Consider the following 72089-nt stretch of genomic DNA (forward strand, 5'->3'; position numbering starts at 1 on the left):
TTAAAAAAATACAGCAGTAATTTTTCAAAGATCATTTTTCAAGTTAATGTAGCAAATCCTCAAAGGAGAGAAGCCGCAAGCAGCAAACATGGCTGTATTTATTTATTTATTCATTTATTATATATTTTTATTTTATATTATTTTATTTTTACAGGGGCAGTGCACATTAATAAACATTGCTGTGAATGTGCCAGTGTTAGCCTAAGGCTAATTTTGTAATGCGATGATGACTGACTGAATATCAGTAAGGAACAACCAGTTTATTCCTAATTATTTTTCCACTGATTGCTATTTATTTTTCATCATTTTTTATTGATTGATAAAACTTATTTTAGACTAATCAGTGCAAATATTCGTAAAACACATTTACAAAGCCTATTTGGTGAAACAATACAAATATGCTTTTGCCATTTATTTTATTGATGACTCGATACAGTTGAATCAGAATGAATTATTGAATAATAATAATAGTATTAACAATAACAGTAATAATAACACTTTGTACGAACTTGCTTTACATAGAAAACATATCAGCATTCACATTACCAGACTGCAGCACTATGCCAATTAAAAGAAATAAAATTTAAAAAAGACTTGTTTAAATAAAATATCATCACACACACGCGCCCAGTCATTCAGTCACTCAGGATCACTCATTAAGTTTCACATTCATACAGTTTCTTTGTCTCTCATTTGATGCCAGTCCTTGTTCGACAGTGAAATAGCGATTTGACTGCAGCAGAGTGCAATAGACGCACAGAAGGGAGCGATGAACACATTCACAGCACACAAAAACAAGGACCGCAGGCATGGGAGGAAGGTGTTGCTCAGCTGTATGCAAGGCCACAAAAACCTGGAGGGAGAGAGGGAGAGAATAATTCAAGCAATTGTATCTACAAACTCCCCCTCTGTCAGGAAGAGACAGGCGAGAATGTAGAAAGATTTATTATTCGAGTATATAGAGAGATTTATTATGTGGGTAGAGGGGTGTCATTTTGGAAATGTTTAGGAGTGTAAATCATAAAGAAGCGCTTGTCACCTAAGGTCAGGTAGAGCAGAAGTTGTGTGTCATGTTGATTTTAATTTTGAATTGAGCATGTGTGTGTGTGTGTGTGTGTGTGTGTGTGTGTGTGTGTGTGTGTGAAAAGAGAGAGAGAGAGAGCACTGTTATAGTGGCTTCATTCTTTGTCTTTAACTCTTACTCTTAAGTTTTTGTGCTAAGCTAAGCTAAACACCTGTTGGCTGTAGCTTTGTTATTATTATAAATTTATGGTGTGGTATGGCTCTAGCCATCTAATTTTTGGGAATAAGTCACTTTCAAGTCAATGTATTTACCCCCAAAATAGTTTTACAGGCAGGCACATTCAATACACTTTAATGATCAACACAGTTTTGAAAGAATGTGCTGCATAGTTTTGTGTAGATCAAACTGCCATTATTATTGCCTATATTATACATACATAATGAAATTCTAGCTGTGAGTTAACCAACCAGTTAAATGTTACCTTGCATTTGAGTTAAAATGATTCAGCATATGTAGAAGATACCAAAAAGTTGCTATGCTGTATGCTAAATGCTACGGAAGCCCTAATCGGCCATACATTCATACTTTTTTTTCTCTCTATTTTCCCATGATAATGTGATGATTGTCTCGAGATCTCGGGATAACTAAACTGTGTTTTCCAAAGATAATGACATAACTAATCTGAGAGCTTGAGATAACATATCAAATATGAAATGCCTGAAATCTGCGTCACACATGACATGTCATGTTGACTGATGGTGGTCGACACTGTCTTGCACCTCTGACACTGCTGACAAGAATAGGAGATATTTAATGGATACCGATGCTTCAAGAACTCTCAGTAGTTACATAAGAACAGGTGTTTCAGTCACATGACATCGCTGAACAGGATTTGGCCAGTTTGCAACTTGCTTTAAAAGTTTGTACCTGAAGAGAGCAAAGTCTGAGCCATGAGTCTGAGAACAAGAAGCTGTGTGAAAAGGAAATCTCATTTTGAGTCATTGGCAGTATAAAATCTTTATATTGAAAAAAAATGTGTTGAAAAAATATGTGAAAAGATTTCCTGACTCTTTTTCTTATATAATTGTAAACTGAATAGCTTTGGGATCAGAACTGCTGTTCAAACAAAAATATCATAAACATGTCACGTGGGAGGCTGGGTTTTTCTCCATTATCTGATATTTTATGGTCGTACTGGGCATACTGATTTATCATGGACATAATCAGTGATTGCAGCCCTACACATAACATATATATATGTCACTGAAGTAGGTATTGTTTACCATCAGGGGTCACAAGTCAAAAACATTGAGAATAACTAGAGCAACTGTGCTATTGTAAGGAATGATCTGCTGAATTTCATGATTGCATGACTTTGTCACAAATGGCGCATAACTGCATGAGGGAGAGTTTTTATCGCACCAGCATACCAGACGTGTAGACAGGCAAGAATGGCCAGGAAAATACCCAAAAGAAGAGCAAAGGGCACAGCAAACAGCAAGGAGAGGCAGCGGTACGTCCAGATATGAGCCTTCTCGAAGCCAGTGACACTGTAAAGCCACACTTGGTCTATGCTATGGGGTGTGGCCGGCTCCGCCAGTACGTCACTGACCTCTACCTACACACAAGGGGCGAGAGAATGGTGGTACAGGTCAAGGAGGTTAATTTATGGAGCAAATGATAAAGAAAGTATTGACTGAAGTTCTTTATAGCTTCAGATGAGGCAGAGAATACTGACTCCCAAACACAAAAGATGTGAGATGAAAACACAATGGCATTTTAGAAATTGTCAAAAATTAGAGCAGAATAAAAAAAAAAAATTGTCTATTATGTGCAGACAGAGGCCCCAAAATAGCTTACATCACTCAGGGACTCTTGATAAGTACCTCTCTCTCTTAAAAAAAAACCATCTTTAACCCTTTGACACCTCAGTTGTTCAGTTTGCTTGTGCTGCATTCAGACGCCTTTAACAAGCTATTTTACCATTTGAACCCTGAGTAAATTAGTTTGATATCTATAAAAAACAAGGGGGAAAAAAACAATGACCATGTCCCATAGTTCGCAAGAAAAAAAAAACAAGAAAATTAACCTTTTTCTAAAAAAAGAGGGGCGTATTATTCAACAATTATCCCAAAAGTATGGGAAATGTGCAAACTACATTTATAATTATGCTATTTTCATAATTTAAATTGTTACAGGAAATACATATATTTTAGTTTTCAGCACTTTTTGGGTCATTTCTTTTTTTTTTTAATTTTTTAAATTTTCTTTTAAACTGCGAATTTTTGGGGGTAATTGTCATGTAACTTTTTTTGTTCACTATTTTTTTGCCAAATTTTGGGCCATGTCTCATTAAGTTGCTCATTGCCTTCTCCCTGTGTTTCTGAAAATATCAAACCAGTTTGCTGAGGTTTTAAAGGATTAAGATAACTTAAAAGTGAGTGAAGATCATGCATTTTGTTCAGTTTTGCCTGTCAGGAATGTAGAAAAGATAAGGGATGTTTTATTTTCTAAAAAGTGACTGCAATGGAAGCATATAAAATTAAATTAAATAGGGCCTAATATGGAACCTTGTGGTACACCACGTGGGATAGCCACAGAAGAGGACAACATGTATCTCAAATCAACTGCAAACATTCTGCAAACAACTGCAAATTCATAGAAATGGGACAAGCAAACCTTTAGGTGCTGGTTGATGCCATAAGGGTCCCTGTTGACAGGATGGGTGGGTGTTGGCGTAGCAGAGGCTGTGGAAGGGGTCGGAGGTTTGGATATTGGAGTTGAAGCTTTGGATATGGAGTTGGAGGGTCGGGTGCTGGAGTCGAAGCTTTGGATGCAAATTCTGGAGGAGGAGGAGGCATGTTTATCCGCTCTTCTCCTCCATCGTCCTCATCACTGTCATCATCAATTTTACACTCCACCAGACAGTCATCGCTCACCATCATCATCCTCACTGGAGAAAGAGAAACGCTTGTTATTACATACATGAAAATAGATGGCCACACAAACAATTCAACATATGAGACAGTCACCCTCTTTTGATCTTGTCTGACATTACTAGACACACATTTATGCTGTAAACCAATGCACACATGCATGCGCGCATGCGCACGCACACGCACACGCACACACACGTGCACACATTCACATACACACACACACACACACACACACACACACACACACACACACACACACACACACACTCTGCAGTACATCACAGGCATGTAGTGTGTAATAGGGAGCTGAGCCTCCTCGGCCCTACCACCTGTTCTTTAGCCCCCAAAAAAGAAGCCGTACCAAAATCTGTAAATAGCAGCTGGTAATTTTAAAATGACATTTTTAGAATGAAACACATACAGTAAAAGCATATTTGAGTATTTTTTTTTATCTTCAAGTATTATTAAAAGACTTAAAAAAACCTCTAATCAGCTGATTAAAAGACTTTCGATCAAATTGCAAGTATCAAATATGAAATTCAATATATACATGAAAAATAAGCACTGCAAGACTAAAAACTACAGTTATATCTCATATCCTTGTTGAGAAATCATTGCAGCAGATCCTCAAAAGGGGCAGCAACAGTAAAAAGGATGAATCATGTCTGACTTACCTTACTTAAAGTGCTATCTTAATCCTTTATCAGTGACAGAGACCCTTGCAGACAGACAAGGCAGGGGAGCCCTGCAGAGAGTGCTAATCTAAAATGTCAATGAGATCAGATCAACCGCTTAATCACAATGTCCCTCAGAGCTGAGCTGGCTTATGAGAACTCATACAGAGATACACACACACACAACTGCAAAGACACCTACAGTCTTTGACTTAGTGCAGCAGACGTACTAATGTGGTACAGTGCCTCTATTCTGCGTATGTGTGTGTTTGGATGGCTATGGGAAAGGGTTATTTTAGGAGGAGGAGCGGATGGGTCTTAAAGATCGCGTTACAGCACTTGGGTGTCATTGTGACACAGAATTTGAAACAATTACACACACACACCAACAATACAGCAAACAAGTGTAAATTCAGACTTTGAATGCATACTTACATTTTACAGAGCGATGAGTCCAAATATGCAGAAGTGACAGATCTAGAGATGTGTATGAGGGGGGCAGGACGCTTTGGCAGACTGGAATGGAAGGGTAGCAGATGGGGATTCCCCATTAAAATATATGCAAGTAAATTATAACAGGAGGGAAACTTGCTCTGCCCATGGTCAGCATTTGAAGCTTGACATAACTACATTTTTTCTCTTCATTTTCATTTTTTTTAGGTCAGTCCAGCTTTTTGTGTGTGTGCCAATACTGCATGCTGCTTTGCAGACTTACTGCATAACAGTCAAGATGTGGAATAAGCTACTGGTTAAAAGCTGTATTTCCTATTATTGGACCACACTGTTGATGAGTTACAGTCACAAAAAATAAACAGTACTTGACATTTCGATAATGGCAAAAGCATTACCAATCTGGTTATGACAACTGTTTGTGTTTGGATGTTAGCAGGAGGCCAGTTTTAAGTATATATATTTCCTGATATTTTCTTTCTCTTAAAATAATCAGTCCTCTGGCCCTAGCACAGTTTTAAAGCTGTAGTTGCCACAACCAAAACCTATTCCCTAAGAATAAACCGTCAAGCTTAACATTCCCCTAAAGGGTCCTGACCTTTTTGGTTTATGACAATTTAAAACAAAGCTATGTCTTACTTGTAACAACACCTTGGCTTTAGGTTACATTGCATGTCTCTGAGTTGCCAGTAGATCAGCTAAAGAGTGATGTTCCCTTATTTGTTTAATTTGATGAGTTTTTAGGAAAATGAAGAGTCTTTATATCTTACATTTAAAGTCAATCACATTAAGCCCGGACTCACAAGTTAGGAATCACTGTCTTAGATTTCACCAATTCAAACATGGTATTGCAACAACTATTGTTTAACACTGCGACCACTGCTCATCTGCAGCCTGTTGGTGTTAACTGTAATCAGGACTCAGTAATTGCCACAGGTTGTTCCAAATCAAGTCTAATAATGAAATGAAGCAAAATAATAATAAATCCACGGTTAGTACAGTGGCAGCCTCGTCCTGTCTTCTCAGCTGCATTTCATTGGTCGTATACTCTGACTCGAACACACAGGCTATGGCGGAATATCAGAGTCAGCCAAAATACTGTAAAATGTTTCCTTGTTTATAATAGCACTTATATTTTGGGGAGAGTGTCCTCCTCCAAAATATGACTACATATGTTGTTGTACAAGCAGCAAAATCTATATTTATAATTATATTGTTAGCTGGCGACCTTTAGTGGCTGTAACAATTATGACAGGAGCAAAAGTGGAAATTAGGTGATGTAATATAAAGAGCGACAAAGTCTGCAAACAAACACAGGACTTTCACCCAGGAGACCAGTGTTTGTCCCCCGTGTGCAATCAAAAGTCAGTGTTGGTTTGTTTTGCGATGTATTGCAGTGTGACATAGTGTGTAACATATGTAGCATAACATAGGATGTGATGGATATGTTGTGTTATGTTAAATTTCTGACAAAGTAATTAAAAGCTTAACCATAATCTTTTTTTTTTTTACAAATGCCTAAATCTAACCACTTAGTTTTGGAGCAACTGTGACCATTTCACATTAATCACATGTTTAAAAATGCAACCTTTATGCTCTGGTGGGTCTTATTACAGGGGAGGATCATACAGCCAATGTGGTATGGGTTGGGATTTGCAACCGTAAAAGCAGAGTTTGCAATAAAAGAAAAGAGTACAGGGAAGTTTTGTTTTTGATCAGCATCTAGAGCATGATTCCTGATTGCCCTAGGTTGTAGACTAAAAATCCAGGCTAAAATTATCTGCAGTTCTTCCTTGTCTCTAACTAAGTCACTGCCACATCAAATGACAGCACTGGAGGCAGGACAAACAACAGATTTTGCAGCTGAAAACTCAGCTGTCTCTGTCAATATCTGACAAATTTATTGCTTCAATCAACCACATTTACCATCAATACTGATTCTGCATCCACACACAGACAGTGCCAACTTTTCCCTTCAAGAATTATGCTGGATCTGTTTTTGCAGGCAATTGAACTCAAAGTCTGATTATGAGACTGAACATGCTCTGATTATTTAATCCAGTTTAGTTTATCACATTCTGATTTGGTTTAAGTTTACACAGAGAAGCTCTGACTCACCCCAAATCCAGCAGCTCTTTGCGCTTGACTCACTAAGTGTATTTGACCATGCAGGTCTGGGAAAGGGCTGTGCGTACTATTTAATGTCTATTCTGGTGCTCTGGACAGCTTAGGGACACAGTGATGATGACTGAATATTGCATTATGTTACCATTAAACTTTTAGGAGCTAAAAAGCTTTAGGGGCGAGCCCCCACATGCCCCGCTTAGATTTACCCCTGGAGTACAGTCATTTATGCAGTTTAAATACACTGAAAAACCCTTCATCATTCATCACTTTATCATCTTTATTGAATTCTTCTTCTGTTTTGTTTCTTTTTACCACATATACAATTGGACACAGTAAATTTTGTGACATTATCAAACAGTGATCCAGAATAACAGGGTGTTTTAATCATAGAAGGCGGAATCTATTTTAAAAAAGGATTCTACTTCTATGTTTCCGATACTGAAACACAACAGAGGGGAGATGCCATATGTAATAACATTTCAAATGCTTTTGGGTTCAAAATAATTGTACACCTCATCGCAAAAAATCCTAAAACAATGGGACCTGTGGATGGTGCTAGATATAGTCAGAGGGGGGCCACAATGTGTGGATGAATGAGACAAGAGTTTCGATCGTGGCTCCAAAATGTCGCCGTTGCATTCACAGTTTAAACCAGAGGGAAGTCACTGAATCCGCTCTGATGTGGGGGACATTTTGGCTCTTGAGGCTAGGGCACAGTTTACAGTTGAATAGTAAGTCAACCAATGCCCTGAGTGAGAAACTCTTACTTATTCCTTTGAAGCCAAACCTGAGTAAGCCCGGCTCTAACTCTGCAAAAGCCCTGAGTTTTGGCCTGCGTATCAGGCCATGTGTCACATATGTAGGGGAAAGTGTTACCGTCTTTGTGTATGTGTGTGTTTGTGTGCTAATGCTGCATGCTGATATAAAGTATTGACCCCACTGCTTACAATCTTCTCAGCTAGCGTCTACGGGGCCCCAAAATGTTCAATATTGAATAAATAAATAATTATTAAATAAATATATGAATGTGAATTAATTGTGTAACACATAAAAATAAAACAATGATTTGTGAAATAATGATCAGTCAATTATTAACATGCAATTCATTATTATGAAATGTTATTTCATCGTAAGACATGGTACAGAGTGCTGCATGAATTAAATTTAACACTTGGAAATGAGTCAGCATTTTAGTACTCTTGGTTCCCTTGTCTCAAAATCAAAGATTTATTTTTTTATATGATGCTTGAAATAAGGTCTATGTTTAACACAAGCTTAAGAGATCTTCACATTTTGTTCTACAACATTAAATATGTCAGTAAATACCCCAGTGATAAATTTGGAAACTTTTACATGCCTTAAAAAGGTGATTGCTAACAAATGGTTAAATGAGACTACAGAAGGTCGTAACGCTGAAACACACAGAACACAGCTTTACGGCCTCATTGTGGTGGCAACGTTGAAGTCATGCAACAGTGATGTAGTTTGTTCATATCCTAACGTTAGCTTTTCACTTCTGGGGATTGCACTTTGGCCACAAAAATCCTTAAAGTGCTGTCCATTTGTGAAGATCATCTTGCCAAACAAAACATGTAGGTGCCATAAAAATGTGTTTGCCACCAAGCTAATTTCCCGCAGTGTTTCAATATCCTATGGAAAAATCCTGTTAGCTTTTTGTAGTGGGACCAAAGAACTGGCCTACAAAAATATTTCATTTTTAATTTGAAAGGGCATTTTGACATGAGTAATAATAATGAATAATATTCAGTTAAATTATGTTATTAGAAAATTAATAATGAAAGTACATTTCAAAATAATGAGTTGAGTTAAAAAATGTTCTCCGTTATTTCACAAATTTTTGGTTCATTTACAGATTTTTATTTGTATTCTCCTTTATTTCATAATGTCTTATTTAATATTGAACACCTTAGGGTTCCATAAAGTCCTTCCTAGATTACATAACTTTTATTAAATATAAGAAGCAGAGTTGAAAACTGTCAGATGTTTTCAGGTGAAATAAATGTGACAAATAAAAAAAATGTGAAGGCACTCAGGCCCTGGATCAGTTTTCTCTTTTAAAATGAAGAAGGAGGGTGGGCTGGTCTCAGACCTGCCACTAGGGGGCAGCTTAAGTATTTTGTTGTTGTAAGTATCATGGCAACCACTTTAAAAAGTCAGTCTGGTGATGTCACATCCCTGATTCTCCCAAAAAATTACAAAAGCCCAGAGAACAAAAATAAACCAGAACATAAAAAGACCAAAACCAGCTGGAAAACAGACACACTGGACGTACAGTAACACGGCACCGAGACTAGTGGCACTATGAGATGGCAGAGACGCAAATATTATACATGTGTCGAAAAAATAAGATCTCCACCAAATGCATCAGCATAATCATCAAACAATAAATCAATAATTCCACTCATCCTCTCCTCTCTCTCAGTCCACTGGTCTGAAAAGGGCCCTTCCTCTGATGCCGAATCCTACTTTTTTGGCAGCAGGGGCAGCTTGAGGAAGAGAAGAGGCAGAGGAGGAGGAGGAGGGAGCAGGGGCAGCGAGGGTGGATGGCGGCACAGCAGGCTGCGAGACAGAAGCTCCTTGAACACCGAGTTCATCTGACGGCTGATCATATCCTACCGGAGCAAGAGGAGGAGAAGAATACAGTAAAGGAGACAGACACGGAGGACAATGGAAATGCAGTAATAACACCTTCCACTAAACAAATCAATCACAGACAAAAAGAAACATGCAGAACAAGAAGTCTGATCAGACAGATTCCCCTTTAAACCTTTTTAAACTGGAATCGAAATAATTTTTCAATATTTTGAAAACATGGTCAAAGAGCAGTGAGCAATGTGGCAAGACTTTTCCTGCAAATTCCAAGAAATTAGTACAAGGCGAAATGAAAAATTACCTAAAAAAAAGAGAAAGAAAGGGGGAGAAAATTCTTGGAGAAAAACAAAACAAAAAAAAACTGGGAAAAAAGGTAGTGAACTACATATATATTTATTATAAATATATAAAAAAATTAAAAATTATGTTACAGAATACATTTATATATATATTTTAAACTTTTCTTTGCCTATTGTTTTGGAATTTTTCTCGTAACTTTAACTAATTTCTGACTCATTTTTTTGGGGTCATGAAATCAGGCCAATTTGTTTTCAAAGGGTTAAAGCAGGGTTATTGTATCATAAGTGACTTATCTTTAACCAAACACTGCAGGATGTAGCTTTAGAGTCTAGGTGTGTTACTAGAATCCTCTGGCATCAAAAATATTGAATAATTTGATTTGAGACTACTGAATTTCAAGTAAGACAGCCAACAGAATGTTTGGTCTCTTAAGAGCCGAGGGCCTGACAGGTGTGACTCTATCAGCCTGAGCCCAGTACAAACTACCAACCTTGTCGACTACTTGTCTGTCCGCCTGACCAAATGGAGGTCTGTCTGTGGGTCTGAAGCCGCCTTGTCTCACAGTGTCCAGAGTGTGTCTTCGCTCCTGAGACCTAAAAAACAAAACAAGTCGAAACATAAAAACTACTAAAAACTGAAAGATATACTGTAGATATAACAGATCTAAACCTTGTTTCATGGTTTAGATTACAGATTAGGTCAGATTACAAAGACTGAAAGTATGGTCATGGTTCTGTTGTGTTGTGTGTTGCGTCTTTGTCATTTCCCTTTATGCTGGGTGTTTCTACATAAATAATGTGTATTCTATTATCTCTATATATGATATATATCCTATATACTCTCTATATATATATATATATATATATATATATATATATATATATATATGTGTATATATATATATATATATATATATATATATATATATATATATATATATATATATATATATATATATAATATATATATATATATATATATATATATATATTTTTATGTTTCTGAGTGAAGCACAGAGTATTTTCATGTCTAAGGTGTGTATAGGTCTTACACTGGCAGGTGTCGTGTGGCTGGAGAGGTTGGCGGCTTTCGATTGGGGCTCCCCTCACTTCCTCTCTGTCTCCCCGGCAACGAAGCACTGTCGCTGTTCACCCGCATCCTGTCACCACAAACACAGAAACTTTGTAACTTTGTGTAATGTGCATATATGTGTGAGCGTGTGTTCATGTGTAGAACTGTGTGAAATAATGTGAAAAGGGTAAGGAAAAGAGTATTTCTGTCTGTGTGTGTAAATTGCTGTCTACATCCATTGTGCTTGTTGGTGTGAATGCACTAATATATTGCAGTGTGCAGTCAAGTTCGTGTATGTGCATGTCTTTGTGTGTTTGTGTGTGTGTGTGTGTGTGTTTTTGTACCGAGTTGTGTTCTCCGTCTGTGGATCTTCTACTGTCAGGTTTCCAGTGCTGCCTCCTCCTCCTCCTCCTCCTCCTCCTCCATCCTCTCTTTTCCCTCGCTCTGACCTGAAGGAGGAGATAAAGAGAAGGAGATATATTAAGAATATATTTCACGACAGAAAGTACAACCAGTACGAGTTTAAATATGGGAAAGGTTGAACGATAAAATAACTGTAGGAGGGAGCAGAAGTGATATTAAATGTGACCAAATGTTTTTAAACTGAAAAATTTGAAGATGAGGCAGAAATCTATAATAGGTCGACAAAATAAAAAAAATCTTTACAATAACACAATGAGCCCGTATTGATGTTTATTTTAATTTATGGCAATTTATGAGGCCATGGCATTAAGCAGTGTTATATTGTAAGATGTAAGGTGTAACCTGCACTTTGTCTGCACAACTACTGCACTGTACTATAGCAAGAGTTAAAGAGACACTTCAACTCAAATTCAAAAACACATATTTTTCCTCTTACCTGAAGTACTTATTATACATCTAAATTGTTTTGGTGTGAGCTGCAGCATGTTGGAGATTTCCGCCGTAGAGATGTTGACCTTCTCTCCAGCATAATGGAACTAGATGGCACTCGGCATGTGGTCAAAAAAATACATTTAAAAAACTCAACAGCAATGTCTCTCTTGAGAAATCATGACCCGTTTTAGTCAACATAATCCACAGACCCCGCTGTAAGCAGTTTCATGTCAGAACTATTTTCTTTCCCTCTGAACTACACCCTCCAATCATATCACTGTGCAGAAAAAAAAGCATGCATCTGATTTCTGGAAAGAGACATTGCTGTTATTTTTTTGTCATTTTGAGTACCATCTAGTTTTATTATATTGGACAGAAAGCAGACATTTCTACAGCTGATATCACTCACACAACAACTCACCAAAACAATCAAAATCGATATATAGCACTACTACAGGTAAGAGGAAAAATATGTATTTTTCATTTTGAGGTGAACTGTGGAATGATTTAAGTTTACATAAATTAGATATGCAGTTTAAACGCCCACACGCACAAGTACAGAATATAAAACTGATGCTGAAGTACTTTTCTGTGAGTGTCTAATCCAGTGGTTCCAAAACCTTTTTAAACTGGCTCGTGTTCAACGTGATTTTTCTTTTAACATTGTTGGCACCTGGCCAGCACAGACACACACGAACACACACACTTTTTTGGGGGCTGGCTCTGGGCCCGTCTCAGAGTGTGCTGAGGGCCGAGTGTCGAACCATTCATTTAATGTAGCAGTGTTACAGAGCCTCAATAAATTAAATACATAGATAAATCTACTCTTGTCTAAGAGGCAAATACAGAAAATTACTGGAGCCAAGACTTAAATGAAATGTACCATTTCAATCTATGATATATGCATCCAAGATCCATTTCAACAGCCACTTCTGTCATAAAGGACGATTATCTTGGCAACGGTTCTGGATATGACTGCAGTTTTTGCCTAATTGGTTATGAAGTAGAAATGTCTCTCACCCATCCAGCACGCTGATGTACTTGTGAGGGATGAGACCTTTAACCCCTCCTACTTCCCCTCTCCACAATCACAGGAGGCCTTGCTGTGAAGGATGAGAAGCTCTCCCTGTTTGAAGGACAGCTCTGCTGGAGATCTCGCCGTGTAGTCAAACATAGCCACTGCCTCCCACTCTGTACACACATGCACAGATACAGTCAACTCGTGCACATTTAGTCGTCATGTGTGCACATGAATCATAATCTAAAATCTTTATTCAAAATGTAAATGTGGTTTGTGGAACATTCATGTGAGTGATGCATTGGCTGTCTCTAATGGAAGCTGGCCTCTGCTCTGTGTGTGTGTGTGTGTGTGTGTGTGTGTGTATGTGTGTGTGAGAGTGTGTGCTCGTGTGCTCGTATGCTTGTACTATATGTACTCACCATCCTCACTGGGCAGATGCTCAGTCTCTCCGTCTCCCTCCTCTGTGATTGGTTCACTGCGGACAAACAGAAAAATGAAAGTCGATGGTCATGCACACAGACCAACTGTTATACCACAGACTGTCTTTATTCCTCACTTACTTGCGCAAATTCACATAATACTTCATGCAGCTTTGAGATTTCTCAAATGACCCCAAAACCTCAGAAAACCTCAGAAAACAAGAGAGAGAATCACAGCTGATGCTCTGTCAAATGTCAAAGAATATTATATAAATGCTCGTGAAGAAAACACAGTTTGAGTAAATTACCCAAGAGCTGATTTCGGGGTGTTAGAGGTTTCCATGGACACTGTCGATAGGCTCGAGGCTTGTGTTCAATTTTAGTGAGCAATCAGCTTAATAGCATTAAGCAGTTTTCACACAAAGAAGTGCAAGCTGCACAGAAATGCCTCTGGCATGGCATGAAATTCTGTTTCAAGGATGAGCCATGAAAAAGAGGCTGAGGGGGGAAGCAGCTCGCCGTACTTGGAACCAGACTCAGACTGAGTCTTAAACTCTAACATGACCAACAAATCTCAATGCTACCCCGTCATTCAATTACTACATGAGGACAAAAATAGACAAGATGATATTTTGTTTTAAATATGAATAATGTTAGCCAGTTTATTCACATATTCAAGCTCAATTAATTCAACCATTCAGCCACATTTGACCAAATGCATCAAAATCATTGTCATGCTAATAATAATAATAATAATAATTTAATGATATATTCATTTATTTATTGCATATTTAATAAAATCAGAACATTTAATTAATAATAATTTATTTCATTTATTTTATCTATTTTAATAGTTTTATCTATTTATATTTTTATGTGTCCATTTATTAGTAGTGAAAAAGAAAAAAAACGAAAATGTTTTATTTAGCTTCCATTTTAATGATGAATTTACCACATTCTTTTTTTTCTTCAGTTTTGGGGCTCTGTATTTTCAGAATAATATTTGTAATAGGGCTAAGTGATACGGACAAACCACATCTCATTTTTTTTTTATCAACTACCTCAATATCGATATTGTGACAATTTTGAAGGGTTGACTTCACTGACTCATGAGTGATGAAGATAAATGAATATGTGTAGTAAAAAATAGAATGGCAAAACAGTCTAGTAAGTTCAGCAAATTACATCGCTTTACTATTATGCAGCCTTTAAAACCAGGAAAAGACAACACTTATATTATGATATTCAGAATCTCACATATTTACCCTCATATCACCATATTGATACAACAGAAATATTGTCCAGCCTAAATGTGTAACAATTACATATTCAAGCTAACAGCATATAATCTCAGATAATATCACAAATAATATGAATGATTCTTCATCTCTCACCAGTACTCCTGCTCCAGAGTCATATGCTTCTCGTAGACGGGGCCCGGCAGTTCTGATTGGCTGGGGTAGATGATGTCATGTTGGAGGATCATGGTTTTGACAAGATCATTGACTTGCGGCTGCCGAGCAACAGCGTCATCAGAATCCAACCCCCTCAGCAGGCTTGGACCGAAGCACACGGCCAGGTTGTAGGGCTGCATCATGTTCTCATCACTGTATTGAGACACACTGGGAGCATGCACACAATGAAGTGTTATTTTTGGCACAGGGGTTCTATAAATTATTAAGTTTTAAGACTGTAGCAGATATGACAAAAGATATCCAACACTGTGTTAGGTGTATCTTACTGATTGAGGAAAGCGAAAAGGTAGCGCAACACGATGAGGAGAGGCCGTGGGAAGGTGGAGACGATCGCTTTAATCTGGGCGGCTTTCTCTGTCACCGCCTCGATTTCTGGTCATGACAGAAAGGAGTAAGATGAGATTAGAATACATTTTATTTTTTGCAGTTACAGTTTATCCATGCCTGCAGCAGCAGTTAGAAACTATATCAGATGCATGAATCACTCAAAATTCTGACTTAAATGTTGTGACAAACAGTTTAACTACAGAGATGCTGTGGCTAGGCTGATTTATTATGCTGCTGATGGGAAATCCAAGTATTTATGGGGAATAAACAACCTGCAGGCAGGTTCACAACCTTGATTAGCTGTGCAAATTGTAACTCACAGTTTCAGTTTTGGAAAAACAGAATTGGCCCTAGAGGAATAACAAGTAGACTGTGGGAGAGATAACAACAGAGAGCAAACAAGACAGTGAGATACACCAGCAGAGAGTGGAAGTTGCACTACCTTGCATCAACAGCATGTGTATTTGTGGGGGGAGAAACAAGTTACTCTGTGTGCGGAGCATCAGTGGAGTCATAACCACCATGTAAGGCAACTACTGAATGTTTATTCATGTGCAGTTTACCCTCCCTCTGCTGCACATGAGGGGGTGAAAGGGCAAAATTGAGGCAGAATAGGCACCATATGATACCTAAATAAGTGAATAACCAAGAACAAACATGAAAACCTGCACGACCTGAAAACAGAAACACACACAGACATATAGAGGGTATATACAAGGGACTTACGGACACACTCCAGCAGCTGAGAGTAGTTGTCATAAGGGAAGAGAGGAGGCTCAAGGTCCCTGAAGTAAAGCTTCAACACACCGGCCACAGAGTCCAGGTCACACTCACTGTCCGACAGAGGATCCTCTCCTACAGGGAGAGATAAGAAAACAGGTGTGATCACTGTAACACTGTAACAATGTAGCAACAAAAAAATAGATTAATGCAGTGTAAAAATCTGAAAGACGTGAATTGTGTTCCTCAAAAAGTCTTATTATTGTGAGTGACATATAAGTTGAATAAGGCTATTGTAATTAGCCATAGACACTATTGCCGTTATCATCCACTTTGGAAAAAAGTCTATGAAGTCTATAAGTCTTAAATCTATAAAATATTCCTTACCTTCCTTTAAAGCGGCTATAATCAATATTTTCATTTTATAAATTGATTAAATGACACTTTAATTTCTATTATGACCATTTTCCTAATCTCAGCAGAGCTTTTTAGCATCTTTCAGCTCAGTATTTGAGTTCCCTATCACTGATCTCCAAAAAACTGTTTTTTTGCTGGCAATTGTTGTTTGTTAAAAAGCTCTTAAAACTCACTGTATACTACTTGTCCAGCACCAAGAGGCAGATAGACAAAGTTAGCAACTTGCTATCAAAGCACTCAGCTGTTCAAGAGCCATATATTTCCATCAGGAGTCAAGAGAGCAGAGTCAAGAGTGACTATGGGATGAGCATGACTTCAAATGAATGCTAACATAGCTCTGTATCTGCCGAATGTGAAGGGCAACTGTTTACTGACTCGCTGCCATTATAAACTTTATGAGACGATTTCATGTAAGTGTTGTGTTTACAGATTTAAATGGTCAAAACTCTGTTGATATGGTTTTAAAGTTAAGAATAAAAAGTAATTATTTACACTGTTTACTTACTGACTAGATCTACATGGTCAACATGGAGGTGGCTGAGCCGGCAGCTGGCGGCTAACTGTGCTAACTCCATGAACAGCGCTAAACAACAACAAGTATGTTGACAGAACTAACGGTGTTGACAAGGGGGGAACGGAAAGGTCGATGTTACAATTGATGCACAATGACGCCGTCCTGATATCAGCAACCATAGTATGAGCTCAGTGCAAAGCTGTGGCATTAGTGTTGCATGAATGAGTCCTGAAATGCATAAATAAGTTAGTATTTTAGCACTTCTTATTCCTTTGTCTTGTAGTCAAAAGTTAGATTTTTGGTTAGATGCCTCAAATTAGATAACTGAAGCTTAAGAGACTTTCATGTTTTTTTCTACGACACAAAATACGTCAGTGAGTTTTTAAAAAGGTGGTTGCTAAAAAGTGGCTAAAACAACGTTGGCTTTTTTTCATTTGTAAAGATTATCTTGCTGAACAAAACCTTAAGGTATTGTAAACGTTTGTTTACCACAGAGCTCTTTTTCTGCAGTAAACCAAAATCCAATGGAAAAATCCCATTGGCTTTCCGATGAGGAAAACAGGGCCATGCTAACTTCCACACTGGAATACAAAACACCCATCATCCCTGCAGCTCTTTATTAGCTACCCAGCTGGATAAATACATGCACAAACATGCACATGTGACCGGACCAGTTTACTACAACAAATCACTGAGAAACTTTATATTACACATAGAGCGAGCAGGACTTCGTGCTCTGCTCAGGACGCCATTACTCCACTGAATCTTTACATAACAAATAGTGGTTTGCTGCTATATTTATGCTCGATTGCCACATACCGAACTTTAAACATGATAAAAATAGTAATCCAAAAAATATTTTACCCTAATCAGAGATATAAGTGAAGCAATTTTATAAGTTTATTTACCTCTCTCAAATGCATCTCTGATTTGGTTAACCTCCCGCTGTGACCCAGGAACTCTCTGAATATTCCTTCATGGTGGAGTCCTAAGACACACACACACACACACACACACACACACACACACACACACACACACACACATACACAAAATCACATATTATATGTTCATACATCGAACATTTTTCATACTGGAACATTCAGGATTGGAGGACACAATGAAGGACACAAAGGACACACACAATACTCTCACCCTCTTATTCTCAGTGATCAAAGCTCTCTCAGCATGGCTCATTGCTATACCATAAAACCAGACTCACCGTGAAGGTTTATGAAACGGATGCAGCTTTCAACCACCACAGGAATCTGCTGCCCAGAGCTCTGGAAAAAAAAAAAAAAAAAGATGAGAGGATCATGTTAGAGACAGAAGGAGGATACAGATAAAGGTGCAAAGGAAAAGGACACGTTCAACATGAAAAATCAGTTCTGTTCAGTTTAAATCGCTGGATTTGTCCAATTTGCAGAAGAATGTAGAGTAGGTAACACAATATTGGGGAATATGTATGTAAAAAAGCAAAAAAAAAAAAAAAAAGAAAAAAAAAAAGCTGCACACAATAAGCAAAAATATGCTGTATAAATAATAATTAAGTTATGAGATTTATGATGAAATAGCAGCCATAAAAGAAGGAAAGGGATATGCAGGGGAGACAGTGATTAAACAGAGGAAAAGGTTACAGCAGCTAATGAATAAGTGATTTCGCTTAATATAAAAATTAAGATTTATTTTTTTTAAAATACTGAGGTCATGAGTCAAAGACGCCAAAATAAAAATTTCAAAAACGCTTTGATTATTTGAGATTTTGATATTTTATTCATCGAGCTGCATGCTCAGTTCTATGTGTTGCACGTTTTCATGTATGAATAAAATACATATTCTATAATTTCATACCTGAGTAGTAGGGTCAATTCATGATCAGTTTTGTTTCTTCCAAGTTCCGCAATTCCCTCAATCAGTTGAATGATTGACCAGGATTGACTGGTGTTTTCGCCTGTCCCCTTTTAATTTTTTTTTTGGGTCAGTTCAAGTCTCCTGCTTCCTTTGAACTGGCGAGCACACTATTCATTGTGAAACTTTGTGTGGGGAAAATCAAAACACAGGCTCTTCCAGTCTGCACATTGTTTAGTTGGATTTTGCAGGGAACTCTGACACAGCAACTGATGTCAGTCCATGTGTTCAAAGGGTTAATCCATACAATACTGGAAAATAAAATATACTATATATAAATAATGTCAGTCATTTTCTGTAACCGCTTTTCCTAAATAAAATTAATTATTATTTTTTTTTTTTTTACCTCTTGACAGTGCCAGGCTAGCTGTTTCCTGCCTTCGAGCCTTTGTGCGAAGCTCAGCTAATTGGCTTATTTATTTTACAGATATGAGAGTGGTATCAATTGTCTTATCTAACTCACTGCAAAAAAGCAAATACGCGTATTTCCCAAAATGGAAAACAATTTGTAGAACTCTTTAATTGGCAAATGTAACTCCCCTCTACCCTCCACAACCTTGTGCCAAGACCTCAGTGTCTTCAATAATATCTACGGCCCTGGTCACTGCATAAAAAAGCCCGCTGGCTTGCAATGCAGCATAGAAGCAGTCACAGACGGGGTTTGATACCTGTGTCCGAGACATTCTCCTTCTTCTTCTGCACCAAGCCAAGCACAGCGGAGAGGAGACAGAGAAAGAGCACAGATTAGAAGAGGCAGAGTGAGAAGTAAGGGGAATAAAGATTTAGCAGCAGTGGGAAGAGGCGCACATAAGCACACACACACTCCCAAAAGAGGAGCCGAGAGAGGAGGCAACACAAAGAGGCCAGTGCATTTTAATCCCTTTCACAAGAGAAGAAGAGATAAAAAGGGGGAATGGATTGAAAGGAGAGAAAGCCAGCAATAAACTATAAGCATCACCATACACACGAAGGCAGCAGTGAGTACACTGGGGAGGGGGGGGGGGGTGGACTGTCTGTGTGTGCATGTGCATGTACAAGAAGCCCCCACCAATTCTTCTGCTTCAGTGTGACAGGATTTTCTAAATCATTCCCTTTGGAGGGTTGAATAGCAGTGCAGCGCAGTGCAGCGAGCAAATAAAAGGAGGTAAAAACAAGTTTGTCTTTCAAAGGAATGTTTTTTTTTCTCATTTGCATGTTTGTGTGTTATTGTGTGCGTGTGTGTGTATGTGTGTGTGTGTGTGTGTGTGTGTGTGTGTGTGTGTGTTTGTGTTACCTGTATGTAGGTGAGTATGTCTGTGGTGAAGAGTGTGTGGCAGAACTGGGAAACAGGTCTGGACTTCCGAACACGCACTGACCGAGCACATTGCATTCTGGGAAATATAATGATAAAATGCATAATGCCATTTTACAAGTGGTTATTAATACTCAGGATCTAAAGATATTTGTTAATTGCAATTATCAGTTACGCTACACTTCCCCCCTCCTCCCCCTCAAAAAAATTAGCTTTTTACATACATAATATTAACTTTGTAGAAAATTTTGGTTGAATTTTGGTTCATCTTTTCCCTCTTCTCCTCATCCTCTCTGCTCTCTCCGTGTCTCTATGCGTCTCTCAATCATACTCTCTTTACTCTTAGCTGTGTAAATACACTGTTTACCTGGAAGGGTCACTGTCCACAGCTCAGCTGGAAGAAAGAGACAGAAAACAAGCAATAGAGTAAGTGAGGTTTGGTTTGGGGTCCTGGTACAAATAATGTGCAGGATTATTAAATAGCACCGAACTTCACCTACTTTAAACATCAAAGTCTGTTTACAGGTGTTGGGGAGTACTACTGTATATATGAAAAAAAAGTGGTATAACATGGTTTGTAGCTCCACAGGGAGCTGTGCAAAGTCTGATAAATTTGCCTCAAGTGATGTCACTTAAATCAGCGCCGGAGAGTTCTGAAGCATGTATAAAGGCTCTTCGCATTGAACCACGAGAATCCTTTCATAATACAACTTAGGGTCTGTGTCAGCCCCCAGCAGTAAACGGGGAATCTTGGAGATGAGCTTACCATCCTCCTTCTGCAAACATTGGGTCTAACTTAATCTAAGAAGACGCTGCTGGGTCCAGAGCGAATGTCTGTAACTTCACCGCAGCACAGCGACTGCAGTTGGCTTGACTGCGGTGTTTTGGAACATGAGACTGAAACATGCGCAGTCTCGTACATAAAATCTGCGCAGTCACAGAAATTGGATTGCATACATACGTCTCCTTTGGGGTCATGTGGGGTTTATGTCACATAGACCAAAGTGCACCTGTGCATTCAAGTAGATGCAAAAACTTTGAACTGGCCTTTAAGGGAACTGCATACATCTTTGAAGGTGGTGCCCCAGTCACTCCTATGAAAGTTGGTCAGTGGCGCATGAAGCCCAAAAATTTCTCGGGAATAAAATAATACGGATCTTTTTTGTAGGGCCTATAGAGCAAGTGCACAAAAGACTTTTGCCAGCCAAGCGGCTAACTTTCGATTTAGCACTCAGCTAACTCAGCTAACTAAATTAGTGGAGTGCTCTGTCATCATTTGTAAAAACTGATCCTTCACTGATTAAAACGGCAGCACCATTTGAGCAAATTGCACAACGCATCATTTAACATCTCAGAGTACCTTTCTGTATGGCATCATGTAGAAGGTCATGTTTGGCTTGAAGTTTGAAGGTCAGACAACTGCTGATGAGGAACTCCTTAACTTTCTAAAACAAAAAAACAAACAAACAAACAAATAGGAAAAATTGATTCTGTGTTGCAGTTTTTCCTCAACTGCTTAATCACAGTTTTTGATAGTCTGCTGGAATTCTCAAAAATTTTTTGTCCTTCAAAAGACCATTACTTTCTTACATTACTAAGACCATGAGTACATACAATCATTCAACAGTAACATCAAATGTCCTTTAGAGCCAACTGAAAAAGTTTAACTAAAACTGAATGGAGTCACAGATGTCATACTTGTTTTTGGGGGGGGGGGGGTCCTCTAGTTTTAGTAAGCTGTCTCATTTACCTCTCAGTATCAGTAAAGCAAAAATGTCAAAAAAAGAGAAATATTTAAGCTTTTATGAAAAAAAAAAAGTGAAAATCAATTTTTGTCACCAAGTTACACTCACAGCATTGCGTGATGAACACAAAATAAATGTGCAAAAGCATTTCAATTTTGTTTGGGTCTAATAAGAAATGCATAAACGAACTATGTATTTTTTTTAAATTTCATACAGTGGTTTGAGAATTATGATTGTTGTGCCAAAGCGACTGAGAAACTGCAAGAAATAAATCCTTGTCAGGGTGTAATCCTACTGAAATGTTATTTACACTACAAAGGATGACCCAAAGCCAATACAATAATAATAAGATGCTAATAGCACGACTAAAGTTGCTGAGGGATCAGTTATGATGAATTAAAGGATATGTAGTTTTAAAAACTAAATTATGTCAGTAGACAGAGTGATTGGCCGACACTAAGTTGTGAATGAATATAATTATCGGCTTTGTATGTTTCTTATGAAGATATTCTAACTGTAAAATGTCTCCATGTTAAGCCAACTGCAATAACTCACTGTAAAATAGTAGGTCTCTGTCTCCTGCTGATTGGCTCGACGCTTGGCAAGGGTAAGTTTTTGGGCGGTGTTTCCTCCAGGGGGCTCGTGTGATAGGCTGCTGGGCACGTCAGGGGAGGGGTTACAGTCGCTTTCACACATGTTGTCCAGTAGGGCTGCGAGTGTGGCTTTAAGCGTTTTAGTGACCTGAGGAAGAAAAAGAAATGTTAGGTGTTTCTCTTTTGGCCATTGCTCTTTTTAAAGTAACAGGCACCTACTTTTCTGTAAGCACTGTAGCATGACAGCATGATGTAAATAGCAATTTATCTAGCTAACTCGCTAGTAGCAAAATCAGCCAAATTTAGCATAATATTTCATCACTTGTCACAGCATAAGCAAATTGTTATAATCAGAAGAGTGACAACTTTGTTTGGCTCATCTTCTGTAACATTAGCATTCAAACATGTTGGCGTTAACAAGCTAGTTAGCTAACTAGCCAGTCGCGGTCGAAATGGCAGTATTGGACAGAGAAAAGAGAGTATTGCTTCATCAACTTGTTTGAGGAATAACCATGTCTGTATGATACAAAAGCCTTAAGATTTATAAAATCATGTTACTGAATATTACGTGTTACAATGTCGGGATAGGTGCGACCACCTTCATAGAGAGAAAGTGGAAATAAGATGTCTGAACGAGCGTTGCCACAGTAGCAACAACCCATAACTCAGGCTGTTCTCATGCACCGTTTGTATGTTTTCCAACAAAATGTAATGCACAAACATTTGCACGTATCCCATGAAATGATAAGCAAGTTCATGCTTAACCCTTGTATTTTAGAAGACTTTGATTGCATGATCAATGTGCTGACAGTTTTTGGAGGAAGCAGTGGGTGACTGAGGCCACTTCCTGTTTCAAATTAAAAGCCCTCTAGTGTTTTATACACAGTCTAGCCATATTGTTGGTTTTGACCTAGTCTTCTTTCGTTTAACAGTTGGATTTTAAAGTCGCACTAGTCATTCCCTCACTCATTCACTTGCCTATTGATTGAATGAGTAAGTAAGTGAGTGACGGACAGATGGGGACAGACAGATCATTACAGAAACAGGCATCAAGAATAATTAGCTGACCTCCTCTGTTTCCAAGGTAACGGCAGCGAGTCGAGACTGAAGTTGCTGGAACCTGGTCTCCAGCTCGTACCTCACCTGGCTCTCCGCACTCACCTCGCACACCTGAAATACATAAACAAAATATAACACAGCACTATGAGACGTCATCAAGTGTAACCCACTAAGACACTGTTTGGAAAGAAGCGCATTTGCTTTCTTGCAGGGGTAGAGGGTGAGATTTGTCCAAAATCTGCCGTTAGTGAAGGGATTTTTTCTTTATTTTTCATTTCAGGGAGCAATTTGTGAGCGTTACAAAAATCAATGTAAAATAAAGCAATAGGGTGTTACAGGATTGTTACGGGAGCTGATTGTTGCATAATGATACTTTGGTACAGAAAACAGAGGTACTTTTATTCCAATGTTTTCCCACTGATGCTAAGTAATGCCTTAGTCTGTGATTGCTTCACAGGTATTCTTATTCTTCACCTGGTCTCCCTCGTGTGGATGGTAGCTGAATCTGAATGGAAGGCAGAAGGCCATGTCGTGCTGCTGTAGCAGCGCATCTCTGTCTCCCCCCTGGTCCAGGGACGTCACGGCCGCCTCCAACTGCTTGAGACCCGTCTCCTCTGTCTTTTGGATGCGCCACCTGCTGGCCAGGTAGCACTTCATCACCCTCTCCATGGACAGATGGAAACCCAGGTCACAACACTGCCAAGAGGGAGGTGGAGAAAAGATACATGGAAGGCAGCAGTGAGGGAGGAAAAACGAGGATGGCGGGGAGGACAGAGAAAAAGACAAAACATGATGAGATGGTACGGCAAGGAAAAAAAGGGGAAGTAAAGGGGAGAAAGAATAAAAAATGTTGTGATTGTGGTGTGGGAGAAAGGAGACTTTTTATTTTTTGACAAGGAGTTCTTTAGAAATCAAAACTATTCTTTCTCCCCATGATATTCCAGCTTTTCTTAAGATAATAACAGTAAACGGTGGCACAAAAAGGTAACTCCAAACCACCGAACGCTCTCAGCGTTAGAAGCACACACAGACAATCACACGACACATTTCTCGTGTTTCTTACGTCGATGAGAGTGCTGATATCCTGCAGGTAGTACTTGTTCATGGCTGCATTGGCTGCTGCTAGATTCAGCAGGTAGTCATTACGAGCTTTGGTACACTTCAGCTGGGTCTCCTGCACTCTGCCATGCCTCTGTGTGAGTGCATACACAAATCACATAAGAAAGGATAAGAACAAAAATGCGTGAATTGATAAAAAACACTGTATGCACAATTTTTTTTTTACACGTAGACAAAACAACAGGAACAGGAAGTGGTTTGTTCTGTGGAAAACCCATTTTCAAGACATCCTGTGTCTCACACAAACACACCGCTGATACACATTCACCTTTTCCATTAATCTCTCCATCTTCTTCACGGAGCTCCGCCTCTGCCCTCCTGATTGGCCGGGCCCGAGCTCAGCTGATTTGCCGGTGTGTCTCTCCTCCAAACGCTCGGCTTCCTTCAGCTTCCCCTCAGCTATCAGACAGTCTGTGTGGTACTGGTTATATGTCTTCAGAGCCTTCATCAGCACACATGTTACATAATTACTACACATTATTACATCAGTTTGTATTATTACATGCAAAGACAACAATATGAAATGCTCACCGTCTGCAGTTCAGTGGTGACCTTTAGCAACTCATCCTGCATCTGGATGCCAACTTCTTTGCTCTGCAATTTGCAAAAGTAGATTGTTTGCCAAAAATATTTGACACCTGCCAAACTCCTAGATAAGAATTAACTTTGAAGCAACATCTTAACATTTTAATGCGGAAAGTTAGAAAATTTATAACACTTTTTTGTTTGTACACTTGCTGCATGTGATTAGCTTAGCTTAGCAAGGAAATGGAAATGGGGGAAAACAGCTAGCCTAGCTCTGTCCAAAGTTAAAAAATACACCAACAGCACCTTAAGCATCCACTTATTAAATTTATATTGTTTAATCCATATAAAAACTTTAATGTGAAATAAAAAGTTTGATGGGGAGTACCTGCTTGTTCCTGACTAGAGGACGGCCAGAATGATTCCATCCATCAAATAAGGTTGTGTCTAGAAGTGGAAATTTTCTAAAAACTTGAGTTGTGATGTTTGCTTACTTTTCAGAAAAGGCTTATGCCATGAATTACATATATATATATTTACATATATATATATATATATATATATATATATATATATATATATATATATATATAAATTGTGGCACTTACATGGACTGTTCAGCAAGATAGACTTTACTTATGAATGGCACTTTTATGATTTTTGAAGCCTAAATGAAGTCACCAGAATTTAAATGTAAGACTATAAACAAACTGCATGACTTCACATTGTCACCACAATAACAACAAGCCTTGTTCGTCGTGGCTCAATGCTATGATGTTCTGTACTGTCATTTAGCCACTTGTTGGTCATCACCCTTTTTAAAGACACATCAAAGATCACAAAAGTTGACATATTTTATGTTGTAGAACAAAATGTTAATGTCTCATAAGCTTGTGTTAGTCACAGACCATATATTAGGCATCTCACCAAAAAACCCATTAAAAAAACCCACTGACTTCTAGACAAGGGAACCGGAAGAACAAACCAGGTATACCTATTAAATAGAAAAGTTTAGTGGTGCTGGTAGGTATATTTTGTGTACCTTTTGGGCACAGCCAGGCTAGCTATTTGACATTGTCTCTAGTCTTTTTTTTTTTTTGGTAAAATAAACTAAGCTAAGCTGATTGCCTGCTGGCTCTACCTTCAAATCTAGTGTGTTATCCATTCTCTCATCTTACTCTTCACAAGAAAGTGTTCCTTAAACTACATATTTATGAACTGAACAAAAAAATTATAAATACATAAATTATACTACATCATGTAGTGTCATACCACTTGGATAAGCAACAATTATGCACATTTCTGTAATTGAGTTACTGTCACATGTGTTGTTACTTTGTGCAGCTACTATGATGGTAGCAATAATAGAGCCAATAGTGTTGACAGTGATTTTAGAAAAGTTAAAAGGGTCTTGCTGTGCTTGGCGTCAGGCCTGACAGCACCTCTTAGCTGCTCTGAAATGACTGTAGTGGCTTAATTAAAATTCTGCTCACTTTTCAACTATGAGAAGGTAAGGAAAGCGTGTCTGACAACTAGTAATTTGAGCAAGATGAGTCTGTGTGCTTTACAAAATGAATGAGACTGCAGACGCCACTGCGGCATCAGCACAGATAACAGGAAAATACATGAGGGGGGATAAAGAAGAAGACTTTCACTGTGTTAAGTTTGTGTCAACTTCTTACAAAGTATATATTACAAAACCAATAATGTGGCAGCATAGAAAAGGAAATCCATCTTTATGAATTTACGCATTGAATTTTGAACTTATTTTTCTCACAAGAGAGACTGATAGAGGTGAGTCATTTCGGTTGCTCATGATGGGAAATTAGTGAAGTGACCTGCTTATTTTGCTCTGCTCCATCTGGTCTACAGAAAATTTCTGAAATTAACTGAAATCATTTCCACTTCATTTAATCACACAAGACTTTATTTTAAAGGTTTTATACGCAACATCCAGAGCATTTATACAACAGCAAACAACTTTTTGCTATGTAAGGACATAGATTTAGTGGCTTAATAGCATTCTGAGCAGAAAACGAAGTTACGCTTCCTCTGTGTTTGTTGTAATTTTAGCTTCTCTGTTCTTTGTCCTGGTAGATGTGTCAGCCGCGTATGCTTGTTAGTGCATGACGTGAGTGCCTGTGTATCCCAAAGCTAATCGCGGTTGCTCTGCACTACGTGCTCATACAACGATTAAAGGTAATACTGGAATGGTTGCGATGCAAAAGCAATGTTAATAGGTAAAAGCAGCCACACTGCTGGTATGAACAAGGCTGCTCAGATGCAGCTGGTGCTCAGATGCGGAACATCTAGAGATTCAAATTTTCTGAAAAAATACTGTGAAAATGAATGTCTGATGGTCATACTGATTCTATTCCACCTTTAGTTACAGTTTCAATGTCTATTATGGACATATAGTAGTACAGCAGCCAGCAGCTCTGCAGCAGTACCGCAGCAACAACACTGGCAGTGTGAACACCGCAAGTATGCGAGCCGCAGCAGTTCAGTGAAGTAGCTGTCATGTGCTGCTCACACATGCAGTGTTGCCGGGGCATTAGCTCCGTCAGCACTGTTGCTGTTATTGATACTGTTTGTGCTGTTAGCACTGTTAACTGCTCACCACCGACTCACCACCACATCCATGCTGAGAGCTGTGTGCCGGCAACCTCTGAATCATATATTGGGAATATTGTTTAGAGCTCCTTTCAGTTTTTGCTGAGAAATCTTGAACAACATTGTTTTAGACACAGGTTTAAAACTATGCATAGCAACACATATACAGAAGGTCAAAGTTTAACATTAAGGCTCTCCACTTCATACACATTCAATTTCAATCTCAGAGTCAGAGAGTGCGCTGCTTAAAACTGCATCCAGACACGTTACTACATCACTACACTGAATATCATCGGTAAGTTGTTAAATTACTACAAAAACTAAAAGAAATATTAGGAGGATGACCTCCAAGTATAGGTACAGGTATTTCATGCTTAGTGCAGCTGTTTCTGTGTACATGTGACCTAACATTAGTGATCCACTCACCCTTTTGTGCAGACGGTGTGTATCCTCCGTACTGTGCACCAACCGCTGTGTGAGTGTGTTACAGCAGGTGTCACCCAGTGCTGCATGTTCCCGGCTCTCCAGACGAGTCTGAGTCAGCAAAACAGACCAGACCTGACACACAGACTGACCCCACTGCTCCTTCCTGGAGAAAAAACAGACATCCGCTTTGAATTACAACCTAATGAAACACTGAAGAGACATATGTTCACTCACATACTGTATACACACTTACTTCTTAGTCTTGTGGGTGAAACGCTCAGTGAGTTTGTCGAGGGCACGCGCATATTCAGCCTCAATGTCGCCTCTGCGCCGGAGAAACTCAGAGAGGTCTGAGAGCTGCTGCTGTTTCACCTCCACCTGAGAGTCTAAAATCTTTATCTGGTCTGTCAGCTGGGGCCGCAGGTCTGACACACACACACACACACACACACACACAGACAGACATGGAGCGACACAGAGAGAGACAGACAGAGATAGAGAAAAGACAGTTATTTAAGTAAATACGTTTAGACCCCTGGACATATACTGACATGATGCAAACACAGAGTGTGACATGAGAACACACATGCATATAAATGGATGAACAAGAGGTGCAAGAGGTGAACTCTATTCATTACAAAAAGCTGTAATTTGATCAGATTTTTCTTTTTTTCATCTATCAACAATTAAAGTGCATGTGGTGTCTCACAGCAGACAGACTCACCTACTGATCCCAAACATGAAAAAGCTTTCAATACTTCAAATAACCAGAGCAGAGAATAGAGAAAACAAACTGTCTTTAGTAGAAAGTTGGGGGGCAGATTTTTAGGTAATTTTATTGTATTTTTTACAGATTTCTTGCTAGGTCCATTTCTTCCGTAGCTGATGACCTTCTTCCCATGTTTTTGAATAACATAAAGCCAACTTCCCCAAAAGGTTAAATAAATAATTTGATTGTATTTCCATCTTTGCAGAGCAAGTTTTGTGTGAAAGGGTTTAAATGTCCATCCCATATACTGTAGATGCCAGTTCCAAATATAAGCCTGTTGAGTTAAGCAATTTAAGCAAATAATAGCCTAGTCTCTTAAATGAAGTTTTATGGTACGTATATGTTAACCCCTGGGAGGGATTACGTCTAACTTTACTTTGTGCATTTCATGTTTTTATATCTCTTCTAGCTTGTTAATTATTATGAAAAAAGAAACGATACATGTACATCACACCTGCTTCTGCTCGTAGATGCATGCATGCACACACAGGCATAAAATGCACAGGAAAGAGACATATAGTGTCTGTATAAAGCATACAGATGAAATTAGTACATGCACACACGATCAGCTGCACTTTTACACCTGTGGTAAACGAGTATCTGGGGACACCCATGGCTCCATGAGGAATAATTCATTCACATAAAAATGTAATAAACAAGATATTGTTTTGTGGGAAATTAGATAATATGCAACAATGTCTTTTCTTATCCCACATATTTTCCAGGGAGGGAGACTTAATAAAGGGCTGTCCATGCTGTCAGTTAGAGCTGAGATTTCTATTGACTTACTGAGTAATTTGACAGCAATATGTTGATTATGTTACACAGCTCACTTGTAATAACCCAAGTTTACATGAATACAAGCTTGTGTATATAAGTTTATTATAAACACAAGCTTGTATGCAAACACAATAAAGCCAATAGCAATGTGGCCCGGCGCTGCACTTTGCTGTGAAAAGGCTAATACAAACATCATTCTCTCAAATAACCCCGCCTTCGCTTTGCTCTGCCACCTCTCTCTCTCCTTTCTCTTTCCCTTACCTGTTCTTAGCTCTCTGTTTCTTTTCTGCCTCACTCAGACCGCCCTCCCCACCCACCGCTCTATCTGCTCCTTCTTTCCCCTCTTTCCTCTTTTTCTCCGTCTCTGTGAGAGTACACAGCCTGGGGCTGACTGGATGTGAGGAGACAGCATCACTAATACTGGCTATAAATACACCCTTGTAGTACAGTACAGAGAGCCACCCAGCCACGGCATGCACCCTCCAAAACACAGCGCATGACACACACACAAACACACACTGCTGTTGTCATGTGAAAATCTTGTAAAGCCTACCTTGGTCATGCTCTTTTTTTTTTTACTTTAATTAAGGCATTCTGTGCTCTTCTATTGGCTCTAAGAAACTCTGCATGGACTGTCATAAAGCTCCAAACAAGGGTGGATTTCATCAACATCAGAAGTGTTTTTGAGAACATAAGTCAAGTCAATTCAAGTCAATTTTTTTGTAAAGCCCATTTACAGCATATGACATCCCTCTGCCTTTAGACCCTCAATGTAAACATATGCAGAAATGCATTCAGTGAGAGTCTATGGCTGGATGACTGTGCAGAGCAGCTGCACACATTCATGCATGAGTGCACTTGTGCTATCTTACAGGCATTCATGCATGCAGGTAAGTGCATAACAGAGGTGCAATAAAGGGCACAGACAAACACACATGGACACACAGACACACACACACACACACACACGCATGCACGCACGCACGCACAGACACACAGACACACAGACTCACACATACACACACACACACACACACGCACTTGAAGATTCTAGAGCGACTTACCTTTCATCTGGGATTCATATTCGGCCAGACTCCCCTTCTCCCTCCTCAGCTTTCCATGTGATGTCATCATCTTTGACCTCTTGAATCCCGTCCGTCACTGAGACCTTCCTTTCCGAACCCTGATTCTTCTCTTAGCCTCTCAGTCTCGCCTCCTGGAACCTCTCGACCTCAGTTCCTGCTCTGGCTCTGTAGTCTGTGACCTTCCACCCCTGACCCCTTGGCCTTGCTGCTCTACAGCTGCATGCAGCGCATCGGCATCAGTGTCGATTGGCTGGGCTCTGTGGGGATGTCACTCGGTCGATGTGGTCATGGAATCCCTTCAGTTTCCGATATGAATGCTGATCCATAGGGGAACTGGCCTGAGCAGCAGACAGAGAGAAAAGGAAGAGAGGATAGCGGTTAGAAAGAAGTGGATATGGATGACAAGACAGCTGAAAAGGGAGATTAACTGAGACCAGAATAAGAAAATGAGAGAGCCAGAGGACAAATGAGGCCAGGGCGACAAGACAGAAAGGGACAGTGACACTAGAGAAGGGAGATTTAATAGGAGGGACAGCGAGGGGGGGGGGGGGGGGGGGGGGGGGCAGAGCGCAGAATGGACAGTAAGAGGGCAAAGTGATGAGGATGTAAGGGCGGAAGGATGGAGGATGGGGGATGGGAGGATGAGAGGTGATGAGTAACAGCAGTAATGAAGGATGTTCAAGGCCTTGAGGTCCGGGTTTGGCAACATCCATAAAGGCAATGGTCAAACACACTAGATAATGTCAAAAGTTATTCGTTTTTCTACACATACTTTACCAAGTTTAACGAGATTCTAAAAGTTAAAGGGTCAAAGGTAAAAATCGAGAGTCAGGGTATGTAAACACTCTTTGGAGACCCTGTGATCTACTTTGGGTCTTGATTCACTGTTAATTTTATTAACAATTTCTCACATTTGCTTTGCGTGTTGCTATTGTTGTTTACACATATTAAAAGAAAAAGTCCACCAATTTCAAACAACACAGTCAGTTTACTTTTGACTTTTTATCCAAAAAGGTTGTACAATGTCTTTGCAGCTCTGGAAAAGTTTTGACAGCAGGGAGACAAAGTGGTATAAAATAATTTGCACTATGAGATACACGACAGTACTGATTACAGTACACAAATGCAGTGTTTGTGGTTACCTTGGTGTTTCCAGCTGTTGCTAGACAGCATACTTTTAAAAAATTCTCCTTGTAATACTCGTTGAGTTTCTGCATATTCACAGAATATTGTCTTTGATATGGCTCCTTGTGTTTTGGGGCATATTGCAACCCACACCCACAAACCCAATCACCCTGGGAGTTGTAGTTTTAATTTACATTTCTATACAGCCTGTATCTTCAACTTTTTTCAGGCCCAAAATAGCACCTCCCGCTTCTCAACACTGTTAGGCTTTAAATGCAAAACATGAGTAATTCATTTTGAGAGTCAGTTTAAAAGACATGGCTGTTTACCAAGCAGGGAAGATTTCATGAAAGGTGCACTGTGATGCATTGTGGGAAGTATAAGATCAAGCACTTGTGAAACAAAACTAGTGGCTAAAAATGCAATATCTCAGCCTGTGCTGTGTAGATTTTGACAATTTCTGTTTTTTTTCTTTTCAGCCTCACGCAAGTCTTCTAACTTAACGGATGTGTAATACAAAGTTACTAGAGTAGCCGTTTAAAGGCAGATTTTGGCTAGTTTTAAATAAGTCTAAAATTGATAGATGCTGTTGTATAAGAAACTTTAGAAGACAATGGAAATCTACTTCTGAACTGTGAGTTTCATAGACATTAAAATCAAAGCTTGTTTATACGTAAGAACTTAACTGAATTAGTCCTACATGACTTTATGCTTACACTGCATTAGACACAGGCATTTCCACTGATGTTTATTAGTCAGCATAAACTGTACTGAGAAGATGAGTTCACAATCATTGTCACTCATTGCACACACACACGCACACACACACAGAGGCAACTTCACTTCCCACATCCTGTGTCAGTTTCTCAACAGGTTTCAGCACTCAGCTATAAGTGCCAACGTGTACTGCTTTCACTGGAAACATTGTTCCTCAATCCGCCCCAAACAATAACTTGAGTTTTGGTTAAAACCCAAAACTAAAGCCAAATGTAAATAGAGAAACACACTCACTCTAACAATAACCAAATGGTCAGAGTATATTAGGCTAGTGTCATCTAATATTGACCTGGTTTCATGTGGTTATCTGTAAGCCACAACACTAAGTAAGTCATGTAGCACCTTTTACAACATGCTGTTTCTAAGCATTTCACAAACATATGTACACACAGTTAAAATAAATGAGCGAAACAATTAATTAATCAAGATTAAATAAATTACAATATGGAACACTGTCCATTAAGAGACATACAAGACTAAAACAGACAAATAAAAACATAACACGAGGAGCTGCTCTATTGGAAGGCATGCCTTTAAAAGTGGGTTTTTCGTAGCCCCCTAAAACAGCCGAAGGACTCAGCAAATCTGATGGACTGAGGAAGATTGTTCCAGAGTGACTACGATAACAGGCCAAGATATGAGGATCAGAGTGGTCGAGAAGTAGAATAAAGAACAAGGAGACCTGCAGTTTGAAGCAGTTGTAAATGATATAGAGCAGCTTACTGAGGCAAGTGTAAAGGGAATTACAATATTCCAAAAGAAGGAAAATGAAAGTGTGTATTACTAACTCAAGTTGCTTGGGAGACAACCAACATTTTATTTTTGCAATATTTCTTAACTGAAGGAAACAGGACTGCACAAGCTCAGTGACATGATGGTCAAAAGACATGTGCATGTTAAAGGTGATAACGACAGGTTTGATGTTAGAGTGCAGTGAACCAATACACTCAGTGCAGATGTAAAGCTATCAGAACCAATTACAAGAATTTTGTTTCTCTGGATTTAACCCTTGGACACCTGAGCAAATTGTCCTCATCCTCAAGAACAATATAAGAAAGAGATGTGTAACTTAAAAAGAAATTACCCAACCCCCCCACCCCCACCCCCCAAAAAAGAAAAGCAAAAATTAAAAAACAAAGATAAGAATGACTTAGAAAAAAATAGAAAAATATATATTTTTTACACAACATATCTTAAATAAATAATAACAACAGTTATAAATACAATTTTCCTATTTTCTTTTGTTAACGGTTTAATATAGGCATATATGTTTTCTCTCTCTGTTTTTTCTTTTTCGTCTCATTTTTTGTCACCTTTAATGTCTTGCAATTTGTGAGACATTTCTTGCCAAGTTGCTCATTGCCTTTTTTTCCCCATATTTTCAAACTAAATCAAGCCAATGTGTCAAAGATTTGAATGCTTGTGAAAGGTGTCTGAACACAACACAAGAGAACTGAGGTCGATCTAGGTTTCAAAGGGTTAAGTGGAGAAATTTAAGAGACATCCAGTGTTTTGTGGTAGCTAGGTGATCATACAGGGAGGACAGTTAATTTGGGTTATTGGGCTCAGTGGAGAAACAGATCTAGAGTATCATCAGATCTAGAGTATCATCTACATTTGTGGGAAAACTTCATGTTATTCTTGATTGTTCAAAAATGTTGCATTTATCTGTGTCAAAATAACTAAAGCCTATTACTCATAACCAAAAAAAGACTGCTGTCATTCTCATTTCCTCTTCCAAAACTGTTAGTGGATGTGAAGCAGACACACTCTTCAGTGACGGTTTCTGAAAGAAATGGAGACTAAATGGAGAAGTGCAGCAGAGAGATTTTTTTACGAAAATGAGACTGTGAGGGCCCCGAGACCTCAGAGGCTCCGGAGGCCTTCATCAGCGTGCGACCTTAATCTGCTCAGAACAAAGCGAATGTAAATGATCTGGGAAAGAGAAGAGGGGGTTGTGAGAGATCCAGCAGAGGACCAGGGAGAGAACGCCACTGACTGAGGGGGGAGAAGCAAAAAGGGCAGTGGGGGCAGAGAGATGGAGGTTGTCTTGGAACAGTGTTTCATACTTAAAGTCAAGGTCATTGTAAGAAGGAGGTCATGTGGTGCACACAGTGAATATAAAGTAGACTGAAGACAAGAGAGGTGGACATGTGGTACAGTATGATAGATCCTTATTACTACTAAGCAGATTTTTTTCTAATTTCTTCTGAAGAAAAAAAAATGAAGGACTAAGCAGAAGTAATACAAGCGGGATATTGTGTCTGATGTTTTGACTGATACAGCACGGGGATTTCCTGACAACACTAAGAGCCAACCGCACTGTGCTACATTGACCCCGTTTACTGTACAGAACATCATCTCCTGTTGTATCCAATGTATCCAAAATTCTTACAGCTGCGTTGCCTCTCAGCAGCTGTAGAAAATGGTCCCAGTTCACCGCAAAAGTGGGACGAGGCCAAACCATTGCTAATGCAGAGTAAAATGTCAAAAACAACACACATGGGCGTCAACGGGACACTCAGCCAAATGATCTCACTTCCTGAAAAGTTGATCTTTTGGGAAATATGAGGTTGCAGCTGAACTGTAACAGCATGCACAGAGGTGTTAAAAATCATTCATATCAGCGCAGTATGAACACAGATAAGCACTAAATGTTAAAAGGGTGCACAAAGTGGGTCAAACAGGATCTTATGCTAATGTGTGCTACAGCTGTATGTTCACCGCTTTGAACACAAGTCAGGTGGAGTCAGGTGTGACACTCGTCTGTCTGACGGACTGATTGGAGAGGCTCTTACAGACACAAACATGATTAGGAGAAGACACGTGTTGCAATTTATGATGCATAAGGAAGCTGGGGGGATAAACAGTGGGAAGAGTATAATGTAATACAATAGACTAGATACACAAAATTGCTTTAAACCATAATCAGACATACTACAAAATAAAAGCATTAAAGAATGATGTATGTGCACTGTGTTATCTTTCTGAGCAGGGTCTACTGTAGGTGTAGCACCGACATGAAGCGTAATGGAATTAGCTCCAATAATCAGCAGCAGACAGGAGCTGCGCTGTCACAGCTTACAGCAGCTTTTGTTGTACAGACCTTTTCATGACCTGAAGTTGTTTCAGCAGGAGACGAAAGCATGATTCAGTTTGCAAAAGAGCTTCAGCATTTGTCGATAGTTTCCCTTTTTTAAATTATGTAACTTAGATGGATGTTAAGTGTCAAATGAAGGGAGAACTCCAAAGTGTACAAGAATAACCTCAATGTTTAGCAGAAAGGGACTAATGAGAAATGCTATAGAGTTGCATCATTTGTAATCCAGTGTTCTTTGAGTCCGACAGATACTAGCGATTCAAAATCAGGATATCTTGGCGTGTGCTGCATTAATGTTGACATTTCTTTTTAAAATCTGTCTAATGTCAGAACCCCAACTTTATGAAAGAGCAAAACTAAATCGCTGCAGTCGCCCTTTAAAGCAAGCCTACGTAACTTTAACTGAACAGCAGCCACTGTAGTCACTGTAATAATGCTATGTGCTATAGGCCTAACTCAGTGTAACAGTAGGACAAGTTGAGACGAGTCACATACTGAGTAAACTGACTACTTACAAAGCAATGTTTATGTCAAGTTTGCTATCATTAGCCATCGTAACCTATTAGTCATTCCAGACCAAGTAAGACTGCATCCATAAATGTACAAAGAGATGTGGATACAGCATTTGAGTCAAGACCCATTCATTCTTTTGAAAGTTAGCCCATAGAGCAAGCGTAGCATGGTATAAATACTGAGAAATAAAATATTTTACTTTATCACTTTAAGATAAAACATACACAACCAATGAGATTCTAAGCGCACTCTTTCCCACATTCATGCTGCTGCAAAACAAGATGAACCCCTGGAAGCTAAACTGACATGTCAGCTCATTCATTGGCTGCTAGATTGCAAAGCGAATCTAAAAGCAGCACATACAGCCAACCTGCCTGCACTACAACAGGTAGAGCACCCTCACACTGGCTCTGGCCCCAGGTTTCATTTAGAACGTGTCATGAGATTTAGGCCGATGCAAGATTAGCTATGCAAAGTAACGAAAATCCAAATTCATCATATGTCTGACAAAGTTTGATTCTTGCCAGAGTCCCTCTTGCACTCTTCTATATCTCCTCCCGACTGCTGCTGCTTGTGCAGCTGCTGCCATAGCAAACAGGAAACCATATCATAGTACGCTGCCACAGGTTTTTACTCTCGCACCATCTGTAGAGAATTACTATGTACCTGCAAATCTCACAGAAAGTTTTCAGCATCAGCTTAATCCCGGCTCTCATCGCTGCCAAAACACACAGCGCAGGGACGGTTAGTTTCAAGGTGGCAGTTGAGAACTGCACATAATGCATGACAGAGAAGAAAGTGCAGCCAATGACCAATGACTTATGACATTTACAATAAAAGGGTGGAAATTAATAGTCTTTGGCAATGCAGCTTGGTGAGGATATTTTACACACAGTGTAAGGTGCCTTTCAGATTTTGGCAGGGTACCTAATTGCAAAAGCACTGAGGGCAGTTTTGTATCAGACCGGGTTGCAAAATTAAAGCCAAAGGGTTTCCACTGCAGCTACAGTATATTTCTAAAGTCATGCCATGGTCTGGTTTTATGTAGAAGATCTTTTACAGGTAATGTTTGTGGAATGCATACCTGTGCATCCTGGCAGAGAGCATGAATTAAAAAGTGCACTGAAAAACTGTTTCATACAGTCGGGCACTGTGAGCGCCACGAAGCAGTCAGGTTGGCCACATCCGCTCCTCAGGCCCTTCTGAAACCTAAACTTCTTCAGTAGAAACTTTCACTGGAACTCTGGATGACAGTGCTCTTTAGAGGTCAGTTTAGATTTGGTTAGACTGCCAATTTTAATCAGAGTTTTTTTTCTGTACTGCAGGTTGTATAAGTGAACTGATACATGAGCTCAAAAAACTGTTCTGATGTACAATTTTGAGGTACTTATACTCAGCAGTGTAACAGAGTGCCCCAGTAATGAGTCCTAACCGGAAATGAGTTAGCACTAAAGCACTCCTAAATCTCTCGTTTTAAAGTCATTGGGTTTTTTGAAAAGGCTTTTGGTTAAATGCCTGAAATAATGTCTGGGGGGGGCTTGTCTTGCTGAACAAAACGTGTAAGTATCGTAAAAGTTTGTTTGCAACAGAGCTTATTTTTTTCAATGATCCAAAATGCAATGGCAAAATGCCATTGCATTTTTCTGACTAGATTCTGACTAGATCAGAATCAGCATTACTTTCTGCACCTTATGCATGAGCACCGAAAATGCACATGAAACACATCATTTGTCACTTATCCCTCACTGGTACAAAGAGCATTCTGCATGCTTTGTTTTGCATTTAACTTAAGATATGCATAAAACAACTGGTTTCTAAGGTGTTTTGATATTCACTCAAGGCAAGGTGATCAACCATTATGCTGTTCGAGGTCAGAGATTTACATCTTCCTTTTCTGGGGACAATTTTTTAAACACTATATCAGCCTATAAGCATGCATGTCTCTGATCAAAATCAGAATCTTTGCACACCCATACTGTATGTTTAAGAAAAATGCACCTAAAGCTGAAACTGAACAATGTTAGTCAAACTTCAACTCACCAAATTAAAACCCTACAAGAGGTTTTAATGCCACAATTTCCCAGGCAAAGCTGCTCTGCCACATTACCAACACAATCTTTGCTGTTGCACTGTAAACCAACAGCACAAAGGAACTGCCACTTTGTAGATGCATCTGAGAGGGCTCTTTGAGCCATTTGCTTTTCTTCATTATATAATAACAGAACGTGAATTAGCTGTCAGTGGTGTAGGTGATAAGCTGAGCTGGGGGGAATTAAGGTCCCCCCAGCTCTGATGGCACAGGGGTGTTGAGTTATATTTACAATGGCCGTAAATCACCCCATATGGTCAAGGCACTGTAGCAGTGCTCCACACAATGGCCACATAAACACCTCAGCATAATTACACACGCGCATGTAAACACACACACACACACACACAGAGCATCAACACTGCAAATGGTGCACACATATTACATAATTGATACCCCCCAACAGCCAGTAGCCTACATCCATTTGTCCACTTAGGAACCCCCAAGTGAATACATTGTGCCTTTAAAACACTAAACTATATATAAACACACAGACATATTCACTTTAGTCACGCATGAACACAAGCATGCATGCACTTTTACACACACACACACACACACACACACACACACACACACACACACACAGAGAGTGTATAGTATATATAAACACACAGGTTGCTATTGGTTTCATGGGCAGTATGACAGCCGTACATACCTCACTTTGTGGTCCTCTGCTGTCTCTTTCTATCTGTTCCTCAGCTCTCCTCCTCTCTTCTCATCCCTCGCTCTCTCTATCACACACAAACACAGAGCAGTGTGTTTGAATCTGACAGATTTCTCTCAGCTCAGTACCCTCCTCCCTCTCTCTCTTTCTCTCTCTCTCTCTCATTTCTCAGGCACACACACTCTCAAAAGCAGCCCTCCCTCCTTTCTTTCTTCCCTCTCCTGCCAAATATGCCAAATAGCCTCTCCCCCCTCCCTCGCGCCAGAGCCTCTTCTCTCCTCCCATTCCCTCCCTCTCTCCCTCTCTTGCCTTGTGAAGCAGTGCGAAAGCCACAACCCAAGCCACGCCCCACGCTCGCTCCTCTCCTCTGGGCGGCTATAAATACCGCTGCTGCTATGAATATACTGCCTTTCTCCCTCAGCATCCCTCGCTCACGCTCTCTCACTCTCCCCCCCTCCATCCATCTATCCATCCATCCCTCTCCTGCACTGCCCTCCCTCTCCCGCTCTCCATCCCTTCCTCTCTCTCTCTCGAATTGTTTTTCTGATGACCTTGTATTATTCGCCCTCACCACGCCATCACATGACAGCATCCTTTCCGTTAAGCTCGTGCAGGATTTCCACACACACGCATGCATGCGTCAAGAAAGCATGTCCTCAAGCAGCTGCATTCACACACACAAAAGGAGCCACAGACTTGCATAAACGTGGCCGTAGACGACAAGGTTTCACACTACCCCTGTCGCCTGTGCTTCCTGTCTGTTACGCCGGATGCGGTGGATTTTTTTCTCCCCTCTTGACTGCTGAGGAAAAACACACTGCGATTGAGAGATCGCATTGTACTTCATTTACTCCTCCTCTGCAAATAATCCAACTTGCATCACTAATTCTATCTGAGCAACAATGAGTCACTCTGTACATAGTTAGTATTAATGGATGTCCTCGCAAAATGCAACGACTCTACAATCAATCTATTGTATAAAAAGCTGAATAAAAGATGAGTGAATGAGTGTGTTCCTCTCAGCATCCTTCATCCCATCCCTCCATCGTTTGGGTGCATTCTTTGTCTGATCGCTCAAACATTGTGACATAAACTCATTGTTTTGTTTCTCTCAGCATGTTTTTCGGTACTATATTTACATTCAACATGTCAGATTGATTCACCTGCAGAGAAAAGCTCTGTATAGATTGTACACTTACAGTTGGTATCATGAACATTAGGCAGCATCATGTCTCTGCTCTTGCTCACCGCCAGCAATATTGTCTGGGAATGAGGTTACTAACATCTGGTGCAGGCACGTTACGCGCACCGAGGGTGCACTTAAACGGAATCAAATCTTCGCCCGTAGGCTATATAGTATGTCACGGACGTAATTAATCCTTGGATTGCACCAGCGCCGCCGCAATAACTTCATAAAATGAAACCGCCAAAAAGTGTGAGCAGCACAAAGACAGACAAAGAATTGTACCTGATAGAAAAGAAGGTTGTTTTTTTCCACTGCCCTCTGATCTTGGTTGATATAGACAACCGCAGGGTGCCTACGCATTGCCATATAAGGTGGCACAGCCATTTGTAAAGTCTTTGATTCTTTTCTGGTTACTTTTTGTGGTCATGTGTTGCCTTTTTTTTTGTCTGTTATTTTGCACTAGCTTGCAAGATTTCGATGCATCTGAACTCCTTATGGAATCATTAAAATGCGATCTTTATCATAACATTAACATACCTAAAGTGTTTGAGTTGATCGCCATGGCAATTGCTTTCACATCATGTGATTATTTTTCAACATCTTCTCTTTAAGTTCAGTGACAGGAGCAAAATGACAGAAAATGTCGGAATATTGTGGACGGTTAAATGATTTTATTTGCATTAATGGTAGAGCAGTTGACAATGTTTTCTGCAAACTGTTTGATGCATGAGGCAATTATGAGTCACCAGCTCAGAATCAGTATCAAACTGTGTGTGTGTGTGTGTGTGTGTGTGTGTGTGTAGGATTAAGTGTGTGTTTGTGTGTGTGTGTGTGTGTGTGTGTGTGTGTGTGTCGAACATTGCTGATGGCCAAACTGCATGTGCGTGCCAGAGAGGATGTGCTGAAGCACCTGCATGTGAGTTTCAAAACTGTTTCCTCTTCGCCTCTAGTCGCGCAAGGGCTTCTTGCAGGTCCTCTGCATTGCGTGTGTGTGTCTTCAGTGACTGCCTGAGGGCTTTGTGCAATTCCTCAGGGGCTAATAGGTTGAAGTGCAGCAGAGAGTTGACCAGCTGGAAGCGAGCATTGCCGATAAATGCGTGCGACAGGAAAGGCGCGAGGCCACCCCCGGCTTTCATGGTGTAGAGAGGGACTCTGACCATTCCAAGAACCTGAGAGAGACACGAAGAGAGAACAGGTGATGAGGAACAGAGCATGAGATTGGCTAAATGGCTGCAATCAGTCATTCTAGATGGAAAAGGACACACACACACACACACACACACACACACACACACACACACACACACACACACAAACACACACACGTGTTACCTCCTGTCCGTGATCTACTGCAGTGCATACACATGCTCTCTCCACCTCCTTAATCTGCTCCTCCTCAATCTTCTTCACGTAGAAGTGAGTGATAAGATGGGAGGACGAGGAGGAGGGAGAGGAACCAGGAGCATAGCAGGAGTCCACATGATCTTCAACCAATATTGGCACATCCATGCCCACCTCCTCCAACAATTCCCTGCTAAGCCCCGCCTCCAGGGTCTCCTTGGTTGGGTTAACGAGCCTGTAGCGTGGGGTCAGAGGTCAGCGTCAGATGTGGAGGTTGATAAACAATGTTTGCTGCACTGCTCTCCCGAGACTCCTCAGCGCAGAGGTGAATAAATCAAGCTGATTGAAAAGCTGATTCAATTTAAAACTCCGAAACTAGTTTGCAGAGCGGCTCCTGCCTCAAGTCCATTAAACTGTATAAAAGAAGCGGACATTTTGGCTGACGCCATTGTGTTTTTTTTGGAACCAGAAGTGACCATATTTGGATGAGAGTGTGGTGCTGTGGAGGAGAGAGGGATGGGTCCAAACCCCAAGGAAGTGTGCCAGGCTCTGATGCAAATTTCACATAGTGGCCAAAAGTGGAATTACACCATCTGGGTCTACATTCTACAATTCTACAATTTCATTTAGCAGACGCTTTTATCCAAAGCGACGTACAACACAAGCAAGAATTTAGACTTAAGGAAAAAACCCTTAGTAAGTGCAAAAAGTGCTTCAGGTGTGATTGGTCACAGGTATTGCTGTCTAGTGGCAGAAGAAGTGCCGCACAGCCCCCCCCCCCCCCCCCCTTTTTTTTTTTTTTTTTTTTTGGAAACCAAAGTAATAACCAGTAGCGATCTCAGCATCTGAGATTCAACAATCTCAGTATCACTACTTTTGATGACAGTCAACATACAACATCACACAACTTTGTCAGTGCTAGATAATCATTAGGTGCTGGGTTTTGGACCATCTGACTTAATCTAGCCCAAAGGGCAAAGCGGAGAAGAGTCAGGTTAAGTGCCTAGGTGTTCTCGGAACAAATGAGTTTTCAATTGTCTCTTAAAAGTAGAAAGGGACTCAGCAGAACGCACAGAGTTTGGAAGTTTGTTCCACCATTTGGGAACAACAGAGGAGAAGAGTCTGGCTAGAGATTTAGAGCCGTGCTGGGCTGGAAGCACCAGGCGTCTTTCGCATGCAGAGCGTAGTGGGCAAGAAGGAGAGTAGACCTGGATCAGGGATTCCAGGTAGGCCGGAGCAGTTCTTGTGATTGTTTTGTAAGCCAAGAGAAGTGCTTTGAATTTGATTCTGGCTGCCACTGGAAGCCAGTGAAGAGAAATTAGCAGCGGGGTGACATGTGCTCTTTTGGGGGCTGGTTGAAGACCAGACGTGCTGCTGCATTCTGGATCATCTGAAGAGGTTTGAATGAGCATGCAGGGAGGCCTGCCAGAAGAGAGTTGCAGTAGTCAATGCGTGAGATCACAAGAGCCTGAACCAGAAGCTGTGTGGCCTGTTGGGTCAGGAAGGGTCTGATCTTCCTGATGTTGTAGAGGGCATAACGACAAGACCGAGAAACTGAGGCCACATGAACCTTAAAGGTCAGCTGGTCATCAATCATGACACCCAGGTTCCTGGTCTGTCACATGATAGCCCACGGGCCCAAAAAAACATTTCCCAATTGACTTACATTGGGAGAGAGACTTCACTATCTACATTTAAGCAATCCAGTTCGTTAACATTTGGAAAGTCTAAAAGAGCGGCAAGATTACATTTTTAGACCACCATTCAAGCTAGCAAAGCGCTACACTGGAAGTCAGTCGCTCCGCCAGTGGAGGTTACCCGCTCGGACACACTCGGCCTTGGCCAACCAAGTCTCTAGTGCCTCATGGACCCGTAGATTCTGGTACTTTATACCCAAAAAGAGTGCTTTTTTTTTTTTTTTGCTTCTTGTACCACTGAGCAGCTCTCATTGGATAACAAGTCCCTGACCTCATGGCGGTATCAAGACTTGACTGAGAACCAGAGGACAGTACTGTGGTTGGCACTTGTTAATCACAAGGTAGCCACGCCCTAAAGCATACTAGGGCTGCACCCTTAAAGACAAAAATTTAAATTATCAAGCAAAGACACCTCAGTGGACTGAGGTTTTTCAAGTCGAGCAATCGCTAATTTCTTGTTTTTTATTTATTTATTTTTTTTTGTAAGTCAGTTAGCGTGCTTCTGGGAATGTCTTGGACCCCAGAAGAACATACCGCAGAAACTTTATAACTCTACATAGAAAAATACTAACAAATAGTCCAATATTCTGCCTACAGCCTAATCCGATTCAGCTGACATAACTGTGAGCCAGGCACAAAGCACACCCTGCTTTATCTTCTATTTTTCTGTAAAATGGGACCATGATTTACAAAATGAACATCATGCTGGATTGAAGACTTTAATCTAGCCATCAAGACCATAAACTCACTAATAAACCGAGAGAAGTAAGGTCATTTTCCCATAAACCTCTATACAGTCAGATTTCATTTTGAAGTTGCCCCCTGCTGGCACTTAAAAAAAAAATGCAGGTTCACTTAAAATATAAGCAAAGAGTCTACAGCCACGGCCATCAAGTAACGTGACGTGACTTAAAGCCAGTCTGTGCATACACCCAGCCGACCAATCATGAGCAGCCCTATTCATCATGAGCACATCCATTGGCTAACAGAGCTGTCAATCATAGTGTCTTAATACATTAAATAACGAGTAAAAACCAAACTAATCAGAAGAACAAACACTTGGACAAACACCAGGGGGGTAAGAAATACATAAAATGACAGAAATTATGTTTGGGAAAAATGTATTTGGCGTGTACTTTGACTTTTCAGTTTAGCCCATGTGCTTGCTGTCATGATTACTGTGTTCAACATCTTGATTTAGCATCTAAGCATGCTAATATTTGCATTAATTAGTGTTAAAGACAAAGTACAGCTGAGGTGGATGATAATGTCATTAGTTTGCAGGTCATAAACAAGAGTAATTGATGAAAAGTTGGGACATTTTATTAAAGGGGCTTCATGAATGTCTGAACCACATTTCTTAATAATTGTTCTTAATAACACATCCAACAGTTTGTGATATTTTACTCAAAATCACAAAAAGTTCTATCACTCCGTTGAGAAGATGGGAAGATTTATCACTAGATAAAAAGTACTTTGACCTGCTGTTTAGTAGTTGTTTTTTTTTGTAGTTTAACAGTTTTCATTTTTTTTTATTAGTTATCATGATTTTCAGACTTTTTCATTGCCTCATTATATAATGATACTGAGTTGGCGAAAGATAACCCAGAAATTCTGGCAGTGACTCCTGTTAATCACAGACATAAAAGGCACAAGTGATTCATGCTAAGTTGAATACTTAATAAGTGCTATGTGTCTGGCAGTTATATATATATATTTTTTTTTGCGGTAAGCTAAAGTATCTTACAGAAGAATCTATCATGTCATGTTTCACTGTTTATCCTTGTAGTTTGAGTATTCCAGTGAAAATGTGAATGTTTGTTCTGTACCTGTGCAGCTTTATTTATATCTTTTGACATAAGAGACATACGAACCTCAACTAAACATACCTGTGTGCACATAAAAGGAATAAACAACAGCAGCACCAGGAAAGACTCACCCGCCAGGGAAACCCAGCAGACCGTCAAAGCGCATCTGCATCTGTGGGAAGTGAGAGAGGCTGTTATACACACATACACACACACACACAACCACACAGAGAGGCAGAGATGCTTACACACAAACAGGAGTGTGTTTTCAAGCAAACAGGCAGAGAAACACTGAAAGCAGAGGTGTGCATCACTTTTGTAGGCAGGGACTCAGTCATCTCCATCCAGACACACACACACACACAAAACAAAACACATGCTGCACACACACACACACACACGCGCACACACACACACACACACACACACACACACACACACACACACACACACACACACACACTCAGTGCTCTCCCTCACCAGTATGATATGTTTGATGGGAAACTTCCCAAACAGCTTAGATTTCGTGTCACAGTAGAGCATCACGTGGCACGCATGCTTGCAGCCTGAGCACGCTAACGCCTCCGCCCTCGACAGCTGTCCACTCGCCATCTACAAGTATACACACAAACACAGTGCAAAATCACACAGTCACAGTTCAGTGCTTACTGATCACTCTGCATGGCTGCCCCCCTGTCATGTGCTGCCAATGTGACATCATCCACATACACTTGATGTCTTTGTTTATTTCTGTCCCCCCCCTCCTCACATGGATGAGGTAACAGACCTGAATGAAACCTTCTGATTAGCTTGAAAGCCTTTGGGCTTGTATGCAGAAAAGCTTATCACATGTTATGCAGAACCAGGAAGCTCTACAAGATCTCCGTGACTTGTATTAAAGAAAGCTCTAGCTCCCTCTACTGATGTGGAGTGGGGCTGGCAACTGGGGAAATCCCGAACCTGGACTGACTTTGAATTTATGTAACCTACTGCATACATCTTTTACAATATTTCACATATTTTATGCTTCATTTATTTAACAAGTTATTCAGGATCTTGGGGGGGTTTATAGTTTCCTGTCACCACAAAAGACTCTGCTATTATGGTAATGAATAACATTCTTAAGGGTAATTTATGAGTTGTTATTTATGAGAGGGGAGGGGCATACAACTTTAAATGGCAGTATTTTGGATTATTTGCTGCCCATTTTTCAAAGAAAACATGCCCTCCAAACCAGCTACAGGTTTGAAAGGCATGTTTTCTTTTTTTTTTTAAAAAAAAATGCCAAAATTAGACCATTTATCCAAGCCAGAATCTGTAAAACCAGAAACTCTTCTGTTAGAAAAAGAAAAAAATCTTTGGGTGGCCTTAGGCTCAAAATCACTTTATTCTATATTTCAAATGTTTGCACAAAATAGGCTGTTTGCGCTATCTCGTCAGCATTCAGAACAAGAGTGAAAAACTTACTTAAAAATTACTTTCAAACATCAAATGGCCAGTTTAAAAAAATATAATATCTGATTAATGGAGGAGGCGGGGTCATGCATTTCCCCCAAGTCACATAGGGATGACATCACATGTCCAGTGGGGAAAAAAAAAAGTTTAGACCTTTTCCTCAAAATGTTTGATTAGAAACCAACCTGTAAATATGAGTCAGAAACCGCTCCTGTTTCCGTGGATTTGATGGACTTGTTTGATGGAGCTCTTTTTTAGGCCTATAATTCAATAGTTTTAGTAGATAGACAACAGACATTTTTGCCAGCCGTATTCGTAGGAGAATTACTTTACATGTTATTTTTTGTTGTTGTTGTCATTTTTCCTTGCCTGCAGTTCAGTCAAAACCAATGTCTTACTTCAAAACACACTGACAAACGCCTCTCTCCAGGTAAAATGAAGTGCTGTCTCATTCTTCAGTCAGCATTTTGAGCAGAGCACGATCATGTTCTGTCAGCAGCTTCAATCTTTTTGATGACGTTTTGAACACTGATTGGCTGAACGAAGCATGTGGCTCTATCCAGCCAATAGCATCACTCCCCACCGACCAATGAGCGGTGGGGAGTGTAAAAGGGAGTTCGGCAGCTCCGGAGCTGACTCTCGTGTACTGCAGTAACCTGTGACCATATGCCAGTAATATCTTATCTGTTACATATGATATAACACCTTAGCAATTAATATTATCCGGTCAATACAGACCTGTGCTCGCAGGACACAAAACACCGACTGGAAAAAACCTGCTAACCTGAAGGTAAATAGCTAACTTGTGATTACCACAGTGTTCAACATATGTAACGTTAGCTTCCTGGTTAATAATCAGGTAAGCAGTTAATATACACGTGTTGTAAAGCAGGTATACACAGGTCTAAGTATTATATATAAGAAGCAACTGTATGTACTGTTTTGTGTTATTTTACTAACGCTCTGATGTTTTCATATGTGTTTAATCCTGTCGAATCATTTATTTAATCAATTTTTATTGTATGCATACATGTTGCAGCTTTTTCTGTCTTTGTGTAAAGCATTTTGGTAAACTGACTGCTATACAGTAACAACACAAATATATTAGTTATTATCGTTGTTGTTAGTATTATTTTAGTAGAAGTAGTCGTAGTGGAAGTAGTAGCATTTACCTGGTTGTTGTAATGTCCTTGTAGTTTTCAACAGGTATGTTTATAACTAAATGGCGTGATAGATTATGGAATTTAAATCAGAAAAGTAGCCTCACAAGCAAAATTCAAAACACAGAAATGGAACTAACTGTGGTTCCCTACTTGACTTTAAAGTGAAAAAACTGATAACTAAGCAACACTTGAGGTTAAGTTCCTCAAATGTTCTGTGATGTCATATAATGGTTTTTTTTTCTTCAGAAGTGAAACATAAATTTTAAGGAATACTTCACCCACAAAATGACTATTTGTAAATCAATTAATGTTCAAAACCTTTTTCTTTTATTTTTCGTATGCCCTCACGGAAAAACATTGATTTGTTGATTGTTTTGCGACGAGTTTTACAACTGTAAAACCCTATCAAAACATCTGTTTACAAACTCTCACACATCTCCAGCAGTATTATCCAAGTCTAATTTATCTAGTCATATGTGTGGCACTTCCCAAACACATGCTTTTTTATTAACAAACCTTGGTGTTGGAGTCTGGCTTTAAAGAGAGCACAGAAAAGTTTAATTTTCATTTCCACTTTAAGTTCACTGCAAGAGTTGTTAGAGTTTTTTTCACTGTTAGAGTTTTCTAACAGATGTTTTGGTATAGTTTGCTGCTCTTAATAACGAACTTTTCTTTGTGAATTCAAGGTAAAATGGCATGACTAACTAATGGTCACGTTCATGGTCAATTTGACTGTTTTTAACATTACAGGTAAGTCAGAATGGCCCAGGCTATACCAGACAAGATAATGAAGAATACCACGCTGATAAAAGACTTGGCAGAGGTGGCAAAAGATGTGGCACTTCTGCAGGGTGTCCTGATGAGGATCCAAGAGACCCCCAACTCATCAGAGGTAGGAAGTGAAAACAGAGACACTTTTATCTGCAGAATTCATACACCTTACAGCAGCTGTTTTTTGTGATGAAACCTGAAACAAACAAACAAACAAAACCTGTTTGGATGTCACCTGATAAAAAGAAGTGTTTTTGGAAGGTCAAAACTGCTGCACTTCCATCACAGCTGTGACAGATCGTAAAGAGAAGATGCATCTTGTTTACTTTGTTAATTACTTATGTTGGTTTTGAGCATGTTTTAGGGTGCATTTTCAAATACTTTTTTTGTAGTATGAATATCAATAAGAAACTTGGTGAGGCATGCATACTTATGCATGCCTTTTGATTGATTTCCCCTTATCTTAGACAGAATAATTAACCTTTAAACCCCAGTGGAAGATTATTCATTCAGTATAGTCAAGCAAATAAAAAGAAACCTGAAGAAAGAAGACAAACAGCCGAACTGTGAAAGCATTAGAAAATCATTAACAATCAACTTAGATATCATTTGTTAACATTTAACCCCATTTGACAATAGACAGCTGTGAACGAGTAAAATTCCTTCAGACCTGAATTTCTTAACCTTGTCACTGTTACTTTGTTAACTGGTGGAAATAATCACAAAATATCTCTTAAATCCTGCTATTTCTTTGTCATATTAGCTGTCAGCTTAAGGCTGCAGGATTACAAGTTTAAATGCACAGAGAGGTAAAGAATGTGCATCTCGTTGCACTTGTACATCCCTATATGCCTGTATGTGTATACATGTCATATATGTCTGACTTTGTGAGGCACTTTGGAGCAAAGCCTGTTTGCTTTTTTTAAAAAAACAAGTATATTTAAATAAAAAATAAATGTAAATGAATGAAACTTGTTGCACTTTAGGAGCACTGTAATAAAGTCATCACCGAAGAAGCATCTCTTATGCACAAAGCGAAGAAAGGCAATTTAACAAACTAACAAACACAGTAAAAATGTGCCAATGTGTAGCCATTCAAGCAATCCTGATATCACATCATTTGATTCAAAATGTCTTGTTTTTTTAGTGCGAGAGGGAAATAAACTTGTACAACCACAATAATTATCAGTCCAGCTCTCCCTCTCTATATTTTTCATTCATACGAGCTGTATGTATGAATAAATCCAGCCCAGTGCTTTACGTTTATTATACAGTTAGTTGATAATGTGACAAATGATTTATTGCACTCTGTATACACAACTGGCAGCTGAGCAATTATGGTTGAAGTCATCGCATATTCAATAAAAGAAGACTGAGTTTGAATTTCTAAAAAACAACAGAAAAAAATCAAATGTATTTATTATTTCTAAAGCAAATCAATATGAACGTGTATTTACCATTTATGTGATGTGACAGTGAGCCACAGCCACTAAGAGAGAACATAATTCAATACCAGAGAGCTGTTCAGCCACGGCTGTTAAAACAGGCGTGTTCAATGTGAAGTCATGTTAGGAATTTGTTCCGCTTTAGGGCACAGGATTTGGGACAGACCTTGATTAAGCCTGTGTTTGCAATTACAGGGATTTTTAGCCCAAGTGCTTGTTTTCATTCCTCACATGCCATGTCCAGTGCTTGTGCTTTGTGATGAATAGTTTTTGGATGTCAGCATTCTTTTCTTACATTTTTTAGACTTGTTTTTTTTCTTTTCTTTTCAGTTGGTGACCTACGCTCCCTTCACACTCTTCCCCACACCTGTGCCAAAGGCTGTGTTCCTCCAGGCTCTGGCCGTGCAAACTCACTACAACACACTGGTGGACAAGATCAGCCAGGACACAGACTTTCTGCAAGAGGCCCTTGCGAGGTAGCATATGAGTCACAAAATAATGATGGTGACCCCAGTAGTTTTGAAATGTGGCTTTGCTGTTGAGTTTAACGTAGCAGCACTCCTCCTAAAAAAAATCACAATGTAGTTACCCATTCTGCCTGAATCTGCAACAGCTACTGTAACATATCGATTGACTGGTTTTCAGGAATTTAACAGGTTGACATTCTTTGTTTATAGCACCATTGAAGTGGATGATTTCACTGCAAGGTTGTTCAGGATCCACCAACAAATCCTTAAAGAAGGAAGGTCTCAGGTATGTTGAAATGTTCCATCCAAATGAAGTTATGTACCAGTTTCAAAGGAGTTTGTAATTTTTCCTGATTTAACCATCTATGCAAGTGAGAGTTGATCGACTTTAATTGTCAGCTTTCAGCCATGTTGATCTTTCAGCTGGTGTGACCACACTGGGCCCATCATTGAAAGAACACAATATTAGGGCTGTTATTAACAATAATTTTAAATATTGGTTGATCTATAATTGATTAATGAAATGACATTTACAATAACCTAAATGCCAAAGTGATATCTCTTGAAATTTTATGCATTTTTAAAATGCCCAAAAAAACCAAAACAAATTATAAAATTACTATCACACGAGACAAAGAAAACAAGAAAATGTCTACAATGCTTTTGTTGCCAATTACTTCTCTGTCCCTCAATTAAGTGATCTTTTTTTTTTAAATCTCTCAACAATATGATGAGCTGAGTGGCTCAAGTGTTGATTCGACAGTCTGTGCTGAATGTTCAGCCACGTGCCTAGATTATTATGTTTAAGTGATTAAAGTAGTCTGAGTGGGGATTCTTCTTTGTCTTCTTTCCAGTCCATTGTGTTGGGGCTCAATCGGTCTGACTACATGCTGGACCAAGGAGACGACGGGTCGTCATCTCTGAAACAGATAGAAATCAACACATTTGCTGCCAGTTTTGGTGGGCTCTCATCACGCATGCCAGATGTACACCGGTAAGTCAGTCATTAGAATATCAGCCACAAACTGTGCTTTTGTTTATGAAGTCAACGGTTTTCAAGTGTGATCAAAATAAGTCTAGAAGGGCAATCAACAGTTATGATAAAATCTTTTAGTGATCAGGATTTTTTACACAGACAGTGGTTAAAAGTCGCCCCAAGCAGTCAGATTTGGTCAGTGCTTCCATACAGTGTTGTGGCACGTTTCTGTAAAAGCACATCTCTTTTACCTTTGGTGTAAAATCTTTAGTTGAGGCAAACTTGAGTGTGTTTTTGCTTTATTTAAGAGGAAGAAAAAGCTGACAGAGAGCGAAATCAACTGCAGTCAGACAATAATTGCGTGCAATTCTCTGTGATCAACATTGCTATAAATGTTCTTCATCTTGCTCGACAGACACATCCTTAATGTGGCGGGGCAACTGGAGGAGAGCCAGCGGATCCTCGACAACAACCCTGCAGCTGGTCTGGCCAGAACTATTGCCAAAGCGTGGGAGCTCTATGGATCAGAGAGGTAGGAAATGAACGCAGCCTGACTGTTCATTAATGTCCTGATTTCACTCACATATTGATCCATCTACTTGTGCTGAATGAGCAAACCAGCTGCATCATATCAGAGCCATAAATGAATAATGCAGCCATAAATTACTAATGGATCACTCAAGTAGAATGAAACATCTGCTTTAGTGCTGGGATGATATTTTTGTCATTATTGGAAGCATATGTATACTGTATGCACTATAAGATATTAACAATCACATGTAATAACCAGACTGATCAATAGAAAGCAATTTATTCAGAAATTGGCAGAAAGTACTTGAACAAAAAAAAATACCCGTAAGATCCATGCACCATTCAGCGTTATAAAATGTCCCGATGAATATTTAAAGGTAACAGTGAGAGTGTTTCACAGGAGCAGTTGTTTTCGTTACAGAGCAGTCGTCATGTTCTTGGTGGAAGAGAACCAAAGGAACATCTTTGATCAGCGATACATTGAGAACGAACTGTGGAAGAGGTATGTGTGTGAGTACAGAGGTTTTTTTTTTTGAAGCTGTAAGCAATCCCCTAATAGCTTCAGCTGACATGATTTTTGATATGACAGTAATGCAATTTTAAAAGAGCGAACCTGTCAAACTGAAATATGTTGATTCATATTAAGGCCTTGTTCAGACTGCCAGCCCAGATCTGTCTTCTAGCAAATCCAAAATTGTGGACAGATTGATTTTTGAAATGTCTCGGCAGCAAAAAAAAAACCTACATAAAATGCAATTTTTTGCAAATTCTGTCCAAATCACATTCGGAAATGATTTGAAATGTGAGTCCCATCAAACTGCTACAGATGCGTTTCAGTCTGGATGCTCTGGCCACTCAAATACAGCGTCACAGAGTGCCTTTTGTGTCATTCGCAAAGTAACACAATAATGTCAAGTCCACTATCTATTTTTCTAATCATGTGAGGGTGAGTCAACCATCCAGTTTGTTAAGCACATTCAGGCATGTGTTTGCTTGTTTGAATGGTGTGAAAAGCTTGATCTTTGTAACCAGCACCCTGTCGTCAATGTGTTTCAGCAACATTCCCACAATAAGAATGCGGTTCGACGATGTTTATAAAACAGGATCCCTTGATCAGGACAAGAGGCTGTTTGTGTAAGTCTGCTTCTGTCAGACACAATGTATCATTCATATATTAAAACTATATGTTACACATAGAGATATGATACACTTCAGTTATACTTAATGTGCATTTATATTTCTCTCTCTTCAGTGATGGTCAAGAGGTTGCAGTGGTGTACTTCAGGAACGGCTACATGCCTCAGAACTACACTTCTGAACAGGTCTCCACTTAAATCTTTATTTCTAGTTGGAGTAGTCATAGTTACTATACAAAGAGCAGTCAGGATGGATAATTTTTTTTATGCAGACTCCACCAGTTTCATGAGTTTTGTTGGGATGGACACTGAGGAGTTAAATCTGACCACTTTTTAGGTATACCAAAAAGAGCACAGATACCTTTTTCTTTTTCTCTGTTGCCACATATTGATTATTCTGCCCACTTATATCCTGTGTGGCAGAATAATCAGTTCTCTCATGAGGTGTTGGGGTTTTTTTTTTAAAATGATTTGTTTATTTTTTGTGGGTGTAAGGGGCATTACACAAACATAAAGCAGATGTGGTGACACACAATATATGTGAAGATTAAATGGAACCAAAAAAGCAAACAATAAATAATCAATAAAACAATATCATTGTTATTCTGAGTACGACAACCATTTGGTGTTACTAACGGTGGTTACGTAGAGCCTGTATGTGCGTGCAAAGTTCAGTATGTGTGGCGGGAAGAGTACCGCGCAATGTTTGTTTACTAGAAAGTTTATTTGTTTTTACGAAGTGTGGACACAAAATAAAAAGAGGTAAGATGAGACAAAAGAGGTCGTGCCGTTTGGACTTGTCATCGTAGGAAAAACACAGATGTCGTTGTTACTGTTAATGATGTCAGCATTCCACTTAGGGGAGGACCTGGCATTGTGCATGCCAGCACAGGTGTACTTCTTCACCGACTCACTGGAATGACTTGCTGTGACACTTAATGGAACTGAGACAGTGTCACCTGTGCTTTTCCTACTCTGACATGTTTGCTGTGAAAGGTCTATCAGGGTGCCGCATCACTTTCTGCCCTTCTCCTTTTTTATTTATTGACGGTTGACCAACCAGCTTCGAGGCGCATCACACCCTCATTAATAGGTCCTAGTCTCATGTTCTACTCAGGAGCAGCTGCTCAGTCAAGTCTGACACCTAGTGGTAAAATTCAGTATTCAAGTCTGGTCTGGTGTTTTTGCTGAATAACAAACTGGTTTGAAAATGTTTTACACTTGCCTGACCTTTGGTGGCACTGGTGGAGTCGTGTTGTTTTCAGTTGCAGGTGAGACAATGACATACGATCTATCGAGCCCAAGTCAAGTTTTAATTATGTATAGCCCACATGTATAGTATCACAAATCACAAAATAGCCTCAAGGGGATTTTAAAATATCTGCAGTATACAGGTATGACACCCTCTGTCTTTATAAGCCTGAAGGCTTCTCACATGCTGAAACACTGCACAGCAGTTGATACTGTTACAAGGGGGGATTTTACTGCTCTGGAAAGCTACCACTGCAATGATAGTTTTAGTGGTATGCAGCAGGAATACAGCATTTATAATACAAAGTGATCTACTAGGAATGCATATTTAAATGGTCTACGCTGTCAGATGATGTTGCTTTGCGTTCCAACTTTTTCGAGTGAGAGAGGGCTACATTTAAGTGAATGAAGGGACTGTGCTTCCACGTAGTGGTAGTGTGGGTCAGAATGAAGACTAAAAGAAATCAGACATTTGTGACATTATGTGGTACCTCTGACAGGGATATCTAGCAAACCAACTGTGATGGACACAGATTTGATTCTAAAAAGGATGTTATAGTCTCTAAAAAAGTTTTAGGTCAAGTGAAAATCTTATGCATTACATTGTATTAAATGGCATTTCGCCGCACTGGGTTTTAATGTATTTAGGCAGGTCTGAATCCAGTTGTGTTGAAAAACTGGTTAGTTACAATGTACTGGATGTATCAAAATGAAAGAAAAGATTTTTTTCTTTGAATTGTAGACTTGGGAAGCTCGTCTTCTGATGGAGCGCTCTCTGGCTGTGAAGTGTCCAGATATCAGCACTCACCTAGCTGGAACTAAGAAAGTCCAGCAGGTGCTCGCCAGACCTGGAGTTCTGGAGAAGTTCTTCCCTGACCAGCCCCAAGTAGTGGAGGAGATCAGAGCAACGTTTGCTGGCCTCTACACACTAGACATGGTGAGAAAATAAAACAAACTATGCAGTTGTTTCAGGGGGTTGCATATAAGCCACACATGACGACATCACAATAAGGTTGTACAACTTGTACATGCTACAGTTTACTGTGTTGAGGCTGTCTCACATGTTCCCGTTTTATTCTTTTTTGTTTTTGTGTCTAGGGACCAGAGGGTGACAGAACAGTACAAATGGCTTTGGCAGCACCAGACCGGTTTGTCCTAAAGCCTCAGCGAGAGGGAGGAGGTTCGATGCAAGAAACACCATAAGAAATTAATTTCTGCATGCAGCAAATCCTAAAACCACTTCTGCTTTAAGTACTGGTGCCTAAAGTGGCAGACTTTGAAATGTCAGCACCAGCATGGTAGTGTATACTACAGTTAAAAAGAAGAAGAAGAAGCTTTGCTGATTTTTACAATATGTAACTTTATCTTTCTATAATATTTGCAGTAAATAAACAGAGTTTTTTTTTTCAAATCTGTCATCATTTTTTTAGGTAACAACATCTATGGATCAGAGATCTGTCAGGTCCTGCAGGGAGTAAAGGAGAACACAGAGAGAATGGCCTATATTCTGATGGATAAAATCAATCCAACCCCTGTGCAGAACTACCTGTTGAGACGAGACAGTCCTCTCCAAATCAGTAACTGTCTCAGTGAACTGGGAGTGTTCGGAGCATATGTCAGGTATTTAGTCACTATTTCACTGACAAATAATGCATTGTTTTTTTGTGGAAAGATGCATTCTTGAAATAAAAGTTTTTGTTCTTTCAGGACAAGTTTATTCAGTGAGGTTTTAACTCCTGCTCATTATCTCAGAGCTGTACTGCAAGCAGATCGAGTAGCTATGTAATTCAACATTTATTTCCTAAATAATGCATTGCCCATTCAAAGCATGCCTGTTCAGAAGAAGGCCGATCGCTCAGCCTGTGGTATTGCTGCTTGCTGCTTTATAGAGAATAACACATATATAAACAGCCTCACACTGGACACTGCACATCCTCGGGCATTGAGCAATCCACCTGCAGTGGTATTCTTGCGTCATTTTGGTATAAAAGCTCATACAAATATTTTATGGCCTCAGTGGCATCAAAGACACTTCTTCTACCACTGCCAAAGGATTATGTTTCACTTTCATTGGCCTGGCACTCTGCTGCTCCATCTGTGTCTAGACTATGCTCCATCTGTGCCCATACTGTGCTCAGTACAGTATTTTTTTTTCCAATTGTGAACCTACTGAACGGTCCAGCTCCAAATATTGAAAATCACTGTGTGGCGGCAGATGTTCTAATCAAGGCAGGCTGACACAAATCAATAAATGTGTGGGAAACCCTGACTTCAGACATAATAATATCAGTCAGGAGAGTGTACACTTGTTATCCTGTGAAGTTTACATTAAATATTTTAGGATTTGCTATACCTATCTTTCACTTCTCTTTGTTTCCTTACAGGCAAGGTAAAGACATGGTGATGAACGAGTGTGTGGGTCATCTGCTACGGACCAAGAGTTCAGAACACTCGGACGGAGGCGTCGCAGCAGGAGTGGCTGTGCTGGACAATCCTTTCCTTGTCGAAAATTGACAATACTAGCTGCTTTCAAAAACAAAAACGCACAGGGATTACGACGAAATCAAGGTTGCACACTCACACAGTTACTTTGGCTGCTACAGCTCGAAATTGAGCATAGTCCCACGATAACATACTTGACACAAGCTGGACAGACATACTATCAGTGCAGGCTTCAGATGAAGCCTCCAGGACTCCTGATGTAAGAGGTGATGCAGTATATTCAAGTCTTTGTATTATTTCTAGTGTAGCTTGGTGTTATTCACCTACATTACCAATGCCAGTGGTTCCAGAAGGTACAACGACTGTGTTTGTTATCAGCTTTTGATATCATGTTGATTCTTTTTAAGTGGAGAGCAGCTCTCAATTACACACTCAAGGCAAGTGTAAACACTAAAACCCAGTACGAGATTTGAACGGATTATTTTTACATAATAACAGTTTGATTACATGTTTACGTGCCCTAATTCTCAGTAAATGAGCCTTTATTTACTTGAAATGAATTAAGGACCAGTTGAATAGATGATGTGAAACCATTATATGTAGTATGTTAATAATAGTAAAAATGTTGATAAAAATCTCACTTACTGTCATTCCCTTAGGGACATAATCAAGAGGAGGGGTAAATGCATGTTTATAGTGCTTTTCTAGTGAGTTTTACACTCAAAGTGCTTTCCCACTATGACTTACATTATCTATTCACACATTCATACATTGGTGGCTAAGGCTACTGTACAAGGTGCACATTTTAAAAAAAATTCATACACACCCCAACACTGATGTAACAGCCGTCAGCAGGGATTTGGGCTTCAGTATCTTGCCCAAGGGTGCATTGACTCATTGACTGTAGGAGCCAGGGATCAAACCTTCCGATAAGAGGATGTCCCGCTCTAACTTCCAGTGAATGCATCACAAATAATGTGACAGTTAGTCACTTTGTTAGCGTGCAGGTTGCAGTAACATTATCCTTAATAGCTAGGAAAAAAAGAATGTTTTGCAAGACAGCTAAGCTTTTACTTAAAGTTTCCGGGTGATTTGCTTAGTTCCTTGTAGATTTGTAATATGCCAGTTTTATAAGGAAACCTTTTTTTTTCTTTACGTGTGTCCATGTGTATCACTCTTGATCCCCTCCCTAAACTTCTTTAGTTTATGTGGGTCTGTGGGCTCTCCTTGAGTTTGTAACTGGCAGGAGTGAAAAACGGTTCTGTTGATCCATTCAAAGCTGATCTGAACATGATTCTGAACTTTCCGTTTGCGCGTTTTTTTGTTTTTGTTTTTTTCTTAAAATCATTTTGTGCCCCCTCTCTGAATTTAAACGCAGCACAGACAAAGCTCATCATGAGTCATATTTATTCCTTAGCAGCAATTTAAGTCACAGCGTGGATAATTGATCATTTGATCCAGTCAAAGCTGATCAGATTGATGGATTAGAGGAGCAGTTGCTTCAGAGGAAGTGAAAATAAACTTCAAGACCCAGCAGAATTGAGTTTAAGTTTCACTTAAACTGCACATGGTGTTCTATTGCTCCGTCTGTGCCCAGAGTATGCTCTGCGCTCCAACAGTGTGGTGCTATAAATAATTGAATGGTATATATATCTCACCAGTGCGTCTGTGGTGCTGTTCCAGAAAAGTTCTATAAGTCCAGTTACAAAAAATATAAAATCTATTAATGGCTTTCATCACAAAGGTATTAATGTAAGGGAAACCCTGTAGAAACATCTCACAACATGTTGCAGTATGATTCAACACCACTGCAGCACCCAAATAGTCCTTACACAAAGTTAAAACTGATACTGTACAATTAACTGTAGAGCTTTTTTTTAAACGTTATAACACGGCAACACAGTGAACTGATATGTTTTTGACTGTATATAATGGAGAAATTGGTTGTTATCAGGCTCTGTAATAGTGTGTTGCTTGGTTCACTTTGACTGTAGGACTTTTAGAGAGCTTGTATGGAGTATGCACAACTCTTCACAAAAATCGATGATGGCAGAAACTAGAAAGGTAAAGCTGAGGGTGAACAGGTAAAATAATATGACTACTTGAAGTTCAGAAAGGAAGGCAAGGAAAGAAATCAGAGTCCTTAGCTTAGCTTGGGGTTATCGTTTTGCTGTTCACCATCAACTGATCGGCCTTATTTTACTTATTTTTATCTCATGACTTATGCCGAGTGCTGCTTGTTTTTATGGTAGGCCTTTATCACAGAAGACATTTTGACTTTTCACTGTAGGAAAAATTCAGGTGTTAATAATCAAACAAGTGATGCCTAAATTCAACTTAGCTGCTTTGAACTTGATATCACAGGGTCATCGTTAGTATTACTAAAAAAGTTTGTGCTGTTCCTACCATGACCAAGTCAAAATGCTGTGGAAACACACTAATCAATAGTGAACAAAACATGACTTTTATATTCACAGAAACTGTGATATTTTGCTGTGATACCTTAACCCTGGAATGTTTTAACAAAAATAGTGATTAAAATTACCCCAATCATTTTCAGTTACCTTCATAACTGTACACTGATTCCCTGTTGGCATGTGTGAACACAGTAGATCAAGTGATGCATTTAAAATGTTTTAACAGCCACTGCTGCTGAGTGGTGAGGCTTCTACATGCTGCAATGTCTTGACTGCTAGAGTCCACTCAAAAACCTCTCTCTTCGATTTCTCTATAGAAATTGGAAGGGAAAATATCTGCTGGAAAAGTAATCATTTTACTGCTACTGTGACTACTTTAATTATTACTACAAATCATTATTTTAGTAATAAGAAAAATATCTTTTTATAGCACCTTTCATACAAGAAATACAGCTACAAATGCTTTAGGTAAAGGGAAAACTGTTGTCTGTGGGGGTGTTAATGTTTAGGGTTTTTATGTAAAAGTGACAACAGTATTTCTACTCCTGCAGGCCAAACTAGAGGTCATTTGCAAGAAATTCACAACACACACAGACACACACACACACACACATACACATAGCCAGGATTTTTTTGAAATCTACATGCAATTGCCAAAAGTAAAAAACTAACATTAGGCTATAAACGAACTACATTATGGTCGCATGACTGAACGTCACCACCACAACAAGGTGTTAAGCTGTGTTCAGCTGCACGTTCTGTCTCATTTAGCCACTTGATCGCTACTGCCTCTTTAAAGACACATAAAGGCTTTCAAATTCGTAAGTGGGGTGCTAACCGACATATTACATAGCTATACAAAATGTGAAAATCTCTTAAGCTTGTGGTAACCACAGACTGTACCTCAGGAATCTTAAGAAAAGCCCTCTCAGAAAACCCACTGACCTCGAGATGAGGGTGTTATGGTTTGCAGTAACATTTGGAACCCAAAAGCAGACTCAAAAGGCAGATTAAAAGTCCAAAGAGTTTATATGTAGAGCTGGTTGCTGGCAGAAGGCACAAAAGTCAAGACTGAGTTGAGGGGGACTGCAGGCACTCTGAGGCAAAATGGCAGAGGGCAGGCAGACAGGGCAGACAGAGCGGTTTCTTCTTTCTGAGTCCTCTCTAAACTGGTTCTAGGCGAGTGAAGATGCGAGGGGAAGATGGTGACAAAATCTGAACAAAAACAAACAAAAACTCAAACTATAAAAAGGGCAGATGAGAACTACCACTGGAACAGACAGAATAATCTGGCCGAGAATGAAGGTGAAGTTTGGGTTCTTATACTGAGGCTGATGAGGAGGAGATGAGTTGCAGGTGTGAACTTCTGCCAGGTGCTTGATTGCAGCAGCTGTGCCCTCCAGAGACAGACACACTACAGAGAGAGACCATGCATACTACTATGCAATATAGTATAGGGAAAAAAATGTGTAGGTCCAAGTATATAGTATGTGAAATGCAGTATGCCAAAAATACTAGGATGTTCTACTACATCTGGTTAGATTTTGCAGTATGCAAGCCAGCATTGTTTTCTGGCTTTTCTGTCATATCAGCAATCACCTGGCTGGAACCAACGCGGTCCAGCAGGTGCTCGCCAGACCTGGAGTTCTGGAGAAGTTCTTCCCCGACCAGCCCCAAGTAGTGGAGGAGATCAGAGCAACGTTCACCGGCCTCCAAGCTCTACACATGTTGAGGAAATAACACAAACTGCACAGGTGTAAATGGAGCCGTCACACCTGACAGCATCCCATTAAAGGCACCATCTGGAGTGTTCTTTAGTGTGTCATGATACACATTGCACATATACTTTAGGCGTAACATATGTCATGAATGCATTCTCCGCTTCATAACGTATTTGCAAAGCCAATCTTTTTGTGCTTTTTGTATGTGCGCTTAATAGGGACAAATAAAGTAATCTTGAATTTTGAATCAGTCTGGTGTGTTGAGTATTAATTAATGCAGCACTTTTCGTCCCTTATTTTTAAGAGGAAATGGAAATCCCATTTTTAACCTGTCAAATTGTCTCAAGCACATAACCATATCATATTATTATTAGTGTCATATCCACAAATGTAAGGCATTGAGAATGAAACCCTCTTTTCACACTTTCAAAAAGGAAGCTGACTCCTGGATTAGAACACTATTTACCTCATGCAGTATAAAAACTGTGAGGACCAGAGATCTGTGCTCAAAGTTTAACATGCATATGTATATATATGGACTTAAAGTTTCAAAGATAAAGGTACACATTCTGTGACTGATTTATTATCATATATGATTTAAATAAATGCATCAGTGCATGAGCACAACTGTTAACTGTCGCTGGTCGAGGGGGAGCTTGTTTGAACTATTTTATATACTTGTTGTTTAGTCCAAGTGGTTTCCAACCAAAGGGTTCAATTTGCAATTTAAAGTAAACAATAAACGGGCAGTGAAATAACTTTTTATCATGTGCAATATCTAACTACATTCCATATGCAAGTAGTCTAGCTTCTGTATGGAAGATGGAACAGTCAATGTAGCACGTTTTATCAATGTAGCATTTCTTATTTTTTTGAGTAAATTCTTTCTATTCATTTATTTTTATTGCCGTAAACACCAGGTAAAGCTGTGCTCATTATTTTGTTGTGTGATCTGCCTACAATGATAAATAAAGCATTCTCATTCTCATTAAACCTGACCTGAAAAAAAGAAAAAAGAAGGCTAGCACCAGGAGGACATGCATGTTTGAACCCAGAATCCACTTCCAGCGGGGGGAGAGGGTAACCAATGCCCCACGGCCACTTTTTTTTTTTTTTTTGGGTCAAATGTCACTAGAGGAATTTCATATGAGAGGTGAAATGTTTTTAAGAAAATTAAGCAAGTCCAGTTGCTTATGATATATCACTTGGAGTTACCATGACCTGGATGACTGAGAATCTTCACCAACATTAATAAGGTTTGCAAGCTAATACTATGCTTAGCATTAGCTCAACAGCTAAGTAACTTTTTAACAAACTTGTTTTAACAAATTTATTCATCCTCATCATTCTGTTGTTAAAATGGCATTACATTTTCACAAGTTATCAAGTTAGGATCTTGAATAACAATTGAGTTGAGGCCTGTGGAGATCCTGATTTGAATAATAATTCTTGCATATACTTATTGCATTCCATACAATATTTCAGAGCCATTTGTCAGTTCTGTGGACTCTGAAGTGTTTGTCTAGATGCACCACTGGGCGTGTCGCCTTCATGGACTAAATATGAGCACCAAGTCAACTTCTAACTTGTTGAAAATTGACTCAATGTGGATGAAGGGATGGGCCTTACAGTACCCACCCTCAAAGTAAAAACATGAACACAAACTTTACAACCTCGGATGTTTTACATAGCTTGTATAATAAAACTTTTATACCTTTGATGCTTGACTCATGTTGTATCAAGAACTCTTTGTCTCTCTACTAATTTTAAAGCACTAGTATTTCCCATGCTGGGGATGAGCATTCAATCACAGAAAGTCGGGAGGCAGCCAAGATGCGATCAAATATGTATGAAAACAAATAGGTGTGGAGAGCAGGTTGTATTCTCTTCACAGACTGTTATGACAGTCCATGACAGATGTTATTTCATGCAACAGGCTGACTAACAGCAGTCTAACAACTGCCAAGTCCAACTTTCACTCATTGTATGTATGAGAATATTTCCGTGCCTCTTCATTGTGCCTCATCCATTAGTTGTATGAAATTAGATTATTTTGTTAAAGAAGTACAATATCAGTTGAGGCGTCCTGCGTTAATCTTTGAGGCTCTGTGTTAAAATCTGGTTCTTAGACTTAATGTACCCTGCACTCACATGGAACCTGGTTGTACTGCAGTGTAGGAGGACTGGTTGGTCTCTGGGTCTGGTGAAGGGTTAGTGTCCTTTAAAAGGTTTAAAAGGTTAATCCAGCCATGCTGCCAGGTGATTTTAGCCCATGAAAATGTATCAGATTTCACAGATTAAATGTTTTTAATATACGCTGTCAGGTAAATGTAATACAGTAAAATGTACAACACTGCACTCTGAAATGAAGCACAGAGGAAATGTAAATAGGTTTTTCAGCCACTGTAGTTCTGTTACTACACACTGGGCCCATGGGAGAAGTTTCCATTGGTTGCATTCAGGGCAGAGGCCATCTCAGTACTCTCACTGTCATATTTTAGACCGACTCACCCAATTCAGTTAATGCAGTTTGAGCTCTTTTCTTATTAGTGTTGACAAGGTTTGCTTTGCTGCTGTCAGCAGAAAGCAGGTTCAAGCAAGTTATCACTACAGCTTTGAAGTAATATATTAAAGCAGTCAGATTTGACTCCCGATAAGAAAAAAAAAAGGAAATGGATTTTACACGGGTTATGGGTTGTTTTGTCTTTATTTTGATGTATTTGTTTTTATTTTTGTATTCTTTACTGGTGCAAAGGCCAGTGCAAAAACAAACAAACAAAAACAACAAACAAACTGATATAGAATGCAAATATTGGGGTAGATACAATGGGGTAGATAAATGGAGTATAAACAAAACAAAACTAAGGAAAAAAATCAACCAAACAAACAACAAACAGGCAAAAAATAATCAGGTATAATAGTATTCTTGCTGTTGTAGATAATACTAAAAAACCCAGGTGTGTTGCTGGGACCTCTAGTCACCCATCAATGTCCCGTGGGGGGCACTAGTGCTCAGATGGAAGTAAGAAGTGGGTTTGCTAGCTTCCTCATTTGCATCTGTTTGTTTTGCTTCTTTAGGATGCATCCAGACCCTTGAGAGGACACTGGCCAGTTGAAGACACCTGTGGCCCCTTGCAGAACTTGCACCCAGAACCTTGGAATTGGGCCAGTGTGTATTTGCGTTTCTTTTTCCAGTGAAATTTGTTAATGATGGAGTCCTAAACAAGTGTAAAACCAGTGTGCGGTCAGCTGGACTGGGGTCATGGAAAAAAGTATTTTAGTTTTGGGAGTATAGACATAATATTCTTCCAATCCAGGAGATCGGTAGGTTGTTATATCAGGCAAGGTCTTCCATGCTGGGTGGCGATGGAGCACAGACGCCGTGGTTACGGTCCTGGTCTTGTATGTCGCTCACCTCTCCTACTGCGGCCGGTGGTCTACAACACGCCGACACAATCTGCTCGGCTGGCGAGTCAGCTCCACTCCCACCTTGGGGGAGGAAAAGGGGGACGCACCAAAAGTTCCACACAGCAGGGCATTCAACAGTTCATGTGAATGTTTTACTTGCCTCTTCTGTGTTAGCTTGTCCATCCAGCCAGCCAACGGCCTTTCCTTCGCAAATCTCATGGTTCAGCGTTCGTTCCCTCCTGCTGCTTCTCTGCTCGGCCGGCTCCCCCTGGCAGTCTCATTCCAGGTCCTTTTTATCAGCCTCTCCTTCCGCATACCACAAGGAGGGACGATTAGTAACTGGCTGCTGGTGTGCCAAATTGCAGGGGAGTCCTCCAGACACAGGATGCAGACTTCACTCTGGTGGATTTCAAATAGTCAGACAACACACACTGCAAACTGAAAACACGATGAAATCCCACACAGAATAAACAAAACAAAAACAAGTCTCTCCTGGTCACTCTGTGACAAAATCATTGGCAATAACAGATCCAGAGGGTCACTTACAAAGTGTTTTGATCCATTGAAGGGACTCTCCGAAACCAAATTTTTCAAGGGTGATGAAAAGTTATGACCAGTTTACTTGATTTCCTTCTTAATTTGTGTAGAATATAAAGTACAATCTCCCTCAATTCAATTTAATTCGATTCAATATTATTTATAAAGCTCAATATCACAAATAACAATTTGCCTCTGAAGGCTCTAGCTTTCACACAAAGCAAAGAGGGTCATTTTTTTGGAAAGTCTTTCAGTTCAAGGAGCTGAGGTTGTTGAACTCTGTTTCTGTTTCTTTAAGAAAAAAAGGTGTTAAACTGCCACCTACTTGAAGGGGTTGGATCTCATTCCTGCACAAAGTTGAAGATGATGGTTTATGAGATAATAACCAGCTATTTAATAACTGAATTTCAGAGTTGTGAATCCAGAAAAAAATAGAGTTAGAAACTAGAAAGTAGTATATTCCGGATTAACTTTTACGACAGAGGGTGAGTAATGGGAGTATTTTCTATTTGACGTTTTATGTTTGTTCTATTTGACAACGGATAGATTTATGACATAGTCTGTCATAAGACAGAGGCTGTAAGGAGCTGTTCAAAAAACAAAAGATGATCAAAGACTGATCTTCATAAAAAAGTTATCAGTGAAAATCTAATCTAAACTATAAGCACTGAATACTCAAAATGCAATGTAAACAGGTAAGAGATCATGCAGGATAATCTGAGTGTAGGGGTGCCATATGTTTGCAGGCATGTATATGTGGCACACCCACAGCAAAACTTCTGCTGCGGACAAATGTCTTTTCTTTGTCTAATCAGAAATAAATCGGCTTCTTATTAGGAGAGTTCTAAATTCTGATCTGTTTCACCTTCAATGAAGATTTAAAAAAAAAAGTAGCAGCGGCAGTTTTTCCGCTGTGCCTCGAGGCTTCTAAGAAGTGAGACAACTGTAAGAACATAAAATACACCGTCTTCGGACCTGAATTCGATCACTGAGGAAACCATTCTGAAATCGCTGGCTTATTTTGTAAGCCAAGTTTTCTTTTATATCTTGCTGTTTTCTTAAGAGCAGATTATTTAAGTCAAAGAAAGATCAGTGCTGTGAATCTCTCACTGATGTTAAATTGAGCTCAGTTATGTCTCAGTGACATAGTTTTGTTGAGAAAAAAGCTACCAAAGAGAATTTCAAAACTAAAAACAACTCTGTTTCTTTTCCTTTATTTAACAAAAATTGAATTCAATATCCTACATAACCCGTAGCCCATGGTAATTACTGTACATTAAGCTGACAAGTGCAAGTGAAATGAAGTCTCAGAAGACATCTAAAACATGTTTAAACATCAGTCTGTCTTATGGAGCAATCAGTCATTCGAAGAATAAATCTCAGATATCTCCATGTTGTCTAGATGAAGTACAAACAATGTTAACGTTTTAGCATGCCAATATTAGTCTCAGCAAGTAGCTCAACACGATCATGACTTGCCCCCTGTGTATAAAGTTGTGAGTAAAAGCCCTGGGTGATGGAGAATAAATGGCTATTTTGACTTGTCATAGTAGGAAAAGCTCAGGAGATACTAATAACACAAACGGTGGCTCAGTTCTGTTTAAGCCATCATTCACTTCTTTATTTATGCATCTGTTATTTCCTCTGTGTCATGTCAAAATGTCCTCTGTGGAAAAGGCCTATTATTAGAAACACACCATTTCTCACGTATTCTTAATTTAAGAAGCTATAAATACTTTTGTTTTGGACAGTTCTGCTGACAGTACACAATCCCTGCAGTTCTTATTTATCTTCCTCCTCAGAATGCCCAGCCCAGTTTCACTGCTGCACAACAGCTATAATGTCAAATTGTTTCCTGAAACGTTGCTGTGTTTTACCTCACAGGCTTATCGTGATGGCAACCAAGGCTTTTCTCCAGCAACTGATCTCAGATCAGGACAGACTAAATGATTTAGTGGAAGAGGCAAAAATGCTGGCTTTTCAACATGGGTTTGTTATGCGTACACAAGAGACGCCCAATTCATCTGAGGTAGGAGCAACCACACAGATTTGTTTTAATTGTTTGCAAGTTTTGAATCCATTTTCAGGTACTGGTTTCCATTAGAGGCTGACAGAGACTCCCATGTGAGCCTGGGGTCCAGGAACTGCGGGGAGTTACACGCTAAAATCAAGTCAAGATAACAGACCATGCAGGACATTACAGAGTTTTTTTTAAATTGTTGTTGTAAAAGTTTATTGATTAGGGTAAACCGATTGAGATTTAAATCAACAATTTAACGAACAAACTACAACTAAGACAATCAACACAAAATCATCATCAACACAAAATCCTCAGAAAGAAGAGTAAATGAACACAACCACTTGATGACTGCAGAGAGGCTGTCAATAAATGTTTGCCCAGCAAAAATAGAATCAAGAAATATACATATATATATACACATATAGAACACACAGTGCATTGTGGGTATTGCATTGGTGAAACATGCACAGTTTAACTTAAAATAAGCCAACAAACCATTTTCAAACATGTGGAATGAATGACTATTATTATTTATAATCAGTTTTATAATTTAACCCAAAAACAATAATAAAAGAAAAATACTAAAACTAGATTTCAAAAATCTAGTTTTTTATTTTATAATAATTTTTTATTGTGTTAATATGCAACATTATCGTCTGTGGTTCTTATGGGCTGCAGCTGCAGCCGCAGCTTGCCAGTGGCATGACGAAATTCCCTTCATGTCACCGTTTTAAGGGGAACACCACCTACATTAAGAATTTTGATTACTTATTTCTATTGCGTAAAAAAGTTCAATTATCCTAATTTTTGTGATGCATCTTTTGCACCTTCAAATTCATTGTTTTCGCTGTAGATGCACAGAAGGCGCGGCCATAAGTAAGAGTGAAGACAATGCCCTGAGGTTAACATACTTTTTAACTTACTTTTGGAATGCAGCAACGCACACCACGTCATGTGACAAGGAAAAACCAATCACAGCTCCACAATATCTTCTCTTTCATCTGTGAATGTATGTCCATGCAGTTGATCATTTGTATTTCAAACCCGAATTATTCGCATTTCGTGTTCAAATGTAAAAGGTATTTTTCCCAGTATTTCTTGATTGCCCTAAATATTTATATTTTTTTTCTGTCTTGGTTGTGAGTCGCTATATTTCTGTCATGCTTTCAGGTCGTGACCTACGCCCCATTCACACTCTTCTCCACTCCTGTGCCCAAAGCCTTCCTCCTCCAGGCTCTGGCTGTGCAGACTCACGTCAACACCTTGGTGGACAAGGTCAGCCAGGACCCAGACTTTCTGGAAGAGGCTCTTGCAGGGTACGAGGGGGGAATTTTAGTCACATGGATTAGTCACATGTTGTTTATGTTTAAAGTTTGTTTTTTTATTCTCTATAAAACCCTGTACACATATTTTTGATGAGGTTTGATGATGCATCACACAAAAGGGCTCCATCACTGATGTGTAAGCTTTGATGATTTATCTCCTATATCACAGAACTATTCAGGCAGATGATTTCACAGCTAAGTTGTTTGGCATATACAAACAAGTGCAGCAGGAGGGTCGGAGACAGGTAAGAAACTTGATATACAGTGATGTAAATAACCTGACTGCGAAACAGTATTTGCACACTTTAAACATAATATTATTATTTTTTAAATAAAATGCCTTATGCTTTGGTACAATTATTAACTGTTTCCAACATGATGGCCAGGTCACACATTTTCTTATTTTACATCTAAAGAATAGGAGAAGAGTTAACATAAAAGTAACATTTTTCATTTTCACTCTTTTACTCAGATATTTGGCTACCTACATCTATAACATTTTCAGGCAAACAACCTACATGTGTCTGCTATCACAAACCAAACTGTCAAGATGTAAAACACTTGCCAGTGATGATATGATATAGGTTTATGTGATATAGTTTTTATTATAATGTCCTATGTTATGTTTGTAGTGAAATGATTATTTGTGCAGGTGTGTCTTTTGTGGTTGATTTCATGAGTTTGATTTGAACTATATATTTTATTTCCAGTCCATAGTGGTTGGTTTAAACCGGTGCGACTACATGATGACTCAGAGGGAGGATGGCACTCCTTCCCTGAAGCAGATAGAGATCAACACTATTGCTGCTGGTGCTTTTGGCATGGCTGACCGTCTCCCTGTGATGCACAAGTATGTAAGAACATATAGAATCCTTCCTGAGAATTCACAATGGTGATTGTCGATGACAGCCCTTGTATTTGCAGTGTTACAGATGTCTGTGGCAACATTCCCAGAAAAAAAATCACAAGCAATCAGTAACGCATTGTCCATCACCTAGTAGGGGTTGGGCATAGGCGGCGCTAACACAACAGACTTGCTCTTCAACTCACTTGTTTGTGAAGGGGCATAACGCTTTTTTCAGTCTCTGCGTTGCAAGTAAACAGTTGCCATGGACAGAAAAAAAAGAGTGAACAAACAGAGAAGGCCAAATGCCAACTGACTGGCGTCACATGGGCAACGCTGTTTGGATTTCTCTGAAGTGAAATCCAAAAACCACCTGCAAATCCTGTTTATTGACGTAGGTGCCGCCGAAGAGAACTAAGCGAGAATATAGAATATATATTCGAGATTGTAATTCTGGTGAAGCATATTGTTGCTATGCCCTTGTTGTAAAGGTTGTTTTTCGTGTTTTGACAAGATATTTGAATGATATTACATAATAGTCTACAAACTTAACACACTATTACAAGAAACTATTCTGTTTAGCTGTTTAGCTTTAAAAAGAAAGACATTGGGCAATACTTCATTTTGGCTTGAATGCTTTCAAACTTTCTGATTTTACAGTGAAACAGTACACTAAAATATGTATTTGAAAACATTTCATGGGGCAGTGCAGTAATAGAATCATATATGATGAGCACTGCTAACCTCTGAGAGGGTGTCTGTCAGAGGTTAGAGTTGAAGATCTCACAGACATGGTTCCTCAGCCAGACATTACCACTTCATCCTCACTCGACATGTTTGAGTTTAGAAGGTCTTACCAGCAGCCTACGCCTACGCCCACACCATATCTGATTCAACTACCAGCAAGTGGCGATCATTTGACAGCTCTGTTCATCTCTTCATCCATGTGTCTAAATGTATATTTGCTGTAAAGATTAATTACCATGCACGGTGAGAATGGTGTCATACATTCTAAAACAACTCATTGTGCTCATTCCTTGCTACATCTGTAATCTCAATTTATGCATAATAATGGTCCTCTCTGATTTATCAGGCACATACTAAGGTCAGCTGGTCTTTTGGAAGAGAGCGAGTGTATCCAGGATATCAAAAGGACTCCCACAATGATGGGTGCTCTCGCCAAGGCCTGGGAGCTCTACGGCCAACAGAAGTAAGTGTATTGATGGTTGAATTTAACCAAGTATCAACAAAATTTAAGAAGGAAAGAAGATCTCATTGACATTAAAATGTCAAGTTTTGGTTAATTATGTGTGATCAGCACATACTTTTTTGTTTTGCTATGATTGTTAAAAAAATACAAATGAATATAAAGTTGACTTCCCTGCTGCAGGGCAGTAATCCTGTTTCTGGTTGAGGATTTCCAGACTTCCAAATTCGATCATCGTATTATTGAGAAAGAGCTTTGGAACAGGTGGGGGGCTAAAAAGATGCTTGAAAACACCACAATACTTGATCAGAAACTTTATAGATCTCTGTTTTTTAATATAAAGAATAGGATTTTCTCTTGTTCTGTGCAGGAATATTACTGTTATCCGCAGAAAATTTAATGAGGTAGCCAGAGGAGGATCTCTTGATGCCGACAAAAACTTGTTCATGTAAGTAGACATTTATTTTTAGAACTGTGAAATCTGTGAATGATAGAGATTATCATGGCATATGTGAAGGGCAGAGTTTTAATATAAATGGAGAGCCTTAGAGGTGCTGGTTGGAGGAATGCCTTACTTTCTGAAAGAGCCAGGTTAGCTGTTTCCCCGGACTAGCTCTAGCCCGGCTGTCAGTGCACACAAAATTGTCATTCATGCATTTAATGTGTTTCATAAAATATTGGAAATTTCCCTTCAACTTGATATGATTCATTTTACTAGCAAGGGTGGCTGGTTGATGCTTTGACCCTCACAGTAATTCTATAGTTATTTTGTTCAAGCCAAAATTCATCAGTTCCTTTAATCTTGTTGATGATATTTCGGGCATGTCATAACTAGAAATGTCAGTTTCTGTTCATTTGCTTTTCAAAGGCTGACACTCTAGACTGGTAACTAACTGGTTCTTACAACAGCAAAAAAGAGATCGCCATGGTGAGTAAGCAGCCTCACTTTGACAGCTAAATCCCTTTTAGCCTTGTATGTTGGCACCACTAGCATTGCTGACATTGCTTACAGTCGTAGCAGAGCTTAAGGGGTTTAACAGCTCAAATGGAGCAACTTATTCACCGAGGCAAGCCCGGGGACAACTGAAGCATGGGCACAATATTTCCACAGCAATGCTGTTGGGTCAAAATGGTGGCATAAGTGGTATTCGCCAAAATGAGCCATGCCGCTAGCTTGCAAGTTCCCACCAGACCCAGGTAGGGTGCAGTGCAGTAAACTAAAGTGTAATAATATCAAACTATAGACATGTGTAACCACTCAAAAGTTAACCTGTTAGTTATCCCTTGACATCCCTGAACACTTTTTAACTATAACTCTGCAGAGATGGACTGGAGGTAGCTGTAGTGTACTACCGCCATGGCTACATGCCAGGCCACTACACTGAACAGGTAAGATATGAACATTCTTTACATACTTAAAGACTGCAATACTTTATTTGACATTTGGGGGCAGCAGAGACAAGCTGCAAACAGAATGTTAACATGTTATCACCTTATAAGGTTGGAAGCAACAGTCATGTACTTGCATTCCTCGTGCACAATAATTTTTTTGTACACCTGATATATGTCAAGTCCAATACTCACTTTTGTTTTAGCTTTGCTTTGCTATCCACTAATGCTGAGGGAAATATTTGCACCCTTCTGGAATGTTATCACTCCATTCAGTGGTATGCCACTTGACATACCTCACATAGCCTTCTTAAAGTAAGTCACTGTTAACTCACCTTTTGGTTTTACATGGGACATGATTCCCGGTCTCCTGTGTGAAAGTCCTGTGTTTCCTCTGACCACCACCCTGACTGACCTCCCTT

General features: G+C 39.5%; 3 protein-coding genes and 2 pseudogenes across 4 annotated transcripts in view; 2 read left to right on the forward strand and 3 right to left on the reverse strand.

Annotated features, from left to right (window-relative positions):
* Positions 1-634: 634 nt before the first annotated feature.
* Positions 635-4725, reverse strand: LOC121947549 (annotated as a pseudogene).
* Positions 4726-9037: 4312 nt separating this feature from the next.
* LOC121946978 lies at positions 9038-39284 on the reverse strand (annotated as a pseudogene).
* Positions 39285-40976: 1692 nt separating this feature from the next.
* On the reverse strand, positions 40977-47903 carry zgc:103759 (U8 snoRNA-decapping enzyme). 2 transcript variants are annotated; one of them, XM_042491257.1, is made up of 5 exons: positions 47790-47903; positions 45643-45774; positions 45294-45334; positions 41649-41892; positions 40977-41485 (listed from the first exon to the last, which is right to left on the reverse strand). In XM_042491257.1, the coding sequence occupies exons 2-5, from the start codon at positions 45772-45774 to the stop codon at positions 41240-41242; spliced, it is 663 nt and encodes a 220-aa protein (XP_042347191.1). In that variant the 5' UTR covers positions 47790-47903; the 3' UTR covers positions 40977-41239. The 2 variants fall into 2 exon arrangements, with proteins under 2 accessions (XP_042347191.1, XP_042347192.1); XM_042491258.1 differs by lacking the exon at positions 47790-47903 and adding an exon at positions 45950-46015.
* On the forward strand, positions 47239-58335 carry LOC121946610 (glutathione synthetase-like). The gene is made up of 13 exons (XM_042491256.1): positions 47239-47407; positions 48531-48672; positions 50327-50472; positions 50674-50749; positions 51318-51457; positions 51855-51971; positions 52392-52472; positions 53027-53104; positions 53223-53292; positions 55100-55294; positions 55456-55537; positions 55788-55977; positions 56742-58335. The coding sequence occupies exons 2-13, from the start codon at positions 48541-48543 to the stop codon at positions 56869-56871; spliced, it is 1437 nt and encodes a 478-aa protein (XP_042347190.1). The 5' UTR covers positions 47239-47407; positions 48531-48540; the 3' UTR covers positions 56872-58335.
* A 6905-nt stretch (positions 58336-65240) lies between these two features.
* The window catches only part of LOC121947025 (glutathione synthetase-like), an 11251-nt gene continuing 4402 nt past the window's right edge, over positions 65241-72089 (forward strand). The window contains exons 1-9 of the mRNA XM_042491893.1: positions 65241-65367; positions 66767-66911; positions 68073-68218; positions 68397-68472; positions 68938-69077; positions 70165-70281; positions 70462-70542; positions 70649-70726; positions 71601-71667. Coding sequence (XP_042347827.1) covers positions 66777-66911; positions 68073-68218; positions 68397-68472; positions 68938-69077; positions 70165-70281; positions 70462-70542; positions 70649-70726; positions 71601-71667 — 840 coding nt within the window. The 5' untranslated portion in view covers positions 65241-65367; positions 66767-66776. The remainder of the gene's footprint in view (positions 65368-66766; positions 66912-68072; positions 68219-68396; positions 68473-68937; positions 69078-70164; positions 70282-70461; positions 70543-70648; positions 70727-71600; positions 71668-72089) is intronic.

Source organism: Plectropomus leopardus, chromosome 8 (genome assembly GCF_008729295.1).
Source record: "Plectropomus leopardus isolate mb chromosome 8, YSFRI_Pleo_2.0, whole genome shotgun sequence".
Lineage (NCBI taxonomy): Eukaryota > Metazoa > Chordata > Actinopteri > Perciformes > Serranidae > Plectropomus > Plectropomus leopardus.

What these genes read in the sequence shown, in the direction of transcription:
- zgc:103759 (XM_042491257.1), bottom strand. Translation starts at nt 45,774, where the DNA reads ATGGCGAGTGGACAGCTGTCGAGGGCGGAGGCGTTAGCGTGCTCAGGC. An exon ending in CCATCAAACATATCATACTG is followed by an intron (nt 45,335 to 45,642) that starts GTGAGGGAGAGC and finishes CACTTCCCACAG; the next exon opens with ATGCAGATGCGCTTTGACGG. An exon ending in CAGTAGATCACGGACAGGAG is followed by an intron (nt 41,486 to 41,648) that starts GTAACACGTGTG and finishes TGTCTCTCTCAG; the next exon opens with GTTCTTGGAATGGTCAGAGT.
- LOC121946610 (XM_042491256.1), top strand. Translation starts at nt 48,541, where the DNA reads ATGGCCCAGGCTATACCAGACAAGATAATGAAGAATACCACGCTGATA. An exon ending in AGAACTACACTTCTGAACAG is followed by an intron (nt 53,293 to 55,099) that starts GTCTCCACTTAA and finishes TTTGAATTGTAG; the next exon opens with ACTTGGGAAGCTCGTCTTCT. An exon ending in GCCTCTACACACTAGACATG is followed by an intron (nt 55,295 to 55,455) that starts GTGAGAAAATAA and finishes TTTTGTGTCTAG; the next exon opens with GGACCAGAGGGTGACAGAAC.